Source organism: Cydia splendana, chromosome 15, assembly GCF_910591565.1.
Source record: "Cydia splendana chromosome 15, ilCydSple1.2, whole genome shotgun sequence".
Taxonomy (NCBI): Eukaryota; Metazoa; Arthropoda; class Insecta; order Lepidoptera; family Tortricidae; genus Cydia; species Cydia splendana.
This window is the reverse complement of record NC_085974.1, coordinates 6,321,008-6,393,096: the sequence shown is the minus strand read 5'-3', so window position 1 is coordinate 6,393,096 and position 72,089 is coordinate 6,321,008. Positions and strand designations below refer to the sequence as shown.

At 35.3% G+C, this 72,089-nt stretch overlaps 1 protein-coding gene and 1 long non-coding RNA gene across 2 annotated transcripts; one reads left to right on the top strand and one right to left on the bottom strand.

Annotated features, from left to right (window-relative positions):
* The first annotated feature begins 24,123 nt into the window (after window positions 1–24,123).
* On the top strand, window positions 24,124–27,544 carry LOC134797247 (uncharacterized). The gene is made up of 3 exons (XM_063769470.1): window positions 24,124–24,286; window positions 27,150–27,369; window positions 27,521–27,544. The coding sequence occupies exons 1-3, from the start codon at window positions 24,153–24,155 to the stop codon at window positions 27,527–27,529; spliced, it is 363 nt and encodes a 120-aa protein (XP_063625540.1). The 5' UTR covers window positions 24,124–24,152; the 3' UTR covers window positions 27,530–27,544.
* Window positions 27,545–39,850: 12,306 nt separating this feature from the next.
* Window positions 39,851–46,208, bottom strand: LOC134797575 (uncharacterized). The gene is made up of 3 exons (XR_010145096.1): window positions 46,043–46,208; window positions 41,738–41,818; window positions 39,851–40,421 (listed from the first exon to the last, which is right to left on the bottom strand). It is a non-coding gene; the product is annotated as an uncharacterized LOC134797575 (long non-coding RNA).
* Between the last annotated feature and the right edge of the window lie 25,881 nt (window positions 46,209–72,089).

The window sequence follows — 72,089 nt, the reverse complement described above, 5'->3', positions numbered from 1 at the left end:
GTGATCGTCTAGTTAATGGTAGGACTCCTAAGTTATGTGTAATAATCCAGGTTCTTTTTACATTAGAAGGATTAGTTAGCCTGTTAAGAATACCTAGAACTATTTTATAGAGAAAAGTACATGAAAGAATTTATGTATTTAAATAGATTGCTATGTTTTTGTAGAGTTAAGTATATTATAGTAAATTTATCGATGATAATTGGAACATCAATCTAGAATTCATCATAAACAGAGTACACAATATAGAATAATATATAATATTAGTTTTTTATAAAATTGGGTTAAAATCCCCTACTCACCGAAAGGATATTAATAGGTATTTATCATCTATAATATCTCCTCAGCTGAAGCGTTTGAACAAATGGAGTTGACGGACTCTATTTATATTCATAAATTGAGTAATTAGGTTCCTTAGAACATTTAAGAAGGGTGATTCTATCATAGTGACATAACACTTTTGTAAGCACTAATTATAAGTACTACAAATCAATAAATAAAGTAAGGAACTCTTACTCCCTTATATAAGTTTGTATCGTAATTCAACTCCATTATCTATCGTCGAGATGAAGGACGGCTTCAATTCCTATTTCCGTTCTAGCAAAGAAAGCGGACCTCCTTCAGGATAATCCTAGATGGACCTTTATCATACAGTCATCTTTTAATACTAATCAAATCCACTCTATAGAGTATAATTTCGTCAAATGGCACGTCCTTAGACTCAAATACCCTCAAATAAAAATAATGTTAGTCCAGCCTTAGCCTTAATGTAGTTATTCAAGCTTCCAGACTATAAAATTCCACAGGCATGTAATGATACCACATTCCAAGTATAGCGGAACACTACCCGACATTGTGTTACACATAGTCAGTGCCAGAATTTGTCTATCATTCTGAATAAATCATTATCCTTTAATATAAATTGTTAGGAGGAACTATTGATCCTATTACATGCCATTATCAGTAATTATACTGTATACAACCTGCTTTAATGTAGATTGAATACTTGATTTTACTCGCAACCTTTCAGTGATAGAGACGAAATCCTACCATAACTAAATGGCCTAATATTGAGATATGTGAACTTTATTAAATCACTAAAACTTTACTATATAAAATTTGTATTTCAATAGATACATATTAATCTAATTCTTCTAAGAATAACAAAATTAAATTATAAATCCACCCCTTCTTACTTGTTGATATGGAATTTTACAAACATTCTCAAAGATTAAAGGAATCACTTCAAAACTCTTAAAATAGTTCTATAATTTGAATAAATTGTATATGTTAAATCAAAATGGTCTTATTGTCAGTTTCGCTAATCCTGCTATGTAATGGAATGTCAGAAATTAGCCAACTCTAATTTCCCTTTTCGAAAGCTAGCTACGAGAGGAAATAAGTATACATATTTAAGTATATAAAATTTATAGAAAATAAATAATTACATTTTTAATAAACATACTTTGAAATTGACGTTTAATTGTTTTAGAATGTAGATGGAAATTGAGCAAATAGCTCAATAGGTTAATGAAATAATAATTGGTTAAGGATAATGCAGATGTTAAGTAAAAGCTTAATTCTGAAAAATAAACGCTCTGAAATTTACACAAAATTAAAATCATCTTGAAACGTAATCGCTTTCAATATCTATTTTAAACGCTCTCAAATATTGAATTTATCTATAACGCCCTAAAACTGAATAAAGAATTACATAATCCTGAAAATAATTACACACAAACACTCATTACATAATTAAATCGTTATCATTCACTTCCTGAAAATTAACACAATAAGGGTCGGTTGCACGAAACTGTCTGTATCGCTAAAGAGCTCTCCACATTCCCATGTATGAAAAGTTCCACAGTAAAGCCAGGCAAGCCGGCCGACGCCGATCAGTCCGTCAAACGTGATTGGTGCAACTGGTCCTAAATCACATTTCACTAAATAATCTCTTACCGAATCAGGATCGTTTCATTTCTCGTACCACTCCAAATTCTATGTCAATCTGACTTACGTTAGTATGCTAATACTTCCCTACTTAAAATGGCAATCTGCCTGACAAGCACTTCGAATCAAAACACTCTTCTGAAATCACTGAAAGCCTCAGGAGCTTCGTTGGCACAGTTAGTATCAACCCCTCAAGACTAACAGTGCTATTAGGATTAGTACACAGTTATATTTATTTGAGGAATTAATGGAACTTTAATTTATCAAATTCAAATCTATTTATTTTGTTAGAAAAAGCTTTAATTAGTAATTATTTATCTGATATTCTAAATGAAACTATTCTATATGAAAAAGGTATAATTAAAGGTCAAAAGTCTTTCTTCTAGATATTTACTGAATTTAAATAATATCTGAATAATTAATATGTTACTTGTTAAATAGATGAATTAACTCACCACCCCGCCGAATCTATTCTCTGGGTCTACTGCCTACTGCTCTCCGCTGAAGCACCAACCTGGACCCTACTGCACCTCTATTTCTGTAGCTCAACTACTCTGCCACCTTCTCCTCTCTCTCCTTCTCTCCTGCCAGCTCCTCGTAGTTGGCTCCAACTCCTGACCGAAGCTCAATGCCTCACGGCGCGACGGCAGAGCACCCGTTGAACTTTTTCCACTAGGGTTCCTCGAAGCCCGCACTAACACACCGAACCGGAGCTCAATGTCTACCGACACGAAGACTGAGCTATGTTTAATTAATAGAACGTTTATAGATAATTAATGAATACCCGCACAAATAAGACTTTCCGTAAGAGATCTAGATCTAGGCTCAATGTTATACGCACTAACAGAGCTTCCGCTTTACACTTCTGAATATCTAGGCTCAATCGGACAGAGCTTCGCCTTACACGTCTGAATTTTGAAAATTGAATGTCTCCCGAAATTTTAATTACTCCTCCTTTTATAGCTAATATTTTTCTATTTCTCAGCCTAATCCAATTCCTACTTTAATACATATGAGTTATGGTTCATTTTTATCAAAATGGCTAATAGTGTTAATAAGGCCAACAAGGTCAACAAGGCAAACATGGTTCGTCATGCGCAGTTCGATCCTTACAGCATTGGTCGACAACCTTTCAACAGCCAAGGGATTTGTAGCAGTTAATGATATAAATGCGTGCCTCCTGTTTCCGATCTCTGATTACGGGGATACCAGTTACAAATTTAAATTTCCCAATAAATTTTATTGTTTAATTAATGAAAACAGTGGGGAAGTTGTAGTTGCACGCTATATTTGTATTAATTGGCAGAAGTTGACTTTAATAACTTTATCAAGACATATGAAAACAATTCTGATTGAAACTACTTCCATTATTCCATATAGAGATTGATCCTTCTGTTTTATCATGGTAATTTTCACCTATTTACTTTCGCATTAAATGATTCTACACATTATCATTATCATAGTCTTGACCTTAACCAACCCAAGTCTGCACCACAGATATTTGTTAACGACCCATTCCCATATATTTCCAAATATCCTTTCGTATACATAGAAAACTCCCACGATCCAGTAACAAACACACATGACCATCCCATGTTATACAAATATTCCCCATTGGGACTCGAACCCAGAACCTCCACGTAAGACTGATTTAATAAATGACTAATTTTTCAAATATTAATCATTTATCTACAAACAAACTCTCACAGTGGTATTTGCCATTTTCCTTTTCACAATATATATATTTTTTTATTTGACTGAGTACAATACAAGTAAATAAAAAGCTAATTAGTGTAAACTCCTTATGATAATTTAATATTTTTAACTCTAATTGTCCCCAGAGTTGAACAATTCTCCCGACATTCTAGGGTAATTTTAAATATATGGCATCCCAATCCCGCGTATGGTAACCATGGCGACGGCCTTGACCTACATTCTCGCGCCTAGATACCAAGGTCACATTCCATTGAAGTTTACAGATTATGTTAATTTTTATAGCATGTTTTTATGTTTTAGAGTTTTGCCGACTTATTTACTTGTGAAACTATATTTATATAAGCTTATTTATGGGGTTGCGATTCTTTACGGTTTGATGATGTTTTTCCTAGACATTAGAATATAATTGTCTGTTGACCTACTGTCATATTTACCAAAATAAATGTTGATTATATACATACTCTTAATTATACTTGTTATATACATGTAATATAGTTAATATTTGTACGGGAGCCCGTGTGATCCGTTACAGCTGCCCCCACATGAAGACATAAATACAAAACTAAATGATTTTTGTATTGAAGTCGAAATGAAAAACCCCTAATATAATTCAGTTATTGAAATTTTTAATCCCGCATGTAGATGTGGTGTATAAATATGACCAATACTTAAAAGAATCCTTATTATCCAGTGCGAACTATAAACCTGATGGTTTTCCAATTCCATGAGTCAAATCATTGCCAGCCATGAATTTTCATTTCAACTAAAGCATTCGATTGTGAGTCAAATGTACCCTACTGGTAAAATTTTTGCATCTTCAATTAAAATCTATTGCCACATTGCCCGGCAGGCGATCTCGCTACCTACATTGCTCAGGTATAATGAACCTACAAAAATCTCTTCATTAAAATGAAAAAGCCTATCTATTCTAAGTAACCGACAATAACTGTTCTTCCCATAGTCTAGGAAACCAGTTCACAATCCAGCACTACACAATAATACTCCTTCTTTCTTGGCATTTGTCCTTGTACAAATGAGATCAATCAGATAGTTAATTATCTTTTAAAGGAATTCTTTTTGAAAATGAAAGTTTTTATATTTTCATAACCCAAAATTTGGATTAAGAGAAAAATTACTCATTAATTTTAATGTTTTACATAATTTTCCTGATTTTTCCCATAAGGACACAGGATGTGTAATTAGTTCGTTTGAAAGCTTCTTGTAGAGTGAGTTGTTATCAAAATGAATGTACCTATAAAAGGTATGAAATTTTAACCTAGCTCTTAGACTATTTTGATAACAAATTCATGTAACCCTGATTACCCCAAGTCAAATCTCAATAACCGCTGTCACTATTCCTAGATATGCAACCATGATGAGACCCTTTTAAACCTTATGTTATTTCACTCATACATCTCAATTTTTATTCATCTAATACTCCAGACTTTTTCAATATCACCCTTTCATCCATCCATTTATTCTTCCTCATCCGCTCTTATATACTGTTTCAGTCACAGCTGCTAATCCATTGTGAATATGACTATATTATAAAAAATCCCATAGAAACAATATTATCCCTTTCTTATTACACTTTGATATATATTTTAATATATTATATATATGTAGTACTTGTTTAATGAACAATCCATAATTTACGCCAATTAAAACCGTTTATCATACGCATAACCTCTTGATCAGAATGCAATAGCCAAAGATATCGCAAATAATGACAACCACCCTTATAAATATGCATTTATGGATAGAATGATATTTACGCCAAATAGCCAATCGCCGCAAATATTTGTCTCGCATATCCGCTTTTATAATACTATGCATAGCCAACTATATAACGCCTTATGTTCTTATAACTACGCATTTTAAAATTAAAACTTTACGCCAAGCATTCAAATGCCGCAAATAGTTTGTTACACATCATAGTTTTTAAAATACTATGCAAAACTACAACATATTTATCTGTAATAAATAGAATTTGTATATAACCAAATATTTCCCAATAATCAACTTAACCAACGTGCCCCCCTCATACGTCTTTTATTGAAAAGTTCGCTTGTCGAATCTGCATCATCAGAACAATATCACTACACTCCTTTATCATCGATAACATCCAAATATTTCAATATTTCAGCTGTTTTGGTGATCAGGAGATAACACATACTAACTACAAGGAATAATGACCACATATATCTAAACATTTACAATGAGAATGAACACAAAGTATATGCAATAACCTTACCTATTTTCTCTTATTGTCATCTGGAAAAGTCGGGCAATAATCCATAAACTAACACAATTCGCATTATGCCACTCACTCCTAGAGTCTGTAATTACTTTCTGATCTAAAATTCCATAATTTTATCATCTTTTCACAAGTAAAACTTTTCTTGTTTGATAACAAACTGTTCAAACTATCTCGCCGGTTTCACGCAAGCGAGCGACGGAAACGTCAAAGTCAAAACAAAATATTGTTATGGTACAAATTCCATCTAATTTCTTTTTGTTCTTCTACTAACTTCACCTCTACAGTGATACAAATAAAGTCTATTTTCTACTGCACTTTATTCTGCTTAAAATCGGTTCATTGACGTTTTTAGCATAACCTTAGTTGTCTGTGGGATGAAACTGTCAACAAAGGTGCGTTCAGAAACTAACAAGTTTTCCTCAACGAAGTTAATCTTTTTCTAAACCAAAATGTTAGACCGATTATTTCACTCATTTCTTATCAATCGCAACACACCGTACTTTGTTCATAATAAGCATTTAAAATTTTAAAACAAACGTCAATCGTGTAATTTTCGTAGTACAATTTGGACCCATAATCAATAACAAGTTTCTTAATTGTGGCAACTCCGACAACTCTGACAGATAGTTCTGATTGGACGCCGGCGCACACTAACAAAGTGTATAGATCATCCTGTCTTGCCATTGGTAGGCTTAAGGCTACATTCAATTTAACTCTTTTCAGTGTGTGAAAGGCTCTACAGACCTTTTGTTGTGAAAAATTTTGAGTACTTATATTTTTTCCTAAAATACAGTATTCCAAACACGGCTCTATTTTATTTTCATTATAGAATAAAATTTCCTTCGTATCATATTTGTTTTCCTACAATCTTTGTGTATAATCAGATTGTGATTTCCAATAACATTCTAAGAAACACCTTCTCTTCCTCTCTCTTTCTTTCATACTAAAACATGACAGCGATTAATATCAGTGGGGAGACACTCCTGACTTCGGTCGTTCCCGGCCCCGCTCGGCTCAGCATTGCTCCGAGCAACCACTAAGGTTGGCACCACTTGACTTCCCTTTGCGTGCACGATTACAGACAAGATAACAACCTGAATTCCGACAACCCTATATAGCCGAAAGGGACAGCGCCATATATTAGAAAGGGATAGCATGATTTGATCCTGAACTGCTGTCAATCCTCAGGTATGTAGGAAGTGTCCTTTCTGTTCGGTAGTACCATTATTTCTTCCATGTTAATATTTAGTTCTACTTGTAATCATTTGCTCTATTCCGAATTTCATTATTCCTCCCAATACGTTCTTCTGTTATTATAAAAAGGTACTTCTGAGCTTAAATATAAAGCCTCCGGTTTTATTTCATCTTCATTATTTGACACCAAACACAAAACTCGAAGTCTCGAACAACACTAGTATAAAATCGTACGCAACTTATTAGCTGTAAGGTCTGTAAAGCCTTGCATTGCAACTTACAGAAAAAACGAAACGTGAACGCAGCATAATCCGCCATTCCTGTGATTACACTCACACATGCACACACTTGCACGCAATCCAAAATTTTAGAAATTGTTTTTCCGTAACGATATTTTAATTAAATAAATAACATACCAAAACGACCAGAAATATGGTAAAAGTGTATGAAGTGAGTATTATTTAACTTAACACTAATAACTGTTGTATTTAGTGCAATAATTGTGACGTAAACATTATAAACAAACCACCAATGTTTCCTTTTGTTTTTAGGTTAAGTCTTCATGTTGCAGCGGTATTTATTTCAAGAATAAGAGGTGTTTTCAAAGGTAATGAAGCTGTGTTATGATTTCTACAACATCCTACCGGAGATGCTTCAACCTATACTGTAAGTAATGACCGTATTTTAAGCCCTTTTGAACTAAGTGTCTATAAATTGGTAGTCAACATACAGTTCAGTTATTCTATTAACAGTATCGAATCAATCCCCTTGATTCCCATTATTTGAACCCTAGTTTACTGGTGAACCAACACCCTAACCTAAGACATGGGTCTTAACATCGTTATATATAATTTTATCTTATATTTCCTGCTTACATGTTTCCAGATATCGCATGTCCGCTGCCCCCCCAAGTTTACAAGTTTAGACCAGTGTCCAGCTTCCGCAATTCTGAGTGTAATACTTCTCATAACCCCGTGAAGATAATAGAGTAAACGTATGGACCAGATGTAAAATCCTTTGATGATAATGTGGAACTCTATGCAACCTCAATTACTGATTGGTAAGTCACATTAATTATCTCTAACAGTTCTATGTATGTGTAATCCTATATTGCATTCTAAGAAAATTAACCAGTTCACTTTTTAATGCAATAGCCACTACTTTTATTTATTTCTTCGGAGCGACCCCAGTAAAAAGAAATTTTGAAAATTCATGTTAATGAATGTGTTGAGATATTTTATTTGATTACTCAATTATTATTAAAATTGATAAATACCAATTAGCTATAAAATATCTGTCAATATTTTTTTTTCTCTTACACCTAAGTCTTATATACTAACCTTACCTAAGTCACAGAATAAATAATAGCACTAGGTCTAACATAATGCGTCTGTTACGATCAGCTCAAACACGGCCGATAGGCGGCGACATCATCACAAGCGGCTTATGGCTAACCAACAAAACTGGTGTGGAACGGATGTTCCCCTAACAACCTGCAGCAAAGCGACAAAATCGCAGAGTGAACCCCGCCTGTCTAACTATACTTATATTATTCATACTAATACTTATACTAGTCTTATTTTAGAGTTGTTACATTATTAATACTATATGTATACATTTATTTCTTTTCAGAATAGACTAAGCTGCCCTGCTTGCGCTACCCAACTACACAGAATGCCGAATGCACCCTATGTACTCCCCGAACACATCTAGCTCCAAGTTCACCATCCCAATTCAAGAATGGTAAATGGGTTTTGCTTGTCTAAAATCAGTAATAGTGACTGCACATGTGGTCCCTGAGCTCCTGTGCTGATAAGTTTACCGAAGGCCTACTTCAAACGCTCACTTAATTTTTATTTAGCGTGGATAGTGCCTATCAACTTAAATAAAGACTTAATATCTATGCTTATATATGTCCTACAATGTATCTATCTATCTATCTATCTACCTATCTAATCAAAATCTTAACCATGGCCTAACTGTCAGACTGTTCGCTAAGATCCAATTGTAACAAACTATAAATGTCCTTATCTGGCCTACTTCATGATTGCCAATGTATCCGGTTTTATGTATAGCTAAGCTTGTTGGGTGACATTGCAACATTAAATGTACTATTAAACTGAAATGTGTTGTATTTCATAATGATGTGACAGGAAACAATCTCAAAATTCAGACAAAACAATACAGTGTAACCATGTTTGGAACTGCTATGTATACCTATTTGTTAAGTTCAAACTGTCGGTAGATAGATTAGCTCATTAAACTATAAACTACACTTCAAAAAAAAATAAACTTAATGCCTAACTTATTTATTTTCTAACCTGATTTGAGAATGATTATTTTGTTTCAGATAATGATGCAGTCCATATGGAGCGCATTGAGCAGCCAACTCTCACTCTACTTCTTACAGATCTAAGCTTATGTGCTAAACCTACTTCTATTCTTTCTACTGTTTTTATGCAATCTAATAGTAACGTTTTTGAATCTGTTATGTCACAAATAAAGCACTTTAGTCTTAAGAGTTTCATTTGCTACATCATAAAATTGTTTGCATTTTTATTTCCATGGTTCTCATGACTTTGATGAAATCTACTACTTGTTAAATGAATAAAAGCTATCATTATACCTACAAGTTACCTAAATACTATACTAACACCGCTTCATGTCTATAGTTAACAACTTTTTGATGCCACTAGCTTTTGGCTAAAATAAAGATATTGGATTATCTAACTGTTTAAATTCCTAATTTCAAGGCTTTTGATGATGATGACATACATAATACTTACAGTTAGGACTACCTACTTATTACATACTATGCTTAGATACTAGATTTTTTTCTATGAGCTTAGCTCAGGACCGGAACAAGCGGCGTACTAGAAGAGTGGCCTATGTTCAGCTGTGGGCGATAAAGGCTGATATGATGATGATGATTTACCTATCTAATTAATTAATGATCTAAGCTTAAGTACCTAGTACCATTTTGAGCTGTACCTAGTACCATTTTGAGCTAATAATTCTTCCAAGAATTAAGTCTTAAATCACCAGATTTCTAGTCCAACTGCACCCACTAAAATAAAATTCAGTGTCTAACGCTTATACTGCATTCCCATATAAATACCTAATGAATTTCCCGTCTTTATTCCTGAATTTCCTGTACCTAAGTTTGTAACAATGGAAATTGCTAAGTCTCCAGGTTGAACAAGCAGTGTAAACATAAATACTATTTATCCTTAATATCTAGTTCCTACTTGTGTCCTAACACTATACATTCCCATAAAACACTATAGTACTTATTCTGTTACCTACGGTTTTTATGTAATAATAATGCTTTGATATGTCCTTGTAAAATTATTAGTATTTACTTATGTACTGCGTCATTATAAATATTCATTCATAATCTCATACTTTTCTAGGTTCATTTTTTTTTCTAAACAAATTAATGTCTTCACTGATAAGATAACATCTTATCAGATAACTGATAAGGTGATAGCGTGAAATGTCATAACGAGGTGAGAAGAGCTATGGTTAAGAATGAACAAAGCCAATGCTTGCCTACTATAAATGTCAAAGTGACATTTCCATCAATTGCCTTATACACATCGATTTTGACAAAATATAATGTAACTTGACTCTATACCTATAAATTTCGTGTAAATTAATGACAATGAAACTTATCATCTATAAAATTAGCTTATTTCTAATATGCTTATGACAATAAACCTAACTATCAGGTTTAAAGTTCAAATGATTGTCAGATAATTTGCAATCAATTAATTAATAGCGACTAATGTCTACAAGAGTTATTTAAATTAAAGTCTTAACTGGACAATTTCCCACACATTCAGTCCAAATTACAAACACCCCGCGAGACCATAATTTTTACAATGAAAGTTACTATTTCGGCCGCGTCCACAGTGACCTCAAATAGACTAGATATTTGACAATGACAAATAGTTGAAATACTTTTCTTCTGTCCCCAGCACTGATTTTTAGTAACTTTTAAATATCTCAAGTAAAATAATTCAATACGCAGACCGGACTAAACTTAAACAATGCAATTTACTGTATGTTCAGGTCAAAATACTAATATTCAATCTCTAAAATGTGTTATGTGCGAAATTATATGCGCGAGCGCATGTCAGTTTTAAAATTATCATATCAGTTGAAAAATAGCCGCTTAACATCATGTTTTTCCAAATATACATACAGGTTCTACAGTGTTTCCAATTGTGTAAACCATATCGTGTTAATTACGTGATAAACCCATCAATTTTACCAATAACGCGCCTAGTGATGAGTGAAAAATACTTGTGTTTGGATTGCGATATTTCGGCTTTAAAGTCGAAAAGCTACTATGCCGGAATTACATTTTTCATCATAATAAACCCAGGTTGGTGTCTTTCCCTATATTATAACAATACGAGTTATAAATTTACGCTCTATCCCCCCCGTCAGTGACGGCTCAAAACTATAAAATAAAACAGAACCAATTGTGCTAACTAGAAAGTAAAGACTGGTAATAAATGGTTATTTAACGCAAAAAAGCTAACAAAATCCTTAACTGAATGTATCTCATTACCCGACAACACTTTGTGACAAACGTCACACTAACATAACAAGTAATTTAAACCAATTAAAGAGTGCAAATTCATCCTGGTCACGGCACCACTTTGTAACGGGCCACCCTATATACTTACTTAAACCCCACTTAATACACTCCTTAATTAGAAAATTACCTGTGTCTACAATAAAACTAACTTGGCCATAAGAAAATTGTGATCGTCTAGTTAATGGTAGGACTCCTAAGTTATGTGTAATAATCCAGGTTCTTTTTACATTAGAAGGATTAGTTAGCCTGTTAAGAATACCTAGAACTATTTTATAGAGAAAAGTACATGAAAGAATTTATGTATTTAAATAGATTGCTATGTTTTTGTAGAGTTAAGTATATTATAGTAAATTTATCGATGATAATTGGAACATCAATCTAGAATTCATCATAAACAGAGTACACAATATAGAATAATATATAATATTAGTTTTTTATAAAATTGGGTTAAAATCCCCTACTCACCGAAAGGATATTAATAGGTATTTATCATCTATAATATCTCCTCAGCTGAAGCGTTTGAACAAATGGAGTTGACGGACTCTATTTATATTCATAAATTGAGTAATTAGGTTCCTTAGAACATTTAAGAAGGGTGATTCTATCATAGTGACATAACACTTTTGTAAGCACTAATTATAAGTACTACAAATCAATAAATAAAGTAAGGAACTCTTACTCCCTTATATAAGTTTGTATCGTGGGATAATTTCATAATTCAACTCCATTATCTATCGTCGAGATGAAGGACGGCTTCAATTCCTATTTCCGTTCTAGCAAAGAAAGCGGACCTCCTTCAGGATAATCCTAGATGGACCTTTATCATACAGTCATCTTTTAATACTAATCAAATCCACTCTATAGAGTATAATTTCGTCAAATGGCACGTCCTTAGACTCAAATACCCTCAAATAAAAATAATGTTAGTCCAGCCTTAGCCTTAATGTAGTTATTCAAGCTTCCAGACTATAAAATTCCACAGGCATGTAATGATACCACATTCCAAGTATAGCGGAACACTACCCGACATTGTGTTACACATAGTCAGTGCCAGAATTTGTCTATCATTCTGAATAAATCATTATCCTTTAATATAAATTGTTAGGAGGAACTATTGATCCTATTACATGCCATTATCAGTAATTATACTGTATACAACCTGCTTTAATGTAGATTGAATACTTGATTTTACTCGCAACCTTTCAGTGATAGAGACGAAATCCTACCATAACTAAATGGCCTAATATTGAGATATGTGAACTTTATTAAATCACTAAAACTTTACTATATAAAATTTGTATTTCAATAGATACATATTAATCTAATTCTTCTAAGAATAACAAAATTAAATTATAAATCCACCCCTTCTTACTTGTTGATATGGAATTTTACAAACATTCTCAAAGATTAAAGGAATCACTTCAAAACTCTTAAAATAGTTCTATAATTTGAATAAATTGTATATGTTAAATCAAAATGGTCTTATTGTCAGTTTCGCTAATCCTGCTATGTAATGGAATGTCAGAAATTAGCCAACTCTAATTTCCCTTTTCGAAAGCTAGCTACGAGAGGAAATAAGTATACATATTTAAGTATATAAAATTTATAGAAAATAAATAATTACATTTTTAATAAACATACTTTGAAATTGACGTTTAATTGTTTTAGAATGTAGATGGAAATTGAGCAAATAGCTCAATAGGTTAATGAAATAATAATTGGTTAAGGATAATGCAGATGTTAAGTAAAAGCTTAATTCTGAAAAATAAACGCTCTGAAATTTACACAAAATTAAAATCATCTTGAAACGTAATCGCTTTCAATATCTATTTTAAACGCTCTCAAATATTGAATTTATCTATAACGCCCTAAAACTGAATAAAGAATTACATAATCCTGAAAATAATTACACACAAACACTCATTACATAATTAAATCGTTATCATTCACTTCCTGAAAATTAACACAATAAGGGTCGGTTGCACGAAACTGTCTGTATCGCTAAAGAGCTCTCCACATTCCCATGTATGAAAAGTTCCACAGTAAAGCCAGGCAAGCCGGCCGACGCCGATCAGTCCGTCAAACGTGATTGGTGCAACTGGTCCTAAATCACATTTCACTAAATAATCTCTTACCGAATCAGGATCGTTTCATTTCTCGTACCACTCCAAATTCTATGTCAATCTGACTTACGTTAGTATGCTAATACTTCCCTACTTAAAATGGCAATCTGCCTGACAAGCACTTCGAATCAAAACACTCTTCTGAAATCACTGAAAGCCTCAGGAGCTTCGTTGGCACAGTTAGTATCAACCCCTCAAGACTAACAGTGCTATTAGGATTAGTACACAATTATATTTATTTGAGGAATTAATGGAACTTTAATTTATCAAATTCAAATCTATTTATTTTGTTAGAAAAAGCTTTAATTAGTAATTATTTATCTGATATTCTAAATGAAACTATTCTATATGAAAAAGGTATAATTAAAGGTCAAAAGTCTTTCTTCTAGATATTTACTGAATTTAAATAATATCTGAATAATTAATATGTTACTTGTTAAATAGATGAATTAACTCACCACCCCGCCGAATCTATTCTCTGGGTCTACTGCCTACTGCTCTCCGCTGAAGCACCAACCTGGACCCTACTGCACCTCTATTTCTGTAGCTCAACTACTCTGCCACCTTCTCCTCTCTCTCCTTCTCTCCTGCCAGCTCCTCGTAGTTGGCTCCAACTCCTGACCGAAGCTCAATGCCTCACGGCGCGACGGCAGAGCACCCGTTGAACTTTTTCCACTAGGGTTCCTCGAAGCCCGCACTAACACACCGAACCGGAGCTCAATGTCTACCGACACGAAGACTGAGCTATGTTTAATTAATAGAACGTTTATAGATAATTAATGAATACCCGCACAAATAAGACTTTCCGTAAGAGATCTAGATCTAGGCTCAATGTTATACGCACTAACAGAGCTTCCGCTTTACACTTCTGAATATCTAGGCTCAATCGGACAGAGCTTCGCCTTACACGTCTGAATTTTGAAAATTGAATGTCTCCCGAAATTTTAATTACTCCTCCTTTTATAGCTAATATTTTTCTATTTCTCAGCCTAATCCAATTCCTACTTTAATACATATGAGTTATGGTTCATTTTTATCAAAATGGCTAATAGTGTTAATAAGGCCAACAAGGTCAACAAGGCAAACATGGTTCGTCATGCGCAGTTCGATCCTTACAGCATTGGTCGACAACCTTTCAACAGCCAAGGGATTTGTAGCAGTTAATGATATAAATGCGTGCCTCCTGTTTCCGATCTCTGATTACGGGGATACCAGTTACAAATTTAAATTTCCCAATAAATTTTATTGTTTAATTAATGAAAACAGTGGGGAAGTTGTAGTTGCACGCTATATTTGTATTAATTGGCAGAAGTTGACTTTAATAACTTTATCAAGACATATGAAAACAATTCTGATTGAAACTACTTCCATTATTCCATATAGAGATTGATCCTTCTGTTTTATCATGGTAATTTTCACCTATTTACTTTCGCATTAAATGATTCTACACATTATCATTATCATAGTCTTGACCTTAACCAACCCAAGTCTGCACCACAGATATTTGTTAACGACCCATTCCCATATATTTCCAAATATCCTTTCGTATACATAGAAAACTCCCACGATCCAGTAACAAACACACATGACCATCCCATGTTATACAAATATTCCCCATTGGGACTCGAACCCAGAACCTCCACGTAAGACTGATTTAATAAATGACTAATTTTTCAAATATTAATCATTTATCTACAAACAAACTCTCACAGTGGTATTTGCCATTTTCCTTTTCACAATATATATATTTTTTTATTTGACTGAGTACAATACAAGTAAATAAAAAGCTAATTAGTGTAAACTCCTTATGATAATTTAATATTTTTAACTCTAATTGTCCCCAGAGTTGAACAATTCTCCCGACATTCTAGGGTAATTTTAAATATATGGCATCCCAATCCCGCGTATGGTAACCATGGCGACGGCCTTGACCTACATTCTCGCGCCTAGATACCAAGGTCACATTCCATTGAAGTTTACAGATTATGTTAATTTTTATAGCATGTTTTTATGTTTTAGAGTTTTGCCGACTTATTTACTTGTGAAACTATATTTATATAAGCTTATTTATGGGGTTGCGATTCTTTACGGTTTGATGATGTTTTTCCTAGACATTAGAATATAATTGTCTGTTGACCTACTGTCATATTTACCAAAATAAATGTTGATTATATACATACTCTTAATTATACTTGTTATATACATGTAATATAGTTAATATTTGTACGGGAGCCCGTGTGATCCGTTACAACTTTCCATACAATAAAATTTTGCGAACGCTTTAACGGTGACAGATGGTTTGGTGCAACCCCGACCCTTAATCTAAACATTAAATTTGTACGGATACGGATATGATGGTCGTTCTTGTCTACGTGACAGCGTAATAAAACGGTATCCGTCACTTTCATTCGCGCTCTGTTAAAAAGTGACGGATATTTTGTCACTGGATAAAGCCATCCATAATAGGCCTGCACTCCTGCAGTACTACTCGTCAAAGAAACGCTTGAACCTCGAGTAGTTAACGGAGATATTCGTCATATTCGGGAAAACAATTAAAATAAATAAATAAATATTATAGGACAATTTTACACAAATCGACCTAGTCCCACGGTAAGCTCAATAAGGCTTGTGTTGAGGGTACTAGACGACGATATATAAAATATATAATTATATTAATTATATATACAGACTTCTATACATACAGGCCTATTCGGATTTCGAGATAATTACAAGATCTTGAGACGATTTAGAGATCAACTAAATCTACATTAGATATCGACTAGATGTGACTTGGATATCTAAGTCATAACTTGTCGAAATCGTTCAAGAGGACCTCCAGAATCGCGGAAACGTCAAATTTGACATATCTATCTTACAAATATCTTTAAACTATCCGTATCGTAACTTGTTGAAGTCTAGTAGAAATCTAATTCATTTTCCGAATCGAGCCGATAGAAAACATCCATAACCTTACCGGGATTCGAACGCGGGACCTCCTGCTTCGTAGGCAGGGTCACTACCGATAGGCTAGGCAATTATGAAATACCTTTACTGACGTTTGATATGTATTTTACGTAAAGCTAAGATCAAAAAAGGTACTATACAATATTTTCTACCTTCCAGTATGAGATCTCAGCAAGTGGCACACGGTGACGTCCCTTCGTCACCCACAATGGTAGTACGCAATAGTGTACATGCAATCTTTATATTTGACATCAAACATCAACATTTATTCAGCAAGTAGGCCACAAGGGCACTTTTACACGTCAACACGGAATTTACATATAAGCAAAAAAACACTTTAAAAATTATAAAAGACATCTAACCGCAAATATCAATTCAAACCCTATTACAATTACTTAGAGATGTATATAGTTTCTAAATGTTGAACTACAAAAAAAAACTATAATAATAATATTAAAGGCCTTACCTCTCTATAATAGCCCAGTCTCATTGTCCAGCCAAACTTCAATCTATAGACCGGTATACTGTTCACTTTTTCTACAATAGTCCCAATGCCTGCTGAGACCGGTTCATGGGTGTCTATTGTTGCGCCTGTGAACGGGTTCCAGCAGGCGTTCTACATGACATTAAAGCTCTCCAAGGGGCCTCTACGTGTTGGATCTATATCCCCACGCAAGCCTATCAAAAGACCGGGATTTATAGGCCCGTGAAATCCAAAATGGAGTACAATAATTAAATAAAAACAGTAAACAAAAACAAAAATCTAGCTAGTCTCTGGTTCAAATTAATTCAAAGGGATGGATGCACGTTTGTACGCCCGTGTAGGTGTCGCGAGGAATTTATAGCATGTGAGATAACGTGTTTATGAAATTTTTATGGAAATATCTTGTAACGGGGCTCATCGCTTTAGTGTTGACAATATATTCTCGTAAGAGTAGAGAGTCATATTAAATATATCGAGTGCGTTAGGTATAATTGAAATGTCGAAAACAATCTAGGATAATATTTTAAGAAAAAAAATCAGTTAATGGAGCTTTCCATGAAATTGTCTACCGTTTGTCTCGTACAAACGCGAATTTTCTGAAGATTTGCAGGTATAAGTGTGAGGGGGCAGCTGATGGAGCCTCACTTGGGATGATGGGAATCAAAGGCAGGTACCAGGGTCGACGATAGGTGTTTATTAATTTTAATAAAAAGGCACAATATGTGTCTTGATGATGATGTAGAAATGCTCTGGAAATGATCTGGAAACTGCGCAGGGCCACTAAAAGAGCACTATAGTATCGCACTTTTCATATTGTACTCGCATAACTATTTAGATCACAATTACAATGAAATAAAACTTATAAAACTATGTAGGAGGTACAGTCCGTTAAAATAAAAATATGTTTATCGATCGAAGTTTTGGATCGAACGAAAATAAAAATCAGGGAATGGAATTTGAAGAAGGATTTGAATTTAAAAAGGGAATTTAGAATTTGGATGTGCCAGTAATAATAGGAAAGGTGGTAGTGTAACGTTTCGTTACACGCACCGTTACAATAAGAGTTTCCTTTTCTATGACAAATGGTCAAAAATATGCACAGAAAAATAATCGTTTGCTTTAAATGCCCAATAAAAGTCGCAAAACAGGAAATAAAATGCGTTTGTACGGGACAGCCCGTGAAATGCTCCAAATCTTTTTTTATTATACAGGGTTACTTTTTTACCGGTACAATAAATTTTACCACATCATTGGTATCGATAATAGATCACATTGCACAAATAAAAAATTTTTTTTTTTTATTTCGCATCAATTAATTTATCCTTCACCAATTTAGTAACTTCTGGTTGCACTAAGTAGTTACTGCTGGTAAGGTGTCAACGGTATGAGGTAAAAGGGGCGGGGCGGGGCGAGCGGCCGGCGGCGCACGATTTGACAACTGTTGGAGACTAAGAACGCAACCTCATTAGATAGGTTTTTATTTTTCTGTTCTTACTGACATGTGTTGTCACGTCACTTCTTGATTTCCTTCAAAAATACGTTTGTGTTATTTGTTCCCGTTTTATTTAACTCTCACTTATCTTACAAATAACCATCAACAACAAAGCATCCGGGAAACTGCGAATGCAAAGTGCAACCCTTTGACCGATAAGACAGACTAGTCCGTAATAAATAATAAGTGCGTTTGACGAAATTAAACGTGAAAATTACTTGGAAAGAATCGAAGCAAACGTACAAAAACGGGCACGGCTTTGTTTACAAAACCACGGACAGCATTTTGAACTTTTACTTAAGTATGTGAATTAGTACGAGAAATGGACTCCATTAATTAGGTATGTAGGGTACATTTCAATCATTGTATTCCATTTTTTTAAATACGCCTCAATGAAAAATGTTGCAGACTTACTTCGTAATTTTATCAGATTTCGAGACCTTTTGTCATACTTCACACAAAGCAACATCTTCATTTTGACGGTCCTAAGCCCGTGCAAGTATGAAGGAAGAATTGGGATCAAGTAGTATTTTTTTATGTCAATACGCCGCCGCCACTCGCTAAATCGCGCGCGATGACGTAAACAAACAGTTGCCAGTTCGTGCGTTTGCTAATTGATGCGTAAGGCATCCACATTTTCTAGTACTTTAGCGGATAAGTTCGGGCATTGGTATTTTTGTTTTTTTGTTCCCAAATAGTAGTAACAAAGAATGCTGGTATTTTTTATTATTGGCAACAATTACGTATGTTGATTTATTGTACTGGTAAAAAAGTAACCCTGTATAAACTTTATTTCTGATTGTACAATTTTTATTAATTTTTATTTTTAGCCCAGATCTCTAGACTATACTACTACCTTATGTCCCAAAATAGCAGTTTTGCCACATTACCTGTACATATTATGCTGGACAAGAAAAAAACAGACTACATGATTGACAATGAAAATAGTATTAAAATTTATTCTACGACCAGATATTGTTCATCAATATTAATGAAATTCTCATTAAACATAATCACTACTGTGATCATTAATCCTATTAATAGCACAATTTCCATTTATTTTTCCACGATATTGTAATATAGGTCTTACCAATTCTACACAAAGTTGACATTACTTCACGAGCACTGATGAGCGCTGCGCTGGTCTAACTAACCAATAGACCTGTCATGTCATAAAACGAAAGATATATAGTTTCGGAAAGTTTCCAAAAATTTGGTAAAGTATACTCGGATCAAAAAAATCTTACAGGAAATGAAGGAAACATAAGAAAAGAAGTAGGGTGAATAGAGGTAGGGTGTAATAATTGTCGGTCCACTAACTTACCGTTGATATTTATAACAAAATTAATAAAAAACTAGATATCTATCCTTTACAGCTATTTAAATGTAAAAAAGTTGTGACAGATTGGTTAAAAACACAAAGCTATGATGAAATTGAGTCTCTCTTATTATAACACATAACTATAACATATAACATATAACTATATACCCACCAAATATAGAATAGACGTACATTTGCTCACACTCTCACACTCACGCACGCGTACACACACACACACACACACACACACACACACACACACACACACACACACACACACACACACACACACACACACACACACACACACACACACATTTTTAGGATATTTTGTACTAGATTATAATTTATTCAAAACAAAACGAATTAAATTGTATTAGAAATAGCAGTAGCTAATTAGTTAATATTCCCAATAATAAGTTAATTATATTATTTTTTCTTAGATAACAATATTGTATATTACCTATATTTGTTAATTAAGTTCTAAGCCCTAGATATTATGGAAGAGCGGAGTCTTCTGTCACAAGTATTTTATACTTACTAGAAGACTTCAACCTTTACACCTGTACCCTCTGTGTTAACAAATAAACATTTTTTCATTTTTTTCATTTTTTTTTTCATATTTCGAACGTAATTAAACTTTTTATATTATTTAGGAAATATTCATTATGGAAATGGAAAATTTCAATCACCATAGTAACTATGAGAACTTTCAAAAACTTTCCATGTGGAAATTTGGCAGTTTTGGATACTTTCCGACGGCATAATCAGTACCTACATCAAATTTTTGATCACGCTGACTTTTTGGAAATTCTGACGTCCCATTTATGCTGGTTATATGAAGCAAATGCTTGCCATCTCTTTGCAATACTACGGCTAGACCAAGCAATGAATCACGCAATTATGATATTTCCGCGTTTAATAAATGTCACTGAACTACGTTGGTTTTTCCATGCGTTTGTGTCATTAAAAACGCAATGAGATGCAGAAACTGCGTTTGACGTCACATAGTCTATGAGTAGTCATCTTGATCTTCAATGTTCTTGAAAGGAAACATTTATACACAGAAGTAGTTTATGCGTAGGAGTAGATGTATCTTTCTTATAATAATTAATTAACCTAATCAAGCGGCGAAGCGTCCGGAGTGGAGACGGATGGTGCATTTAAAGGTTGATGATTTTGAAGAGCGGAGGAGGGTAGGCCTTGATAATAAACGAGATGCTCTAAAGGCCCGACCACCTACAGCCTTCACCTATCACTACGTTGACGGAGTCCTGACATGCCCTCGTTGTGGACGAGCACTGCAGACGAAGATTGGGTACTGCAGTCACATGAGGGCGCACGAGCGAGCGGACCAGCTCAGTTCCCGCTCCTAGGCATAATATAATGCAGTCGCTGTGGCCGAAATCGGCCGGGAAGGAGAAGAAGAAGAAGAAGAGGAGAAGAAGAATTAACCTATGGACTCCAAGGGAAATATTGGAATACAGGAACTTACGGAATGACTAAGGTTCATTGTACAAATTTAAAGTTGAAATTGGTTCTTATATTGTACTTTTATACTCACATTGTAAAACCCTAACCAAAGACCGAAGATAAATAAAAGAATAACAATGGTGATACAAATGCTCATTATTTTGATACTCGAGAAAACCGCTCGTACGACCCAGCCCGGGTATCTATAACAATAAGTTATGTCTCAGGAAAATATTAGGTAGGCATCCGGTTTTTTATTCCATAGCCCAGTATTAAGTCAACCTCTTTCACCCAATAGTCTAGTATTATGTATCATTAGGTTAAATTATCATCTAACAACTTACAATTATTTTAGACTGTGGTGACGTAGACTAAAAACATTGACGGAAAATATAATTTAATAATGTTAATTGACTGTCTTTAATTTTTGCTTGTTTCTGATCCTATAAGGAAAATAAATACGCAATTTGGAGAAAAATCTTATTGGTAAGCCAACTCTGCGAAAGATTACTGACAAGCAATGACAGACATGATTGAGTGGCATCCCCAGTATAAAATAAAAGAATATCAAAGGCGGGGGGCCTACCGCGAACCACGTTCGACGTGTTGCCTCTCTGTCGTACTTGTAAATTCGTACGTAAGTGTGAAGGGAAGGCAACAAGTCGAACGTGGTTTGCGGTAGACCCTTAGGCGTATTATGGTCGCATTTATTATGTACCTACTAACTTCCACTTGCGACTTCGTCTGCTTGGAAAGAAGATGATGAAGATCGATAAAAACTTTCCTATGTTTTTCCGCAGGCCTCATACTATCTCCATACCAAATTTCATCAAAATCGGTTCAGTGGTGTAAGTAAGCGTGAAGAACTGAAGACGTAACAGACATAAGTGACTTTCGCATTTATGTCGAAACCATAAGCGAATAAATTCAAAGATGTTTAGGTACCTAAGTGGACCTTGTACTTGCTAGCTAATGTCGGGCAAAAAATGATATATTTTACGAGTTCCTTTATTTACCTATATTCTATCCTCATAATAGTTTTCGACTTAGTTTTCCTCAAAAACCGTCTGTCCGCATAATCCACAAATAATATTTTAAACAAATCTCCTTATTTTTCACACCCAGACAATAATAAAATTGTCTACCAAGGGCGGGGGAAATCCCTGAGAAATTGAGAACCCAAAGCATATGCGTCACTTTTGTTGACATTCTGTCCTTTTCCCACCAATATTGCTTAATTGGTCATCTCATTTCTTGGATGTGCCGGTGCATTTAAAACGACTATAAATGTTACGGACGAGAACTGGATCGTGCAGTTTGTTTATATTTCTTGTCTGGTGTGCACTGCAGCTAGTTCGTTTAGCAATTAGTGTTATTATAAATAGCTAACATTTATCAATTCTAAATTGAGTTCTCTATTGAGTTTCTGTGTCGTTTCGTGATAAAAGACGAGTTAAATGGTAAGCGTTGAATTTCCGCATATCGCTTTTAATTACATAGTTATAATCAAATTATTTGCTTAGTTCATTAGTTAATTGATACGAATATTCTCGAGAGTTGCTATTAAAATAATTAAAATATTTCTGTGTTAATTAGTCCTGCTGCGTTAAGTTGGTAAACATATTAAAATACATATCTACAGACATAGAAGTTTTTGTGGCAAAATAAAGTGATTGACAAAATGAAATATCGACATGTCTGTTATCGATGTTACCTTAACTTTCAGGCCTATTCGGATTTCGAAATAATCACAAGATCTTGAGACGATTTAGAGATCAACTAGATATACATTAGATATCGACTAGATGTGACTTGGATATCTAAGTCATAACTTGTCGAAATCGTTCAAGAGGACCTCCAGAATCGCGGAAACGTCAAATTTGACATATCTATCTTACAAATATCTTCAAATTATCCGTATCGTAACTTGTTGAAGTCTAGTAGAAATCTAATTCATTTTCCGAATCGAACCGTTAATCATAGATATTTATAACACTGTATTATAACGTAGCTACCGCGAAGTACCAACACAGCACGTTCGATATCTTCTTTGATATTTTGTCAGTTTTCTATTCTTTTGGTACTGCATACTACAGTTTACGTTTTTATTATAAGTACACTAAAATAGTAATAAAGAAATTATGTACCAGTTTGTAAATGATTTGCGTTCTTAAAATTTGACAGTTATTTACAGCAAGTAGAAGTTATATCTTTTTATTATTAATCTGTTACAGACTTATCGATAACAGATTTATCGAGGTTTCGTTTTCTCAAACACTCGTTTACGCCACAAAAACTTCTATGTCTGCATATATCTACATATGTATAGCTGCTTAATAATTTTACTGCGATACAATAAATATTTGACCTGCAGATATTTTCTCTGAAGACACTTGTGTTGACATGCACACATACCTATATGTATTTATGGGTTATTACCACGAGAATTTACTTTATTCCTTGTGTTTCCATTTCATACAAATTTGATTAAATAACTTTTTATGCAAATTGCTTCTTCTGCAGTCCAAGGGATTTGTCCTAAATAATCCTTTTATGTTTCCAGAACACAATGGTGGGCCACATTGTAATTATTTCCATGATGGTGGCGGCTTGCATAGCTCAAAGGCCGTTCTACGCTAGACGACCGATAGGCTACCCGATCCTCGAACAACCCAGCACTGAGACCAACGCTCTCGGCGACAGGTCAGTGAATTCTCATATTTAATACACTATTAAGCTCTAAGTATATTATAACATTTATAACCGGGATATTGGAAACGACGAGACAAATGACAAGATGTACGAGATCGTTGTGCGAAAGTTTGCACGCAAGTGTTGACGTGTTGTCAAACATTCAATTCAAAAGGGTTCGTGAATAAGTTTGACAGTTTGTGTATGGTCGCACTCTTGGAGGATATAATATAACCAAACGCAGTAGCCATTAACAGGCGTTCTCCTCTGTCGAAACTCTATGACCAATGTTCATACGCATTTCATGGACTGACGTTTAATCTGACGAGGCTATTTTTACATTACGTATACATTGAACGTGCCCCTCCCCCGCAAAAATCGGCAGACTGTTTTGTACAGAAAATTACAGACAATCCATTTGGTTATATCCTACAAGGAGGCACTAATCAAAAGTGCTACGGGTAGGCGGTGAGAATAAATAAAACTGTAGTTTTTAAAATAACGAACTAAATTTATTCTCCCTTAACTTCCGCCGCAAGCACACGATTACGTCGTAGGGTAGGGTACGTTCTAGGCCGGTACTGATTTTGCTCCGAGGACAGTTCCACCACGCAAGTACTCCCCTGAAGCTGCCGGAGCCCCTGCGGGTTGGGAGATGGACGAGCTGAGGGACGTCAGCTGGGGCCGTTCTTGAACTGCCGGGCTGTCTTCACGGCTACGGTTCTAGCCGTAACTAGGCTCCCCAAAGGGGATTTATTACACTGAATTTAGTGAATTAGTACTGAACGAGTACAAGAAAAAGAAAAAATCTAAAATTCGATTTTAAAACTCGCCGGCTACGTCTAGAGTCGCTTGCGCGGAGACAAAGCGAACGTGCGCCGGCTTCGAAAGCTAGATCTGTCTGCTCCGGCTGGCAGCGCTGGCGAGTGGGCCGACGCGGGAGCAGGGCGCGGGGCGGGGAACGCCAACAGCCGGTTACTTCGAAACAAAGGAATGTTGCGCGAAGTACAGTGCGTCGCAGAAAAGAGGACACAAGTTGAGACTTGATACTAAGTATTTATATAATGTTAATGTATCTTAGTGTATTTTAGGTAAGTGTTTTATTATTATTAAGGTATTTATGTTTTTATTAGGATATTAGTTATCTAATGATTTAATTTAACTATTGTAAATGTAACCAAGGTTATGTAACGTTTTTACGTTACAAAAGGTTTGAGATTATTTTAAGGCAATTACTCAGTTTTGTTTGTCATCTGACGATATTTAATTTCATTTAGGTAAGCCTTGAATTTTGATATCATTTATCATTATTGAACTATATTCAAAACTGATATGATTCCAAGTTGCTCAAATAAATTTGTGATGACTCCATTTGCTTCCCTCCAATCACATCATACAAATATGACTATGACACATTAGATGGGTAGTTACCTAGCCTAATGCATGCATGCACCTCCAATGAAATTAGAATCATAATGAAATGGAACAGAGTTGCTTTTGTTTTGTTTCGTTCGGTCGGCCTGCCAGGGTTCATAACGGTGATAGGGATTTCTTATTTGTACCCGTTATTTGGATAACTTAATACGCAAAATATCTGAAAAAAATTATGTGATTTGATAAAAGGCAAAATTATACTTTTTCATCTACGTAGTTATTTATTTAAAACTCGTTTCAACATAAAATTATTATTTATTTTTATAAGCCTAATTGCAAAAACGTTCATTAGATTAATTTCCGCCTTAAGACGAATATGGACGACCACCGCCCATAAATCGCCTTTTGGTGCAAACGTACGTACTCCCCATTTCCCTTTCTGAATACTAACATTACTTACTACGGTTATGTGAATCCTGGCCTCCGAGAAAAGACAAAACAAAACACACCATGTTTCTCGGTCTTGCGATAGCTCTCGCCAGTCCCCATGGCCGAGGATAAGCAGATCTCGAGCAACTACGTCGTTCCAGCGGTAGGTACCTATGACGTCCAATTGGGCGTCTCCCATTTCGTTGTCCCAAGTACGCTCTCGTCACGGCACGATCCTCTTCCATTCTCTCTAAATGTCCGAGCCAATGTAAGCTTAGCCACTTTTGTCTCTCAGTATTCCGCCAGTATATCGGAACACATCCTTATTTCTATAGCAACAGAGTTATATTACGATATTTGGCCGACTGCTGACTGTACGTTATTTTCACCAGGTCGTTTCGCTCAAAAATATCTGAACATGCACTTAAATTTTATCTACCTACATTATAACTTGCTATCAACTTTGTATTTTTGGCCCATCTTGACAGCCCGGTCCCCGGACGAATTTGTTTGCCGAAGCTGTGAAAGTAAATCTGAATAACATAACTCAAAAAGAAATTTAAAACAACAAAATACAAATTACTATTGATATTGATAAGTCATTGTCAGTCATTATATGGCATGTCACTCGTATCGTATGGGCATAAACTAAGGTAAAAGGTTGAGGTTGACAGCACTTTTTATTTTACTTCGAGTAAAAAAGGCCGAAATCACTGCATACCAACATAACAAACATAATTTTGGTTATTTGAAGTTCGAAACGAAACCAACCGAGAGTTTCCGAAAATAGCCGATAGTCGTAAAATGAAGAATGTTATGAAAATTTATTTTGCTTATTGTAAATTAAATACGCATCGAAAGCGATAGTTTTTATGCTCTAGTTATATTCTCATACTTAGATAATAGATTAGAACAGTTTTTTCTTATCATACGTGCGTCGTATTTGAGAAACGTGTCAAAAACTTTTTTAGAAATTTGTAAGGCGCCATCTCGCTTCTTCCCTCGTTTTTTATCCCGTTCTGGTTTTTCAATTTTATATATATGATGATTATTAATATTACTTTATTTACAGATTCGGCAACGGTGAAACTACAACCACCCAGCGGCTACCAATAGAAGCGCTCGGCGACCGCGCGCTGGTCGACCAGCTGAGCAAACTGCCTGTAGACAAGCAGCCATTTTGGTTGCTGAACTGGCGCGCGCTGGAGCAGCATCGCCAGCAGCACCCCACGTTCCAGCACTCCCAGAGCAATTTTGCCAATGGACTGTCTTTTTTTAATTCCCCGAACCAGGTCTCGTAGACAGTGAGCCAATCGCTAACGCTCCGTAGCGAATGAAACGCAACTGTTACTATCACACTAATAATGATGGAAGAGTGGTAGAAGGTCACAAAGCGATTCGATAGCGAAGCGCAAGCGATTTTCACCTTGACTAGGCCGCAAGGCATTTTAATATATAAGAAGACTTTTATATGAATAAATTTTATTTTTTAATGTTATCTAAGGAAATACTTATGAGAAATTAGTACCTCAAGAGATTCAACAAAGAGAAGAATTAAATGGGTTTAAACTTTTTCAGTTTAAACCTTAAACTATGTGTAAATTAAGATGTTTTGTGCCATGTTAAGTAATAAAGTACCTACCGTAAAATCAGGTAATTTTAGTTATGACTACGGTCCAAATTCAAGTTCCAGTAAAATATATATAAGTATTTTTCAAATTATGTTGAGTATATAATATAGAAAGAGCATTAGTGTATCTCAGCTCCAAAATAAATGTAACGAGTACAAATCATAATTAAAAACTGGACCATAGTTACTTCAGAACTATAGTTACTTACCCGGTTTTACGATAGGTAGTAAATAAAACTTTGACTCCTTTTAAAATTGTTTTTTTTTTACTGACACTGAACATAATTCTAACATAATGAAAAATTAAGGCATGTTTAAGTAAATATAAACCAAATATAAATATTCACCTTTTTACTTAAGCATATATTTAAAAACCATATTTATTAATGAGCTAATTATAATATTATTATAAAACATACAATTTATACTATCAATCTGTAAAATTAAGAGTTATGTAGCTAATAATTGAATTCTCAAACTCCGTTCAGGCAGTTTAGTTTACTAATGAAAACATACACACACTTAACTTTGCCGTTGGAAATTTGGTTGTCCCCATACAATGACATAGGTCGCAGTTAGTTTACCAATTGGAAATAAGTTAAACCTAACACTACGTCACTTTTGAAGATCAGTATCATATCGAAAACAGATTCGAATACGCCTGATCAGTTGATAAATTAATTATGAAAGATTTAAATACTTAATATTGAAACGAAGCATGGCATTGTAAAACTTTTTGATACAGTAGAATCTACTGAGTAGATGAACCTATTAAAAAATAACACTTAATGTTCAACTATAACCGAGGCGTGGCCACGAGCCACGAGCGGTGGTGGCCGAGTGGATATGACTTCCGACTTTCGATCCGGAGGTCGCGGGTTCAAATCCTGGCTCGTACCAATGAGTTTTTCGGAACGTATGTACGAAATATCATTTGATATTTACCACTAGCTTTTCGGTGAAGGAAAACATCGTGAGGAAACCTGCAATACATCTGCGAAGAAATTCAAAGGTGTATGTGAAGTCCCCAATCCGCATTGGGCTAGCGTGGGGACTATAGCCCAAGCCCTCTCGCGCATGAGAGGAGGCCTGTGCCCAGCAGTGGGACGTATATAGGCTGATTATTATATAACCGAGGCACCTTATTTAAGCCAGTTAATTTCTAACTAAAACTCTGTTTTGTCAGCTTTGCTCAGGTAAACTAATTTAGCAAAGAGAACACAAAGTTTATTATAATAATTAAAGAATACCTACCAACAAATGAATAAATTTAAACTTTTAAGTAGTTAATTACGAGAAAGTACTCCCATGTATTTTGCTTACCATTTACATTGTTTAAATAAAGGCAAAACTAAAGTTATGGCAGGGGGGTGTCACTGCGCAGTTTAGGTACATTTGGCCGGCGCACCGCTGGGCCGGCAGGTGTATGGCAGTGGGCTGCCGCTCGACCGCACGATAGTCGTGTCACGTGGCGCTTGCGCAAAGAAGATTCACCGTTCGTGCGCGGTTATAAGTTTCAATTTTGTTGCAGGCGGCGAGTATAGGTATAATTTTATACCTAAATCTGACTTTTGTGAAGGAGTGAATTTTCTGTACGGTAGTACCATTAGTTATTCTGTGGTTAGGGAGCCTGAAATAAAACATAATTAAAAGTAGAACCAAGTTTAAAAAACTTTACTAACTAAACAATTTTAACAGCCGATGTTGCCATTATAAGTTATAAAATATTATTATCATGTCGCTTTAAAGCGGTCTTAATAAAATTTAAAATTACGGATGTACAAAACCAGTACATTTTACAACTTGAACAAACATCCATATCTTATAGTTTATCGATTTTCTGTCACTGCCACATTTGTATGAAAGATCCTATGTAATTCGTCGAAACTGATTTATTCAAACGATTCCACACTGAATTTAATTTTACGGGGTAACAAAAAAGTGCAATTAAACTTTCTGTACCGTCCAAATACTCGAACAGTCATATAATTCCAATTGCTTACAGAACACGCGCAAATTTATGACTCAGTGGAGACGATATCAGGAGGTACCCCATAGTCTAATAGAACATGGTCTTCTCTTCCCAGAGTGACACAAGCCTACGTCACAATAACATTGCCACTTTATAAAGCGCTATCTCATATTATCATATAGCGCTGTCGCATGATGACGTAGGCTTGTGTCAGTCACGTGGTCGGAAGAAAGTACCAGGCGGAGTATATAATTATACCATGAGGTACCCCTAGTGTAAATTTCATTCAATAGGGTGACGTGACGTACGCGGTAGCGTTATGTGTCATTTTGTACGGGATTTTGAGTCTCCAAAACGTACCGGTTGGCGCGCTGTTCAAAATCCCACACACAAATAGACATAACCAACCATACCAACACACCATATGTACCAACACAGCTTTGACAATAAAGAAATCTTATCTTATCTTATCTTATCTTAACGCAAACGCGAACGTTATCACGCATATGGAATGAAATTTACACTAGGGGTTCAGTACCTTCTACGATAACGCATAGGAGTTATAGTTCCCGAGCTTACGATACATTGGCAGCCAGAGGGCCTACCGCGAACCACGTTCGACGTGTTACCTCCTTATCACACTTACGTACGAATTTATAAGTGCGCCAGAGACACGTCGAACGTGGTTCACGGTAAAAGTCTATTTCAATAGAACTTGCTAACTATGTAAACAAACACCGTAACTTTGTTTTATCACTGTTTCTCTTTGAATTTTCACACCACCTCATCAAATACCATTGAAACCATACACATATACACTATTGAAACGGTCCGTTCCGTAAAATACATAAATATATAACTGTATCTTGGATATTTAATTAAAAGTTTAAAATGGGTTCATAAGTTAGGTTATTAGGACCTGTTGGAATGACGGTTTTGTTTCTTTTAAATTCTACAATTGTCTATGATGGGTAGTGTTGTGACTAAAGTTTGTGATATAAACCCGCTACACACTACCCAACCCACGCTCTGTACCTACCGCCGCGGTTATAAAATACTTCAATACATCATTCTTAAGTACTAATTTGTCTTCTGATCGTGATTAAACAAATTAAAAATAAGTAACTACTTGTTTTTTACTTTTGGTATTTTATTATTCGATATGGTTTGACATTAGTAAAGTAGTAAGTAGGAGTCTTGCCCATCAGTAGTAAATTCATCATTCAGAGACAATTTCAATATGGCGGTTTGTTTACATAGTTAGCAATAAGTTCTATTGAAATAGACTTTTAGGGGCTCAAGCTGTCAAGTTTGACCAACCAACGCTCGCGCACCTAATGGGAATCCATGGCCAGCCAATAGATTTAACCCGGCAAAGATCACAAAGCGGGGCAATTACGATTCGCGAGTCGCCCCTCGGGAATGCGAAGTTAGGCCGGTAGTGATGTGCTGTGGAAATTCCCGATCCAACGAATATTCCTCATTCATAACATTATTAAAATATTACACAATAAAATGGATAGTAACATTACACAATAAAATCATTACTTATGTTCGCTAAACATTACAATTAAAAGTATTAAAACCGTAGGTATGTCAAAAATAAAATAGCATGTCAGTAGGTACAATTTGGTAATTATTTTATTATTTTTGTTAATGTTTATAATATTATTTATTATTTCTTGGTAATTAACTCACTTTTTCTAGATGTATTTTAGTTTTATTTAGTTAAGTTTTCAGTTTTATTTTATATGTAATGAGACTAATGAGTATGAATAAAATTGTAATTACCTATTAAGTTTTTCGTAAATATCAATCAAGAAACCTTTTTATTCCATTATTGTAGTTTTTCAAATTAAATGTTTTAACTCACTTTTGGAGCAGTCTTAGATTAAAATAGTCATAGTACACAAATGGTTTTCGGTAGCTGTTTAAACAAAGTTAAAAATGGGATGTTCTAAATTCTCCGATATTCCCATGGGTCGGTAATATTCCCGAAACCAGTACATCTCTAACGGCGGAGTGTGATTCTGTATCATCAGGGTTCACCGGCTAACTTTGCTCAATTTAGGACCACGGTATAGTGTACGTGTATTAGAAATGATTTTTATTCTACAAATACGAACAGATCAATTCTTATTACGAAAAAATATGGTTGTCTCTAAAGTCAGTTTACGGACGATAATTTAGCGTGATGACGTCATAAGAAAACATTGATGAACAACGTTACCATGGAGATTTTTCCACAACGTTACCATGGAGATATGTCCGCAACATGACACTTTTTCGTGCATGCAACCGGTGTTCATCGATTTATAAGACGTTATCACGTCCAAATGTAAGCCTATCAATTTTATAATGTTACTTTTAGGTTCAATGCCTAACTTGAATGAAACTTTAAAATAAACTATTCATTCATACAACATCTTTACAATCATGCACGAACCGACACAGACCTGGGTACGCCACACGTCGCACTTTATGACGCCAAAGACCGGAAAAAATGGTGAGACATCATCAGGCTTCGCTACGCCAGAAGAACAATTCTTGACCCTTATCAATGAGGATAACCGCCCAGGGAAGAGGACATACCGTGTGTAACCCCTTATCGGGTTTTGACAAGGGTTGCAGAAGAAAAAAAACAAAGTGATAACGTCATCTCACGAATTCGAAAAACAATAAAACATACGCACCTTTTAACGACCACGCTATTACACTTTGATTATTAATGGGGTCTCTATTGTTTCCCAAATAGTTTTAAGTCATAATGTATTGTTTGTCCGAATTTTCGTTAGTCATAATTGGTTTTTCTCAGAAACGCGTAACTTTTCAGGATTTCCATAAAACAAACCTAACCTAACCTAACCTATCTATAGAATAACCTTACGAAAGTCCTGAAAAGTTAACGGTTTCAGTTTTATGACTAACGATAATATGACAAACAATACATTATGACTTAAAAGTTTATGGGAAACAAAGGGACCCCTTATTAATGCTATCGAATAATAATAATAATAATATATTCTTATTGTGCACCACATAATTATAAAGATAAAGATAAAGATGTTTTATTTGCAAGAATACTTAAATCTAAAGTACAAAGGTGATGTTTTGTTATGTGGTATACAGTAAGTATTCAGTATTATTGAAGAAGAGAAGAAAGAAAGAACATAAATTAGAAAAATATAGATAGGTACTCTTTGTATTTTTAACGAATTTTGCGTTGTGGATTTAGTTCTAGTCATTTAATAAATCATGCACCTTTAATATAAATTTAATAAATATTAATGTAAAAGGGCCCATAGATTGACCAGTTCGCCCGACGATATCAGCCTGTCATCATGTGTGTGTGTGTGTGTATCAGTTGTTCGGAACTGGTACCTTTTGCGTTTAACTGACAGGCTGATATCGTCCGACGAACTGGTAATCTGTGGGCCCCTTAAATGACCGTGTTAGTTTAAAACCTATTGGTACCTAAATTATCATCTTTATCGAAAAACAGATACTGCGTACCATATTATAATTGGCTTTTATATTACGGACAACAGTGCCATTTCTCTAAAACGAACCTCAGCGGAGCGTAGCCAATAGAGTAGCGTACAAACAGCAATACTCCTAAGTACATCAGTGGACCTTATTAGAAAAGGCACAAGGTCCACCGATGTACAGTTAACAGTGTGGGTGATGGCAACTCGGAAACAGTGTTTGAATTATTAACGCATTCCGTTAACCAGTGTTGGCCGAAAGCTCGAAAGTTAATGCGAATTGAAAATGTTGGCCATTAACCATTATAAATTGAACCTTAAACCGTAACGGACGATTACAGTTTACGATTCCATTTATAATGGTTAATGGCCAGCATTTTCAATTTGCGTTAACTTTCGGCCAACACTGCCGTTAACTTCTAATATTACAAGGAAAATATGTACATTTAATAAAGCAGCAGCCTTGTAACGTGCCGTCCGTCAAAACAAAACAATTATCTTCACTTAAAATAAAACAAATAGAATTGTTGTAAGTCTTGTAACTTTTGCGAGAAACTGCAAATTCCAAACTTGTTTACCCTCCTATCCAGGTAGCATGTTTAATAGGGTGTTTCATTTTTCCGAATTTTCGATTTTCATCTGACTTTGCTCGAATTCTTGTTCTAACTGATAAAAAAATATTATACGTTAAAAAAAATTAAAATCGGTCAACATTTAGAGGTTGCACAACATCAACAAAGATTTTTCAAATAACCAACGACTCTACATCGGAGGGAAATTAGTAGGAAACTTGGATTTTGGTTACTCGATAAATGTTCTAATTAAGATTTTTCAGTCTTTCCACCTGATTCCAAAGGAAAAGTGCTTTTATCATGTTTTAGACGCAAAATTCAGTTTTCTCATTCGATTTTAGTATCAGTTCATTATATTTTGTCATTTTAGAACATAGTTCATTTTCACGCAATGTATGGGGTTCTCACTCTACCTTTTCAACTTGTGCAACCTCTAAACGTTATTCGATTCTTTTGAAAATTGAAATAGATAGTTTTTAGTGTGGGGAGACTCCATTGGTGAGCAAAGTCAGGAAAAATATTACAACTTTTTTTTCTCCATACAAAAGTGAATCACCCTAATGTTTAAGCTTTATTTTATACGCGAGGCGAAGTGATATACTCAGTAATACAGAATATAGCAGGATGCGTATCTATTCTGATTTTAATTTGAAACAGCTATGAGCTTCATTTGATTTTTTGATTATTATAAAAGTTAGGAGCGAAAAACAAACTCCATACTTACATAAGTATTTTATAAAAGCACAGAATAAGTAATAGTATTATCATACAGAACGGCCACGCACCGCCCCGACTTGCATTACCTCGCCCCGCGAGGCCGCGAATGGCCGCGACATGGCCGCGACATGAATCTGACGGACTTCTGGCGTCCTCTCAGTAAAGCGACTTACCCACACATACACAATGACACGTGTACAGACGTGCCGCGCACACATATAAACGCAAATGGTTTTTGATGTATGGCGTGTCCGCCCTGTGATAAAAGTTCATACTCAAGTTCAGGTGATATATATTCAACAGAGACATACTCAAAATGTCAAAATTGTTGAAACAAGTGTCAAAATTGACGTTTCTTCAAACAAAAACGTCACTTTTGACACTTGTTTGACACTGACATATCCAATCCATATCGTTTCAATATCTAGTATTTGACTTATCTCATTGTTCGAATACGGCTGACTGCCGTATTCGAACTTCAAGATATTCACAAGAGACGACACGTACTAGATCCATTCTAGATACGTTATAGTTTAGATATCAACTAGTCCTCTTTTGCAGCGCAATTCGGGCAACCAATGTCACTTTTACGTTAGATAGAGTAAGATAATATCTATTAGATGTGAATTGGATCTCTTAAGTCATTTGCTGTGGAAATCGTTCAAGAGTATCTCCAGAATCGCGCAAATGTCAAATTTGACAGGTTAGATCTTAAACATATCGTTATCGTATCTTGGTGATGTCTAAAAGATATCTAATAGATATCTATTTCAAAATCCGAATCAGGCCCATATTTTCATACGTCACTTTTGACACTGGCATATCATATCTATAACAAATCTAGATCTAATTCATAACCTGTTGTCACAATCAGAATACGCCTCCTACACAATGTAACACCGTCTTTTGTTACTTTAATACGATCCTATCAAACTTTCGAGACAGCCAATGAAAAGTTTTGAAGTATATGATGAATCAAATACGGGAAACTTGATACATATAGGTATTTTATGTCTAGATTGTCTAGACAATTTTCGACTCGATAATTACCTATCATGCGCTATGATGATCAACAAACCGGTTAGATAAGTAAGCTTAAGATGACCCGGGTCTTAGCCTTCTAAGGCCCAGGCATACAAATGAGAAATCCAGAATTTGCCACTGAAATTTGAACCTTTAGTGCAGGGAATAGAGTTGATTTTGGTTTTGTTTGAAAATTGAACGAAACAAAACAAATGCGAGTCTGTTCCAATTGATATGATTTAAATTTCATCGAACTGAATAAGTACTATAGGTAGGACCTTAGGAGGTTAGGACGAAAGTGAACGATTGCGGGTTCCCCGCTATTCCATACAAACGTGGTCTCCATTCTCTTCTCTGGATATTAACATTTATTTTTATAATATTTTTACACAATTCAATATATATTAACTACAGTTATGCCCCATCGTTTAATTTTTAAATTATTATAAGAGTTATGAGCTTTTAATAATTTGTAAGGAATGTGTTTCCCAGCTATCTAACTTTTATAAAAATCTAAAAAAGCCACGGGTGCACAGCTAACGTTAATATATGACATCTTAATCATAATGCCAATATTCAGAAAGGAAAATTGGGACTACAATTGTATGGAGAAGCGATCATCCAAGTATCCTCTTAACTGGCTCATCGTGTTATCTAACGCATATACTCGTATAAGTAACATGTATTCCCGGTTGTTACTTCAATGTAAGAGTTGTCCACTTAAAAGCATGAATATCAAACATAGCATAGAATACAAACTACATGGGTCTACTTATTAATGGAACTCGTTGTATTGTACAATTTACACGAGCTACGTAACTAAGTTGAAATTATATTTTCACCTCAGCAGCTCGAACAAGGGTACTTTGCTTCTTAAAAATAGTGAGCAAAATGCGATTTTGCTCACTGAGTGAGACAAAATGACATTCAAGTGACCTTTATAGTCAAATGTCATTTCAACATGCGGGGTCTAATACAAGTTCGAAATACTTGGGTTCTATTATCTCTGTCCCTTTCACACTGTTAGCAAAAAGAAACAGACGAAAAAAAGTTCAAACGACATTCAACGGTATATTGACTGTTTATTGTGTTTATTGTGTATTGACTGTTTATTGTGTTTATAATAGACCCCCGAAAAACTTCAGAACGCATCGTTCCAAACCACCTACGAGCTCCGTACGAGTATGAATTCTAAATAATTATTTAATTAAAATAAAGTTTAAGATTTGATAAAAATACTATATTTTAGGTATTTTATTGTACAATTAAAATAATGAACTCAAAAAATACACAGATTATCACGCAAGATTAATTATTTTACTTTTAAGAATTTCTACTATAGTTGACAAATAGTACGTATCCGCAATTCGGACCGTATCTTACAACGTTCTTTTTTTACAAAAAAAAGTTGTTGGTTGAAGTGTCAGTTGATGTTTCTTTATTTCCATATTATTTTACTGAAATTTATTATTACGTTTTGTTTTTGTGTTAGATTGCGGTAATTAAACTTAATTGTTTGTATATCTTAAGAAAACATGAGTGCATAGGTATTAAGAAACGAAGAAGGATTACATTTTTCAAGTTGTTTAATAGGTATGTTCTCACTGCTAAGGTGTGAAAAATTTTGTGTACTACACGAGATCAAAGTTATTTACATCTCGTGCGCTTTTGAGTCCCTTACTACGCTCAAGATTCTAAATTAGATTCACTCGCTACGCTCGTGAATCTATTATAGAATCTTTCGCTTGCACGGGACTCAAAATAAGCACTCGCAGAAATATCAAACTTTGATCTCTTGTTGTACAAATAACTATTAGATATCGATACATGCTTAACACGCTTACAGAGCTACATACACATTTTGCAAAGACACAACTAGCTTTTTTCCAAATATAAAATAAATTTTGAATAGAACGCGATTGAGAGTACTATTATAGAATAGTATTTTTTTTTGTCTGTATGTAGATACAGACAAAAAAAGACTATAAGATTAATTTGTAATGCCAATATGTATCACTAGTTTTCTATGGAAATTTCAATTTACAATTTGCTCTGAAAATTAATGGAATCTTTTCTCAAACTAAGCTAAGTTACTTAATTTACTTATGCGTAGTAGGTAAGCTCATAAAGATAGCACTACATCATTCAAGTCTAGTTTTAAATGCAATTTCTCTATGAAGCTAATCCGATATAAACTACTCGCGGCCAACTCCGATTTCTAAATCTTATATCAATCGGTTAATGATGTTATTGATATAAGTTATAATTTCTATCTGCATAACTCTAAATATACCTATGTATATAAAAAAACAATAGTTACATAGATATTAACGGGCCTTGAAATTTGAAACTTAATAATATATTTGGAATGTCGTAAAAATCCACAAAGAAATAGTAGTTTGTGTTACAAGGGATCAAAATGATATATTTCCGTCAAGGGCGTACATTGAATCCTGAATGAAGCGATGGATTCTAAAGTAGAATCCCGGAGCGTAATGAGGGATTCAAGTGTTAACGCCCAAGACGAAATAATTTTGATACCGTGTGACACATACTGCTTTTCACATCAACTATGAGGAAAATAAAAAATCTTAGTGATGACACTACAGTGTTGCCACTTTTTAATTTCTACTCTTTTTTGCCAGGCTGTACATACGATGTTCATAGTTAATTATGTATTAATATTTTATACTGGCAATGAAATGTCGTTGAACAGAAAAGTGCCACTTTGATAGTTCAGAAATATACAGACAGATTAAAATCAATTTTAAAATAAGTAATGAGGGATTCAAGTGGTAACGCCCAAGACGAAATAATTTTGATACCGTGTGACACATACTGCTTTTCACATCAACTATGAGGAAAATAAAAAAAATAAATAAATGAGGAAATTATCATGTATCAAAACACTATTTAAGTTAAAAAAATTGTATGTAAAAATGAAAAAAAAATTGACCTAGAACAGAAAAGTGCAACTTTGATCCCTCCTAGCAGGGAAGAAAACTGCCACTTTGATCCCTCCTAGCGGGGAAGAAAAAGCCCTTTTAGGAATAGGTGATGTGAAAGAAAATAACCACACGAGTTATCGCAACGAAACAGTTTCACACCATATTTCCAAGAACAACAATCAGCAACAAATCACAATGAGAGATGTCAGTTGTACGTTCTACAATAACGTGTGCAGTTTATATCACTTTTTATTGTAGTAACTTTCGCTAAAGCTGTGAACTCGAAAGTCGTTAGCAAAAACTAGCAAGAGGCAAAATACTGACCGTATGATGTAGGTAGGTAGGTAATTTATGAAACATAATGAAGAGCCCAAATATCTAAAAGAAACAATGCGAGGAAGATGATGATGGTTTCCATCTTACATATTTTGTTACGACCTTGACCGTGAGCACCAATCAGCGTTAAGGGGCCCATAGATTAGGTACCAGTTCGCCGGACGATATCAGCCTGTCAGTTGTTAGGAGCTGTCAAATTTTGAGTTCAACTGACAGTCCGATATCGTCCGGCGGACTAGTACCTAATCAGTGGGCCCCTTTAGCGGCTCACGTTGATTAATGCTAGCGAAATGCAATCAGAACGGGTAACATGGTCGCATTTTTATCACCTGTCATGCCATGCGTCACTTTCGCACTTACATATTTGTTAGAACGTGACAGGCATGGTGAAAAATGACTGTCATGCCATGCGTCACTTTCGCACTTACATATTTGTTAGAACGTGACAGGCATGGTGACAAATGATAAAGAGCCGACCATCTTAGCCCTACAGGACTATCAGGAGTCGTCTCATAAGACATTTTACTCGCACTCATAGGTGCACGTGAAATGCAATTTCTGTTAAAAAAAAATCTTTTTATTAGAGTTTTACAAATTATGTCGTCATGACGGCATTTTGACAGGAGTCATAGTGCCTATCAACTCTATTTAGCGAGCGAAAAGCGCTGCGTGAGACATCGAAAAGAAATCAATTTTGAAGTTCGAATAGGGCTTTTACTTATGCTCATGTCACCTCCTATTTGTTACAAAACATTTTCTCTCGGTTACTCTTACGTAAATACTAGGCGTATTTTACGTTGATTCCTTTAAGAATCTAAGAAAATAGGCTAGTTATTGATTGTCAATATTAGATATTTTTCTTGGTAATTACTTTTGTTGTTCTTATATGAACGAGATTTTATAGGTACCATATTAGTAAAGTAAATAGTACCCGCTCTAATGCTGTTAGTATAGATAAGTCTATTTGCCATCACTAGACCTGCCAATGACATCAATGAAGTAGAGGAATAAAGCCTGGATTTTGGGCTTCATAAATAACTGTTATACAAGTACGCAATCGAGCAAGCAAGGATACACACAAAAAGATTAAGAAAATTTATCTTTACATTTTTCTTTGCAGACCTGACAAATGAAAGTAGGTTCTTCGGTTGTAGTAGGAGCTGCAGTGGAAGTTGGCTTCGGTTTCCACCCATAATGGCTTGGATAGTAATCGTCATCGGGCCAGATAAGGTATGGATTGTGGTCTAAATAAATCGGGGTTTTTTCTGTTGTTGTTGTTGTAGTGGTTGTTGTTGTTGGTTTGGGTTTCCAAAAGTGAGGTGCGGGGTGATAGTCTATCTCAGGCGCGTCGATGAAATATGGATTGTGATCTAGGTAGACGGGCGGTTCCATGGTCGTTTTAGGCGCTTCAGTGGTACTTGGTTGCTGCGTTTTTAGATTCCAGTGTGCGTAATAATGATGTGGAAAGTGGTCAAAATCTCCAGATCCGTCGTCAACAAAATATGGGTTGTAATCCAAATATGTGGGCTGTTTTGTGGTAGTACTCGTAGTCGGTGATTTGGTCGATTTGGTTATTGAACTCCAGTGAGAAAAATCGTATTTCGCGAAGACTTCTTCGTTGGCATAGGGGTTGTCGTGCAGATAAGTTAGAAAAGATTCATCTGAAATCAATTTCAATACATATTTATTAAAAATTCACTGTTATATTTTATTATCTCATAAAATATATAAGGTCACTGTGGGCAAGACCGGTACTTTTTTTTCACTTTTGAGTGATCTAGTTACGTTAATCATTCACCTACGTTACCGCTTGTAATCGCATACGATGAAGAATTTAATAATTAATACTTTAGCGTTAGTGACAGATTATTTCAAACACAAATTAAGCAAAAACAAAAGTATTTTTTTTAATTCGGCGAGTAGACGGACTTACCGTGCAGTTTAAGGGAAGTCCGTCTAGTTATGTATCAGCCAATCTATGAGTGCGTATATGTTCGTAGGCGAATTCCTAAAAAGAACGAATCAAGACAATGAAAAGTGTACTTTAAACTTGTTAATATAGGGTTCAGATTCCAAATAAACGTCATTTTTCGGCATATACTACGAAAATGAGGTGGTAAACCTTTTTTGGCAAATAATTACACGTAATTATTTTTTTCATTTCCGAAATAAAAGATCAATAGTAATTTTAAAATGAATTTTAATCGCGTCTTTTAATTTACTGAGATCAAGATTTAGTAAAATAACATCATGCGCAGAGTCAGGAGGATTTGTTGATACCTTATCAAATCGTTACAATATTAAAGTCGCAAAAACAGTTGGTAACCTCTGATTTAACGAAAGTATATGACGGACTTGCCTTGTACATAATAGACGGACTTTCCAACTTAGTCAAATCTTAATGTGATAAATGGTAGAACGTTTAATTACGAAACCAAGTAAATTTCTGATATTTTAAACATAGAATAAAACAGCTGGTTCTTATGCTACCTACGTAGTTACTATCTGATGCACAATCTTTTCAAAAACAATTTTTAACAAAAAAAATTCGAACGGCTGTCGCACTATGACTTCGAGTTCAAAACACGAAATGACTTGTTTAGGCGGATTGCTCTGAAGTTGGTTGTCACAGCGCCATCTGTTTTACAGTGACGGAACTAGCGCGAAACACTGGTTAATCGACTGGACTCCAAAGCGGCATATATGCCTTCAAATCAGCTTCAAATTCAAAAGTTATAACGTGTTGACGGACTTGCCTTGTAGACGGACCCACCCTTACCCACAGTGACCTTAGAGTTAAACCAAGATAAGTCTGCAGCAATTTGCAGCGACTGAGCAAGAGTTATTTTAAACGTCAAACTTCTATGAAATTATGACGATAAATAACACTTGCACAGTCTGTGCTATCAAAAATCCTTGCATAGTTATCTTGGTCTAAATAACTCTATTTATTTAGATAATAAAATGTACTCTTTACCATGATCATATCTCTTGGTAGCATGTTTAGAACAGTACAGAGGGCATATTTTGTAACAAAATATTAGTGGCTTCCCCTTGTCTGTAAAAAAGCAAATTTTGTTTTATGCTTATTTCTAATAATAATAAGAAATAACTTTCAGAATGACGATGCTCCCCGGAACTTAGACTCTATATATTGCTCATAACAATAATTTCTTAAGCTAAGGCTATACGGAAAACCACAGATCATTTTGAAGCAAGCTACTACAAAAACAATAAAATTTATTGCGATAAATGTTACAAGACAACAGCGCAACAATTGTTACTATCCCATGTTCCGGAAAAACACTTTGGTTGTGCTTTCACACACATGTAAGTACATTATGAAATGTAGGTACCGTAAAATGGGGTGAGTTGGGTGAAATTTGAATTTCAAACCTTGATAAAATTTTATTTTTACATGTGAAAACTGAATGGTGTATATAATAAGGGGTTCGGACGTTTGTATTTTAGTTTGTATTTTATTTTGGGTAGTTCCATTTCATAACTTTGACGATAAAGAGGAAAACCCACCTCACCCCGTAGTGCTTCGTATTTGGGGTGAGAGGGTTTTTCATACAAAGGTGATTTTGGAAGATTGTTGGATGGATTTTTTTTATTATGAAATTACTATAGCTCCATTTTAAATTGGAATACATTATTTTTGTAGCAGTAGCCTTAAAAACCCACCTCACCCCCCTCTCAATCCTTCTCTCCCCATTCATAACCCATAGCTCCCCGCGAAACCTACTCACCCCGTTTTACGGTAATAACTTTATTTTCATTTTAACTTTTTTTTAATGTTTCGTTTATTACTAAAACAAATAAAACTACAACAAACAATAAAAGGACTTAAAATAAAACTTACAAACAAAAATTAAAAACTAAAATTAATTCATATTACCTAACTGTTTGTAAGTCTCATTTATATTTTTCAAGTAATACGGTAGGTGCTGAATTTGTATATCATGTTCTTTTTCATATTGGTGAGCAATAAAGAATATTTGTTTTGTATTGTATTGTACCTACCTTCCTATATCTACCTAATAAGTTTCTTACTTTTAAAAACAGTAATAAAAGAAACAAAAATGGTACTTAACATAAGTTTCTGACAAAAGTTTTTTGACAAATCAATTACAATTTTACAGTAACTACCTACTGAATATTGGCAGGTAAACATTTAAGATTTCGCTACCTTTACCTCAGAACTCTTAGTCTGTTCGAGAAACTGAACGGTGAGAAATAGAGATGATACTCCTAAAAATACGTGTGATACCTCATCAGATTCGTCATGATGCCTAGAAAAATGTATTCGAAGCGTGTATTAGCACACAAAAAATATCAAAAGTTATAAGCAAAAGAGGGGTAAAAAGTAGATATTTTTTATTTCCCCAATAACTCAAAAAGTATTCATATTTAAGAAACGAAAATTAATATTATTAAAGAGAAGGATATTTCCAATAAAACATTCCATAATTGCAGAACTGTATCTCCATTATTTATACTTTTTATTCAACGCTGAACAAGGTAAACGCTGAACGTTTTCAATAAAGAAGGAAGTTTGGGAAAATGTTGCTAATTAACAATTGCCTAACTTGTTGAAAAAATAATTTTAAGATAAATTTCTACAAGTAGTACATTTGTTGACATGTTTTAAATACAATATATATTTTTTTATTTTTTCAATGAATATTTAATGCCTTTAAAATTATATTTAATGTTACGTAATCGCTTTTTCACGCCGCGCGCGTTTCCCGAAAATGAGGCGCGGAAGGCTGTGTTCAGCGTTGAATAAAAAGTATAAATAATGGAGATACAGTTCTGCAAGTATGGAATGTTTTATTGAAAATATCCTCCTCTTTAATAATATTAATTTTCGTTTCTTAAATATGAATACTTTTTGAGATATTGGGGAAATAAAAAATATCTACTTTTTTCCCCCTTTTTTTGCTTATAACTTTTGATATTTTTTTGTGCTAATACACGCTTCAAATACATTTTTCTAGGTATCATGACGATTCTAATGAGGTATCACACGTATGTTTAGGAGTATTATCTCTATTTTTCACCGTTTTCAGTTTCTCGAACAGACTATCTGTTATTTATTTCAAAGATCGAAGATTTGTATGTTTTAATTTAGTAGCTACATATTTTCAATAGGATTGATTACCTATTGTTTGAAGAAAATACATTTATTTAAGGCACACCAGATAGTTACAAAGAGAGGCCCTACTCAGCGTACTGCCACAGCAAGACGCAGGGGAATTCTATTTTGTTAAATTAATTATTAAATCCTAAAACCTTAAAGGATATAACCAAACGGAGTAGCCATTAACAGGCGTTCCCCTCTATCGAAAATAGGCGGCCAATGGTCATACGCTTTGTATGGACTGACGTTTATCTGACATGACTATTTTTACGTTACGTATACATTTGACGTGCCCCTCCCCCGCAAAAATCGGCAGACTATTTTGTACCGAAAATTACAGACATGGCGTCTCCGTTTGGTTATATCCTCTAAGCTAAAACAATAACTAAACTGTTAAGTTACATGTATACATGGCATGTTCCCTTGTCTGCTATGTGCTGTCTAAGCCGGCTCAGATACTAATTGGTTGCCTCCGGTTTCACTTGACTGAATTTTCTCATTGTCAGTATCTCTGACCTCAAACTTGAAACTTTCAGAACAATGTGTACCTACGTAAGCACGTAATTGTTAACTAACACAATGTTGGCGTGTTTGAAAACGTTGCTTATGTTGTTCTTGAGGCTTTGAGAATTATACAGGGTGATTCATGGAACATGGGCAGGACCAACCCTACACACCCAGTAAATGTTAAAGGATCGGTTTACCAAAGTGAAACAACTACACATTTATCCCTTTGTTTTTACTTTTTTGTTAAGTAGGTAAGACTTCAATTCGCTACAATTATGGTCACCCTGTAACAACTAATTAATGATAATGACATAGCAACTAATAAAATCTCTTTAATTGACACACAGTGACATGCAATGGTCACAATTGAGTGTGATACGATGTTTCAAAAGTAACGGAATGACATTCAATTTGATACTTGTCACGAATAAAGTAAAGAGTATCGGTATTTGACAGACCTATTCTAATTGTAAATTTTCCAATCTCTCCAAACAATACTGATTTACTGAATCCGTAGGCTTACCTAATCCTGCTCACGTCTCCTGAATTAGGTACCCTATACCTATACAGGATGGAACATTTCTAGAGACTGAGCTGAAAGGATAGTGTTATCTTAGTGATCTACAATCGAGTTATTATAATCGTTAAACTGGATTTAAAGTAATACAAAATCTATAAAATGGAATATTTTTATATCAGTGACAACCCTACAAAGTCATTTACATTTTAAATTGACACATGGCATGTCATTCAATAGGACCCTACTTGCTAGGGTTGAAACATACAGATTTTCGCACTAATGTTTTTTAACAGTAGGTATCTTAAAAACGGTTAAAAATATTAACGTGATTAATAAGTGAAAAATAAAGTACGTAGCCTGAACAATTCCCAGTTTCCGTAAAAGTCCTTCGTTCTGTTCCACCTGTATATTTGTATAACCGAACTCGGTATACAGCTACGGATCACATCGGGGAGGTATCTTACCAGCTTTGATTGGGTGAATGATTAAATTCAGGAAGAGGGATTACATGTTTCCGATCAATACTTATTGATGTTATTATAAGATATGTGTTCCGGAAACATGTAGAACTAACATGCCTACAAACGTTTTGCCACAAAATTTAGATATTCATTAATAATGATTATCCAGCTATCGTGCATTCTGGTAACCATTATTTGCACTGACTACTCGGTACCGGTAGAGCACTTTGTTTGAATTTCTTGAATAAGTACTTAATATCTGGAAGACCGAGCTTTGCTCGGAAAACATATAAAAACTCAAAAATGCGCGTTTTCCCAGAGATAAGACCTGGCTAGATCGATTTTTCGACACCGAAAATCACCTATATAGCAAATTTCATCGAAATCGTTAGAGCCGTTTCCGAGATCCCCGAAATATATATATATATATATAAAAGAATTGCTCGTTTAAAGGTATTAAATAGATAGATAGATTAGATGTGCAATGTAAGGAAGGGTTATTGCCGAGGTCTTTTTTCCTTCGGTATTTTTGTGTTCTCAAATAAAATAAAATACAATTTAGCTATACTTCAATAGTTCCAGGATAGTCTCCAGGATTCTACATTCTGATTATTTCCCAAAATATTTTTTACCCTATTGTGTTCTTACCTTTAAATAAAAAGAATGCCGAGCACAGTCCACAAACACTCAGGCACAATATTAAAATGAAATGTAAATCCATGTCTGTAGACTACTCGAGAATGCAACTATGTAGTCGTAAGCACGAATCCTTTCACTTCCACATGGACACAGGTTTCCTCGATATTTTCCGCCATCTTTATATTATGTTGCATTGGTCAGCAGCTCTATTACGTGTAGGGAATGTAGGGATAGCAATTTCAATAGATACTTAGAGTTATAATCTGTATCTTTAGGTATTGAAATAAAAGTAAACAAACAATTTGTACATTTTCGGGTAGTTATAACATTTATTGGTTTAACCGACCTAATATAAAACCATCTGGATCAGTCCCTGAACCATAGTCTAATAAAACATGGTCTTCCATTCCCAGAGTGACACGGGGCTACGTCACAACAACATGGCCGCTATATATAGCGCTATCGCATATTATCATATAGCGCTGTCGCATGATGACGTAAGCCCGTGTCAGTTAGGTGACCTAGAAAAGACGGGAATGGAGTACCAGGCGGAGTATATTATTATACCATGCCCTGAACGAACTGACTTTAACCCACATTATTTGATCATGTCATGGTCTAATAAAACATGGTCTTCCATTCCCAGAGTGACACGGGGCTACGTCACAACAACATGGCCGCTATATATAGCGCTATCGCATATTATCATATAGCGCTGTCGCATGATGACGTAAGCCCGTGTCAGTTAGGTGACCTAGAAAAGACGGGAATGGAGTACCAGGCGGAGTATATTATTATACCATGCCCTGAACGAACTGACTTTAACCCACATTATTTGATCATGTCATGGTCTAATAAAACATGGTCTTCCATTCCCAGAGTGACACGGGCCTACGTCACAATAACATTATTTCAACATAACATGTTACATGGGTACATTATACCTATGGTTAATAAGTTAAAATATTTCTTTATAATTTTATAATTTTCATTTATATGTATTTTAGCTTAAATTTTACAATAACACGTCATTTTTAATTACTCGTTAGCAATATCTTCCGATTCACGAAAGAAATTTCAGACTTTCGGGTAATTCTGTTTATACTACTGGCAACACAGGATAGCGCTGTGCACATTTGACAATTCGGATCTAGATAACTTCATGCCCTGACCGTCATCCTTGTCGAACGCGTGTTAATTGTTATTTCCTTCTCGCTCAGTGTCAGCAGTCGCAGTGTTTTCCAAACTTTTCACGCCGTAAGCTTGGTAATTAATGTGTAACTGTGAATTAGTTTTTCAAACGTTTGTCTTGTATAGATAAATAAAGTTAAATTTAATACATTAGATTTGTTTTATTTTACTATGTTTCTACATGATTAATGCCGTTAAAATAATTTTCACCGTTGGTTAAAATTCTCCCACATTTCAAAGTTTGAGAACCTGTAAACAGCATGATGACGTAGGCGCGTGTCAGTTAGGTCATACGCGAATCTCGGAATGGAGTACCAGGCGGAGTATATTATTATACCATGGATCATGTAATGTTTTCAACTAAGTACCTTCAACTGGCTTAAGAAGCCATTTGAGGGTAGATTTTGTTTACTCTTTTTAGGGTTCCGTACTCAAAGGGTAAAAACGGGACCCATTAAGACACCTCTGTCCGTCTGTCACTAGGCTGTATCTCATGTACCGTGATAGCTAGACAGTTGAAATTTTCACAGATTATTGTATTTTTGTTGCCGCTATAACAACAAATACTAATAAAAATTGGTCCATTGGTCAATCGACAACTAAATAAAAATTGGTCCACTTACCAAATAGGACACCGATGGAATATATATTTAGCTTCTTGTAATGTGTACATGTTTTAACCTCGTGAAGGACAGTTTTTCCTCCTAAAATCAAAGCGACAGATGAAGAAGAAGAAGAAAAACATTTATTTTAACGTCACAACATAGTACATGAAAAAAAAGAAAAGTATGCAGACATAAAACAGATTAGGACGCTAAAATAGGATCCCCACTCAGCATGATGCCGCGGCAGACCGTGGCGCTGGTTTTCTGTGGGGACCTGACTTAATCTAAAATTGAATGGCGACACGTATTACGCCAACGACACACAAATAAATTAATTACATTGATTTAAAAAAAACATGAACATTATTATTCAGATGGCAGTAAAATAAATTTATTTATTTTTATTCAGTTTCGTAATACTTTGTAACTTTTACAAATAGGTCCGCGATAATAGTACATTACGATACAATTGCGAATTACCTATTCGCACATGTATCGTACAACGTTTTACAGTAGGTACATTACCTTGAATTTTCGAGATAGTTGCGTAATGCGCTAATTATCGCACTAGTGCGGTAAAGTAGCTCCATATGTACGTAAAGTTTATAAACATGCAGGCGGCGATATCACGGTACATACTTAATAAGCGAAGAGGCGAGAAAACTAGGAAATGCACTTTGAGCTCCAGCGTGCATCTCATCGAAAGTTATTACCCACTTTAAACTGTGCTTAACTTAATAAGAAATCGCAAACCTTTCTACAGATGTAATTCACAGACCATTGTATTAGTTTTGTTCGTTTAATACCTATACAATCAAACCGACCAAGTGCAAGTCGGACTCGCGCACGAAGGGTTCCGTACCATTACGCAAAAAACGGCAAAAAATCACGTTCGTTGTATGGGAGCCCCATTTAAATATTGTTTTTTTAATCTTTGTTATAGCGGCAACAGAAATACATCATCTGTGACAGACAGACGGACGGACAGACGGACAGCGGAGTTTTAGTAATAGAAAAGTAACCCTTTACCCTTTGGGTACGGAACCCTAAAAATGGACTAGGGTAGATCTACTTTTTGTATTCATATCCTGTCCCATGGTCCAAGGGACAATAGTGGTACAGTTTGTTAGAAGAAATGTTGTATCACGTCCTACTAACATACTTAGTACCTACTAGGTAAGCATTATAGAAACCGATTTTACCTAAATACCACAATTAATATGCATCTTTGATCAATTGTAATACCATAAAATTAGGGTTTTATAAGTTGTCCAGGAGAACGTAACCATGGCAGTGACACTAAAAAGTGGATTTACTCATTTTCCGTGGCTTGATTCTCTATCAATACCTACCTAGTAGGTATAGATGACATCTATAATATATGAATTTATTTCATTAACAATATTTCGTAGCAGATATCTCTGTTTTTTATAAGATATTTAAATTAGTTTAATAAAATCCAGCGTCGTATAAAGTATTATTATATGCTAAGAGGGGTCTGAGCATAAACATATGAAAGGAAAAGCAGCCCACGATATGTAAAATAGCTTCCAGACTTTACAACTTTTGCAGCGTAATCGATAAAGCTTTTGTTGTTTTAATATATGCCTGATTTTCGCTGAACTTAATGCAATCCTTATGATAATGGTATACCTTGAGACCCTCCATGTTTGCCCTAGGGACTGCAGTGTTGGCCGAACGTTAATTGCAATTGACCATAACCATTACAAATTGAACCGTAAACGGTAACGGACGGTTATAGTTTACGATTCAATTTGTAATGGTTAATGGTCATAATGGTCAATTGCATTAACGTTTCGGCCAACACTGCTAGGGAGATCATGGACAAATACGTAAAAGGAATGGACAGATTAAAAGTGACAATTCTTAGTAATTAATTCTTGTTTTGATTATTTAGTATTACAGTCCAATTCTGCCTTTGGTCCTCTAGAATGACACGATCTTATTTGTAGATCCATAAGAGCGTGTCACATATTTTTGCGGCCTTCGAAGAGTAATATACTATTGCAGGTGACTGTACATATAGTACAGTATAATACGTACAGAGTCGGTTCGTCCCGAAGCAAGTATAGGTATTATGCTTAATTAAATGTTACATTTTTATTGTGTCCTAGTTATGGCTATAGTATTTTAACATTTTTTTATAAACGTAAGCGTAGCCATTAATTAAGGAGAATACTCTCACTAATAAATGCTTATCTTTGTACCTAACTCTGAAATATTTCGTGATTTCATTTTTAAATTAATACTTGATTTAAAAGTCGAGTCTTTACCATAATTATATATTAAATAAAGATATGCAAACAATAAGTATTTAGTAAGAGCATGTAGTACTTATAATAAGAAATATTTACATATAGACATGTTTCACTTAAATCCCACTAAATTTGTATCTGCAATGAAAGTAACAAAAAAGAAAACAAATGATAATAATAATAAATAATTATCAAACAATGATCACTAACTTTAAATGCAGCAAATCTGTATAAAACGCTTCTTCTTCTTGAATGTTGTAATTAATTAACTTGTTCCATACATTTTGTCATTAATTGTAGTCTTGTCATTTGGTATTCATTGTAGTCCTTTGTCATTAATTGTATAATCTTTAGGTTTAGTTTGTAATTGCCTTGTTAATTTATATAAGTGCATGCTACTTCTCTCAGAGCAATAATTGTGTTACCCTCAAGTGGAAACTGTTCTGGCAATTGTATTAACTTAATTATTTTAACTATATGTGTAATTATATGCTGTTTGTTTCCCTATGCAAATAAATAAAAAAAAAAATAATAATTAACAAAAGTTACCTACTCAATATACCGAGAACTCTCGTTTCTCTCGAAACAAAATGACGCAGACGTACACATTAATAATTCTCCTCATTTTAAATTCTCTTTTCCAGGAACTTTCCGCAATGCAGGATTTAAAGACCCAATTAGCAACATCAAAATTGTAGCAAATATGAAAACCTTGCAATACACAAAAACATAAATGTGAAATGAGAGCCAAGTTCAATATTAAGAATATTCGTCGTTGTTGACTTCGCCAGAAAAAGAATTGAGATCTATATGGGTGCCAAGTTCTAGTGTGCTTGGAGTGAAGTAAATAAAGTTCAGGATTTGACTTTTCTAGTTTTTACGTACACTCTATATTATTTTTCCTATGTTACTTTTCTAAAATTTAGATTTTTGGTATAAAAATGTCCGCCCTGTGATGATACCTCATTATTATCGATTATTAGTGAACTCATTAATTTAGTATTTCACCGCTGCTCTTTAAATGGTGAGGGTTATAAAACCGTATACCTATATATAAATAAGATAGGATCGGAAGCCGGATGTTAGTATTAACTCAATGCGGGCGACCTTTCAGGGCCCGGGCAATTTCCGATAACTTGAATGAAGTTTTAGGAGTTTATAAAGCTGTTATAGCTACGAATAAGTTGGAACATGCGGGCTCAACGGGTCATGGACGATTTCGTAACGGACGGATTGTAGCTTACTGGTCTGCTGGAGTAGATATAAATGATAGATTATGGTTTATTTCTAACTTCTAACGCCCTTATTCATCAACATCATACTTTTCACCACACCAGCTCGGAAAGGCTTACTTTGCACTTCAAAAACCGATAGCAAAGTTGCACTTTGCTATCAGTAATTCACATATGAGGCAATGTAATCAAATGCAAATTGTGAGTTGTTTTTTTATGTTTGCTGGTAGAATTGACTTTTAAATGATGATTTTGGATTAAATATTTAACAACATTCATTTGAATTTGATTTTGTTTGATATTTTACACATAATATTTGCTTCGGGTTGGTGTGGTGAAAAATTTTGTGTTTCACTCAGGGGCACATTTTGTTTAACCCTCGCAACGCTCAAGATTCCATTTTTCGAACCAAACGCAACGCTCGTGGTTCAATTTTGGAATCTTTCGCTTACTCGGGTATCAATATTACCACGAGCGGTTAAACAACAACTTTGCCCCCTTGTAAAACAAATAACTATTACAAGCCTCAATTAGTTAATTTATGTTTTATCCGTTTTTTACTCGTTTTTTACAAAGACATATCTATAGCTAATTGAGGCTCTTAGCGCTTTTATGAATAACGTCATAAATGTCTAAAATAGTATAGTATGTAATATAGTATGTAAAGACAAAAAATAAAATTATTGTAAGAACAAAAATAGGTTCGTCATTTTTCTGTAAAAAAATTAAGTTAGTATTTAGATTTATATAATATTAAGTCCTGTTCTACAAATATTTTTTAATTAAATTTTTACTTGTGCAGGCAACGAATCTCATTCAATATCTAATTTTTCAGCAGTTGCAGTAAACTTAATGGCACTTACATTTATTTGATAACTAACGACCCGCCCCGGCTTCACACGGGTTAACAAATACACCTAAAGCTTCCTCAAGAATCACTCTATTGATGGGTGAAAACCGCATGAAAACCCGTTCAGTAGTTTTGAGTTTATCGCGAACATACAAACACAGACAGACGCGGCGGGGGACTTTGTTTTATAAGGTGTAGGTAGTGATGACAGTAGGTACAGGACCTCTAACAGATAACCGGAAATCTACTGTGAGTTTGTAATTTTTTTTAAATAAAAGTTAAACGGTAAAAACTTAAAAAAAACCCTTTTACACATAAAATGTTTGAGAGTCGCCCCCCGTACCAATTCAGCTGCATCAGTTGATGCTGACAATGCTCGCTTTTCAGCTAACTATAACTATTATTATAAGGCTTTGTCCAAACTACCGATACTACATAATGAGATACAAGTATTATAAACAGTAGACGAATACATAGCCAGTGATGCGTTCACTAAAGCTTTTATCGTCTGCAGGCACTCGTTGCCACCGAAATTCACAGTGGCACAGAGTAAAAAGTAACAGTGGACTGACGCCTTTGATGATTGCGTAAATGTAGACACCGCACAAGAACACAGTAGGGTTGTCACAACAATAGACAAAGAACATTTCAAATAAGACACGCTAGCCCTGTAAGTAGTACCGAGCTACTAACAATGGCGATGTATGCAGCTAGGGTGCGCGCGACCCACCCCTCGCACCCCGCACGACGGCCCTGTCTAGACGGCTTCGTTGAATTACTGTATTGTTGTATACACGTTGTATTTTAACACGAGCGCGTGCAAAGGAAAATATTACGTCATTTTATGCTGAGTTTAATTTATTTTTCGGCTCAGTTTTAAGCCAACACTTTACTTTGCGCAATGCATAGTAATATTATTTTTCAGGTTTTTATTTAATTCAGTTGGTGTCATGCAAGATTTGAAAAAGTTCCTCGTGTATACGTGACTTGAGTAACAAATTGACAACGCAATGTTATGTTAGCATCAAGCTGGTCTGATGCTAGAGACCAAAAGTGGCCATAGGGCATCGGAAATAAAACAACGCAACCTCATTGAGCCATGCGTGGCTCACTCCGCGATTTCGTCGCGACGCTACCTCGCTACAAGTAGCTACAAGTACATCCGTCCCACACTAATTTTGGTGACTAGCCATAAGCCGCGCGTGGCGCTTGCGCCTCCTAGCGGTCATATCTGTCCTAATCGTAACAGACGCGTTTTGTTAGAGAGTGGATCTTCTGTACCTAGTACTATTATTTAATTCTGTAATTGAGCTTCGAATCGTAAAGGCGGCAATAAAAGCTTACCTATATAGATAAACTACATTTTCGACTTAAACTTAGTAATACCTAGCTTTTTTTCATATTTAAATATGAAGGAAACTAATGAAGGTATTAATTATAATTAATTATTGTGAATTTATTCAGTTATATGACACACTATACCCTACCTAAGCAATATAATTCCATTTTCTCCGTTTTCCTTTGGGATTCAAAATCGTTTTAAATGATTAATCCTCTGAGTCGACAATAATTAAGTACCTAGACATTATAATATATATTATTAAAGATCAGATACTTGGTTTGCATTCATTCTTGTTTTGAATTTTCAGTCAGAAATAAATAAGTAATAAATATTTTTTTTTAGTTATTTATCCAAAATAACTCTTAAATACTAATTTAACATAGTGAAACAGCGAACGAAAACCGCGTACGGTTTATCTGCCGCCATTGTCGCTCGTTTACATTCCGGTAAATAAATAATAAATAAAAATATATTTATTATCACCTCAGAAAGGATACATTTAACAATATTAACTATTAAATAGAGTAAAGGACAACTTAGATTTATATCCTTTGTGAGAGACTGGAGTCTGAAGTAGGCGTAAACCTGTAATACAGATCTCCAGGCCCTCACCCCGGTAGGCGAGAAGTAAGATTTACTCTTAAAAAATAAGTTGCAATGTAGTAAAATTACATTAATGAGGTATCAAAATAACAAAACATCCAATATAGAGAAGTAGAAGAAAAATAAATACTCGCCTACCGTTAGTTTTAAAAATCTTGCGTATGATATTTAATTAGAAGTAACTGTACTCAACATTTCCACTACGCCAAACATTGCCTGACTTGAAAATACAAGTGATTCTCTACCAAACAGGGTATTATATAATTCTTAAAAATGAGCGAAAGGCGGCCATTATGTTAGTTTAGGACTAAGTCGATGTACCTATGTGAATGTATCCAAAAGGTTAATGTACCTATTTAATTTACTCAGGTAGTATCTACTTGAAAAAGTGTCTGAAATAACAATTACGTTTCCACCCTCGAGCAGAATAGCACAGAATACACAAACGAAACCTTTTTGTTTTCCACTAAAATATGCTTCTGTTTCTCTACAAACGATTTATTTGTCCAGGGACCTCGCTGCCGTCGCTTCCTGTTAAAAAAACTAAAGTTATATAAAATAGAGACAAAGTGCAGTGACTCGTAAAACACCGATTTTGGATTAAAGTTTAAACGAAGTGCCATTTTGCTCAAAATTTAAGGCACTTTATAGCCCGAACTATCAGTGGCCAGAAGCCAAGTAATAACGAACCTAATGACTTCTAGTTGGAAGCCAATTACGGCCAATAGCGCTTCTTGTTTTTGATTATTTTACAGATTAGACGCTATGTCCAATACTGAATCGTCAATCAGTACTTACGCTAATGCCCTTGAGATTAAATGTTGACCAAAATTTGGGGCACTTGCAGCAATTTCAACTCAACTTGAACATTCTGCAACTTCCTCTAAGCGGCTCGGATAGGATTTCTCTTTTGTTTTAAGTCTGCCTGCACACTCCAAAGTCAATGTTATTCAATAGTGTAAAATGCGCTAATTAGGCACCTACTTTTCTATGCTTACGAGTAGGTACCTAATGTAAACATTCGTGCACATTATTTAAGGGTTAGAGTATTAATTTAGATAATACGTTCAAAATTATTTAAAAGTAAGCAGTACTGATGTGAAAAAAAATGTGATTTGGTCAGCGGAAAATTGTTATAAGTACGTCTCGCGCTTTTAAATTCTCACAGCGCTCCGAATTCTACTTTGAAAATAATAATATTTTAAATAAATAAACGTAACCCAACAGCAAATTTGCGGGTAGGTATCTAAATCCAATTTATTTTCTTCGTATTTTGTGCCTACATTAAATAATTTTAATATTGTTTGTCAATTTAGCTGACGAGGAAGATTTCCATACGCTTTGTCTCAAATAACAAGAACACTTGAAATTCCTCTCGGCCCTTAACCGCGCTCGAGTTTTCTTTACCTCATTATTACTGGGTACTTTAACTTAATAACAATTTGCATTTTTTATGTACAAACCAATTCGCCGAATTTAAAAAGAAGGCATTTAATATCTATCTAAATTGTGTAGGCGTGAAATATAATTTCGTTCACAATCTAGTTAGGGTTTTATCTTGTAAAACGACAATGAAATTGTTGTCAGTACAATTTCAGAGAATACTAACACTAGATTGAATTTTTATAGAAAGTATTATTGCCTTACATTATAAAAACGAAGTAAAATGTTTTTGACTAAATATAAGGACGGCAATGGAAAGCCACTAGGGAACGATTAGGGTGTACCTGGAGTTATTATCCCTTTTGCGGCCTATTACACTTCTATGTTGCCTAATAGCTCCAAATTATCACAACCACTCGTTAACAGACGAGCTAAAAAGGTACTTATCCCCTTTTTGCAGGAAAAACTGGAACCTGGTAATACTCAAGCCCTGTAGTGCTCGCGCTATGAGCATTTTCTGCCCGTGGCGAAAACTCTGCGATTACTTGAACACGGTAGGTACGGTACGGTACGGTACAAAAGTGGCAAAAGCGAGATGCATAAAAAGTAAGTTACGTAGACGAGAGCGAATATGTCAATGATGTCAAAGCTACGCTACGCTAAGTTACGGGTTATACGGGTATAGATCGTATCGTGACAATAGCATAACTACAACAATCGAGTCACTAGGTCCGTGGGGTAGGGGGGCACGGGGTTTCCATAATGCACTCAGCAAACGCCTAAGGGAGGCCTCAGGTAACCTTCGTGCAGGCAGTTTTCTCGCGCGAAGAATGGCCATAGCAATCCAGCGCGGGAACGCTGCCTGCGTGGGTGCCCACCCTACCATTCCTACCAAGGGTGCAAAATTTTGATAGTTATTTTGAATTTTTTAGCTTTAGTTATTTTAACTGTAGTTAATTTTAGTTTTATATTCATTTTATAACAATTTGTAAAGTCAGAATAATGCTCCTACTTCTTCTTATTGTACCGGCCCTTTAACCGAATGCTTGAACCGGATGCTTTATTTTGGATACCAATTTTATATATGTATGTAAGTGTATTCGCAGCAACCTATTAATTAAACGACTTCCGAATACACATCAATTGAAAGTAACCTACGTCTTAAGTGAACACTCATGAATATTCCCTCGAAAATCAACCCTCACTTATTACTTTTCTTAACCTCTTTTCCCCTCAATCTAAAAGTAACCTTATTCTGTTCCCAATAGGTTCAAATTTCGATTTTAAGATATGATGTTGAAAATTGTATACAAAATCGGGTCCAATACGCTGATTCGGAAATTGCGTATTTGTCGTATCAAAATGATAATAGAAACGAATTGGATTTGTGCGGGCACTCGCTCTAAAGCACCGTAACGTGAGTGCAAGCGGGACGCATATAAAAATAAATTTAATTAGTACGGTATTATTTGTGTTTCTAAATACGCTTAGTCTCATACAATTATCCTTTGTGACGTCATACATAGCCCATTATGCGACCTTACCCGGCATGCGGTAATTTAACGCAATTTGGGTAGGATTATGGCTTTGGTTTGCAAATCGCCGGAATCATTTGCATCCGTTCTATTGAAACGTTTAGGAAGTTGGGGGTCATCCATTAATTACGTCACACGAATTTCAAGGTTTTTTTACCCCTCCCCCCTCCTTGTCACACTTTGTCACATTTGGCAAACCCCTCCCCCCCTGGTGTGACGTCACATTTTTTCAACGAAATCGGCAAATCGAATTAAGTATTATTAATTTTTTGTCAAAATATTAGTAAATTTATAACCCACAACTGATTATGAAAAAAAAATTAAACTAATAAAAACGATTATCGTTCCAAAAACTTGTTTTTGAACTGTACAGTAAATAAAATGATTAAAATAAAATTTTGGTTACTGATGAAGTTAAAGTGACGTCACAAAGTTTGTGACTCCCCTCTACCCCTTGTCACAACATGTCACATTTTCTTGACCCCCTCCCCCCCACTAAACGTGTGATGTAATTAATGGATGACCCCTTGGGTTATATGAGCAAACGCAATCAAAAGCTCTTCAGGCGTATTCTGATGAGTAAAATGTGATACCAATTTGCGCTCGGCTCTTGTATTTTTTTAATTTTATTTTTTTATTTATTTGGCGCATCAACAGCAATACAAAAAGTACATAATACTTACATAGCACAATGAACAAAAAACAAAGCCAATAACAGATGTCCACAATAATACAGTTAATAAATAAATAAATAAATATTATAGGACATTCTTACACAGATTGACTAAGTCCCACAGTAAGCTCAAGAAGGCTTGCTTGTGTTGTGGGTACTCAGACAACGATATATATATAATATAAATACTCAAATACATAGAAAACAACCATGACTCAGGAACAAATATCTGTGTCATCACACAAATAAATGCCCTTACTGGGATTCGAACCCAGGACCATCGACTTCACAGGCAGGGTCACTACCCACTAGGCCAGACCGGTTGTAATATGCAACAACTAAGTGGAAATGGATACATTAAACAGCAATATACTTAATGACCTCAGTCATCCTCGGTGGACCTTATGCAACAAGGTTTTTCGAATTTTTAGTTAGAGTAAGACCAAGCTCTTAAAATAAGACTAGCACAGTCTGTGCTATCCAAATCGCTGCCGAGTTAGCTTGGTCTGACTTTAACAGGATGGACGGTGGAAAAGTCATCAGCATCAATAGTAGCGGATGAAACAAAGCGCCAAAAGTATCTACCATTCTCTAATATCGTAACAAAAAAAGATATGTTTCTGGAGTACAAATAAACTGTACCGTCAACATAGCTTTTGAAATCTAGTTAAACAAAGCGTTTTTCGATGTACGATTATCATCTTGGCTAGGCCCTGACCCTGACGGGTTGATTGGATAACGTATTTCACGTTAGGGACTCAATATACGGGGAATGTTGTGGTAAAAATAACCCTACGTAGGATATCTTTCAATCATTCGCCACATCACACGTTCTCCCACCGCTCAAGAAATGGAGGTCCGTGGGCGGAAAAACGGAATTGGCAAAACCGATTATCATAGGCGGCTGAGCATTCCATCAGGGCTCTGAGTGGGACTCGACACGTAATTATGGGAGCCATGGCTACACTGACGAAAAACCGGTTAAGAACGTTTCATTTATTTTTAGCCGTGTTTATATATTGTGACCTTTTTTGCCACTTTTGTGTTATTTCTACTCAGAATCACGAGCTCTTTCGATCCTAATGGGATAAAAGAATGTCCCAGAGTTTTTTTCCTATTGTGTTGTGTATTTCCCCATATACTTTACATGTATCACTGCTCATATGCGGTAACAAAAAGGAAAGTTTGAAAAATGTATGGACATTTTAGGACACTTTTTTCTCCTATAAGGATGAAAACGGCTCTCGATCCTGACTAGAAATAACACAAAAGTGGCAAAAAAGGTCACAATATATAAAAATGGCAAAAAATAAAAGAAACGCTCTTTCTTAAACGCGAATCTGACTCCCGCACCGAGTGTTCCGTGCAAACTTTGAACCGCTTCAGCTTTCTTATAGAAATTTCAAAAATGCTTTCTTATACTATTTTATAGAATGCTCACAAATGAGGATGTAAACAATAAATAATTCATTTTATTTCTTGATAAACTTTGGAGATAAGTCATATAAGTGTGGGCAATCGGAGACAGAGTCGCGCCATTTTTCTTGTCTCTTTGGTTTTAACTTTTTACCTTTTGGCCAGGAACCCTAAAATGAAAACGGATATCTGTCACCGGTACGGTCAAGGGCGATGTCTTATTGACAAATGGGGAATAATACGGTAATGTAATGCATGATCTAAAGTAACAGGTTTTTCTTTCAAGAGAACTCAACAAGATAATAGGGGCGAGTAGGATATTTATTTGTCCACCGGACACTTCGACGACTAATATATTAGCTTCTAATAATTTAACATAGTTGTGAATAGAATAAGCTTATGTAGATAATTTGGTACTAGTGTACCAAATTATCTACACAAGCTTATTCTATTAGCCCAGTTAGCTATTTCTGCTGTTAACAGTACAAAAGATTGCCGATCGGGTCTAAATATCAGAGCTAAGATATACGAGTACCTGGCCCACCTTAATTAGGTATTTTAGAAACAAAATAAAACCATGGGTTTTAATAAAAAAACAACTAAATGATTTAAATCATTATACCTATTGAATCCTCGACGTATAGTAAGTAGTTTTGGAAAACAATGTTTAATTTGATATTACCTAACTGTTACCGTTTTTGTAAGAAGGATACCTAATTATATTATTATATTTGAAAAATGGGCTTAGTAATGCATTGGGCCCCATTACATTTGTCAGGGTAGGTGTAACCTTAGACGTTAATATTGCTATATCGACAATTTGTATGAATTGATATTTCCTTACAATTATAGTGACAGAAAATCTTCTTTGTGTTTAGTTGATGGCAAAACGAAAAATATAATGCATAGTACAGTATACAGTAATACTTATATGTAGTACCTACTTATTGACCTCAACATTCAACTTATCCATCGATTTCAACATTCAAATTTTCTCAAAGACACCTTAACAGAATAAAACAAAAAGACGCCCTATTGGTAAAACACTGAAAGTTTAGAACAAATGAAAGTTGACGATCGATTTGCCATTTAGAGCCCTGAAACAATTGATGGAGGCACTTTATGGGACATAATTATTTGGGTCTGGGCGACCCTAAGTTAGTATTCTGATTGCTTATCAAACAATAACGAGCGTTCATCTCTGAATATACCAGTTTAAACAGATACGTTACAAGTTACATCTAAATATAGTCGAAATTGCACTAACAATTTAGCTAATACAGTGGAAGCTCGCTAACTCTAACCTCGATAAGACGAAATCCTCGTTAACACGCGAAATAAAATATTCCCTTCCCTTCAGAGCCCAAAACCTCCATAACTCAAAATATTTAAACTGAAATAGATATCATACACCAAAGAAAATGTGACCAAATCCACCGGTGGCCGAGGCGGGAATCGAACCCGCGTCTTCAGCTTACCCGGCTAACATAATAAATAATAATAATTCAGCCTTGTTTATTCCTTAATAAAATTTCAATAATATTACAATTATAATCACATATATTACATAATACATAATTTAATTAATAGAAGTCAATTTATTTTGCATGCAAACAGTAACTATTATTAAGGACCTCTCATTACAGATTAAAAGCCTCCTCCATTTTTCTCCATAGGTCTCTATCAGTTGCCTTTTCCATCCAATCGTGTCCTGCTCTTTTTATAATTTCATCACACCATCTCTGCGCTGGGTTTCCTTGCTTTCTCTTGCCGGTAGGGTAGGCTAACAACAACTCAAAGAGCCATGGAGCGTAGCATCCTAAAACTGAGATTAAAAGATAGAAAGAAAAAGTGCAGATATAGGAAACAGAACAAAAAGTAGACGCCTTACTACACTGCAAAAAACTAAAGTGGAAATGGGCCGGCCATATTGCACGCATGAAAAACGATAGGTGGACCAAAAAGATAACCTGGCTAACATCCTGACCACTAAACCACCCGGCCACGGCGGTACCCGTCCCAAATGACCAACTCTAAAGGGCGAGGGTAATACTAGTATTACCTTCTCATATTATTCGCCCGTAACCTTTAACCGACGGGAATAATATCTGGATTAACTGCCGATCGTTACTTGAAGACTTTCCACCGATTTCAGTCTCGGCATAAAAGGTCCTTTGAAACGCGATGACAAGATATTAATGACACTCGGGCGGAGTTCATACGTTTTTTTTTCTTTTATGTTTTATTGGGAATTACTGACAATATACATTACTTACTGAAGAGCAATCTATGCTTCAGTTATTTTTTTATAAAGTAGCCTCGTCAGGGCAAACATTTTTAGAGATCTTGATTTAAATAAAGATTATTTACTATGAATTTTTTTTTTGGTAATTTGTTCTCAAATTAGATTTGCTTTAGGAATAAATTAATAGTGACAGATAATTAATATGTGTATTCAATTGAGCACTCGTTGTCAAAAACTTGACATTTCTGTGAAATTATTTAAGATTTTTTTTCAATTTTATCCTGATTGATTTAATAATACTTACCTTACCTACCTACCTACCTACCCTAATACCTACCTAATACCTAATACCTTTATCGTTCTTAATCATAAGTTATAGTGTGTAGCAAAAAAGGGTCTTAGTTATTCTATTTGGCACATGAGCGCGGGCTAGTCCAACGCTCAAAAACCAGTGTAGGTACGCTCTCCGATAACGCGCCTTTGTTACGCATCTCGATGACACATTTTAGACTGGTTCTGTAGCGTTCGACTCGCCGGCACTCAGTAAACGAAGTACGTATTTTTATGCAGGTGGTTGTGGCACGTGGCACGAGCGGTTTTACTTAACAATAGACAATAGGATTAGCCGTCGAGCTCTATTTGAAAGCTACACACTATACATACTGTGATTATTTTTGGAAAACGGTAAGTAGAGTGATGAGGGAGTCCTGGGGGTGGTCCTGGGGAGGCCTATGTCCAGCAGTGGACGTCTTTCGACTGATATGATGATGACGTGAGTGATGAGAGATGTGATAAATTCTAGTTCAAGCAGAATCAATAAAAATTGGGCGAATCATAAGTAATAACTTTTTTTAAATCTTTACCTCACAAATCTTGCGCGGGGGGCTTTGAAAATTCATATTATGACATTAAGAAATAAATTAATAATGCAAAAAAAATGGCTCGACCCCACTCAAATAATTTAAAACTACCAGCAAAATTGCCGACCGTTGCCGCTACCACTCCGAAATTCCCAGGTCCGGTTACATCACTAATTCAGACTTAGCGGAAATTTCCTTCGTTTTTATTAATTCAGAACGAGACTTCGTCTCCTATTGGTTCTTTTACAATGGGCTGAATGTGAGTTATTTCCAGTGTCCCAGCGGAATATTAAAAAGAAATCTTCAGAACGCTCTCGAACTTAATAAAGAGTGTCTGGTTTGGATAGAACCAGATGAAATTGAGCAGGAAGGAAAAGTCCAGTCGTAAATAATATCGGTCGAATTCCATTCAGTATAAAAATTATAGATACTTACACTGAACTAGGATAAAAACCTGTATTATAACTACAAAGAAATTCAAATATTGAAAATAATGTGAAGTTGCTTTAAAGCCTGTGTACCTACTATAGTCGAACGAGGGACTATAAGACTATAGGAATTAATGTAGCTCGTCCGAGAGAAAAGGCTTGCTTGTACCTACCTAGAGGTCCCAGAGTGAAACACGTGAAGTGATGAATCGTGGATGAATCCAATTAGTTATTATAAATAAGTTATTGGTATTAATCTCACTGATTAGTTAATTATTTCATAAAACTAATATACCTACTATTAATTAATTACAATGAGCTACACGATGATTAATGAGTAATGACTAGGTACTCATATCGGTTATAACTTTAGTATATCGTAAATTAAGTTTACTCAAAGTGGATAATACAGACGAGCGAATGAAATGAGTCGTTAGATAATAAATAATCTCAAAATCGGTATGAATAAAAATTTAGACATTTATTAGCTCCGTCAACATATATATGGATTAATTTTATATACGAGTACTCACTGATACAATTTTATAAGTAAGAAGACTAAGAAGTATAAGATATATGATATTATATTTTTCACCACACCAGCTCAGAAAAGCTTACTTTGTTTGAACTTCAAAAACTGATAGCAAAGTTGCATTTTATTCACATGTGAGGCAAAGTAATTAAATGCAAATTTTGAGTTGTTTTCTTATGTTTGCTGGTGGAATTGACTTTTAAGTGATGATTTTCGATGATAAATATTTAATAAGTAACATTCATTTGGATTTGATTTGGTTTAATTTTGTTTGATATTTTACATTATTGTTTGATATTGTTTGATATTATTTGCTTCGGGTTGGTGCGGTGAAAAATGTTGTGTTTCACCCGGGGAAAATTTTGTTTCACCCTCGTGCTTTGAAACCCTCGCAACTTACCGCTTACTGACTTCCAATTTGTTACTTCAGAACTTACTCGTACACCTATTTAATTGTATTGATGCATGATTGTTATTACCTACTCAAAATGGTGTCGAGCATTTTCGATCTATTTTAAAAGAACAATAGCGCATTCGTCTATGCAGTCCCGACTTGTGTAGACCCGGCTTATGAGCGCCGCTGGTAATGAAGCGGCGTCGCGAGGGAAATCCCAACAGCTGTGCAAATTAAAACGTTGCGCCGAAGACACGGCTGGGGAAATGAATGGTGCACTACTTCTAATATCATAACAACAAAACAAGTAAATTTAGAAATCAGACCAAATTAGAGCTCGTCCGTCGTGGAATGTCATTTTAAACGTCATATTTTTATAGATTTTGGCATTTAAATGACAAGCCACACTTTATCATAGAAAACGCCATTCAGAGATAGAAGTAAGACCAAGAAAAGTCTGCAGCGATTTTGATAGCCTACGCAGTGCTAGTGTTACTTTACACGTCAAACTTCTGTGAAATTATCACGTATAAATAACACCTGCCCTGCGTGGGCTATCAAAATCGCTGCAGACTTTTCTTGGTGTAACTCTAGCTTGGTCCGACTCACGTGGGGTTCGCATCACGCACAATTGACAGACTGACTGACGTAACTCGGCAGAGTACCACTATGAAGTTTCCGATATAATATATAATATTAAGGCTTACATGGCGACACCAACGTTTTTACGATGACACGAGACTGTCTGGTGCAAGTGGCCAACTAGTAGCCCTTAGGCTGACAGCCGTTTTATTCTTTATTAACCTTTTGGACGCCAATGACCGATATATCCGCAGCGCAGGTTCAACGCCAAAGACCACAGAGCAACATAGACCTACGTGCATTATGCATAAAGTTCAATTTCAGTTTTGACACTTTGGCGTTTTGTGTTTGACACGGCGTCGAAAAGGTTAAGCCATAATTATGTGAAAACATGGATGAAAAGACTAGGTAAACAAAATTACTTACTTATGAATGTCATTTCGGTTATAAACCTGCCGCTCTTTATACCTAAAGCCACAATAGGTATAGGTAAGTAAACATACTTGTTTGGTTAAATCCATTAAGGAGTTTATGAACAGCTCGGTGGATTCTCGTGGATTTATAATGACCCGTCGACACGGCTGGGGAATTGAACTAAAGCTCTACCTACGCAACCCGCTCTCAATTATTAGCTGCACAAGACACAGTTTTAATTCTAGTATCGTAACACGAAAAAGATAAACCAGTAGTCAGGAATTTAAAAGGTGGCAAAGGTACATATCTGTATTTGCATGGTTGTAAATTGTGTTCTTTAACTTTTTTCACTTTATTTACACAAAAACCAGCCGTATCAAATGGAAAAAGCAGCCGCATTAAAAAGACGGACTGATAAGAAATGCCAGGACAATCTCTCTTAGTGCCAATTGCACCATTCCACTTACCCAGGGTTAACCGGTTAAACCTGGAGTTTCCATGGTTACCAGTACAATTTAACACTGGGTTAACGGTTTAACCGGTTAACCCCAAGTTAGTGGGATGGTGCAAGTGGCGCTTAATCACGCTAATTATAAAAGTCTGGTATTGTTCGCACATAATGCATTTAAGATTTTAAGAAACTATACCCTCTCCCGCATGAAAGGAGGTCTGTGCCCAGTAGTTAAACATAATATATAGGCTGAATTAACATTATGATTTTAAGAATCGTACTTGATAAATCGCAGCTGAATATACAAATATGAGCGAAATATTGAAGCGTCACTGATCCCTAATTCCGGAAAAATCTTTATTTTCGTAGCCAAACAGCTATGTCCGTAGAGATCGTCAAGTCACGTTTTCAAAACACCATAACTTTCTACCTAACTTCACAAACAGAATATCAAAATGTAATCAATTCCCGTATTCACCCACCGTTACCTGTACTTACCTAAATAGAAGGGGTGATATAACAATCTTAGTAGGACTACGTCGACGTCAAAGATAAATGTTTACATTTTTCGCCTTATTACAAAGGGGTAAAGTGCAAAAGTGTATACATATTTTTGACGTCGACTGTAATAGATGAGTTTTACGCTTCAGCAAACCAATGTTGTGAGATCTTTGATTAGGCATGACTGCAACAGATCATAAGGCCAGCATTATATTGGTTATTCTGATCATTCGATTCACTGGCGCTCTGAAAGAAATAGAAATAAACGACATGTAAAACAAAACAACCAGAAGCACTACCACCAGTTTTAACATTGACATATTCACTCACGTTTAAGTAACTTACTTTCTATGCATCTCGCTCGTACTCGCATATTAGTGCAAGCGAGATGTATAGAAAGTAATTTACGTAGACGCGAGTTAATCTGTCAGTGTCAAAACTGGTGGTAGCCGTTCAGGAACGCAAATTCTGTTCACGCAACGTAGCCTCATCGATAGATACCAATAAACAGTCGTATCTACTGGTTTTACTTTATTCAAAATTGTACAGTACGGTATTGAAATAAGGCTTAGTTTTATAATGATAAATTCAGTTCCGCCATAAAACAAATTTTAACCGAGCACGTGGTTGAATCAAATTTCAAAGGCTTTCCGAAGTTAGCTGAAATATAAAAATCCGATGTAGACCGCGAGCCAGGAACAGATTTCCATGACCAATCGCCTCCCGGGTGATAACTCGTATAGTGGTTAACGGTTATGTATGATAAACCCTCATGGACGTCAGCTGCCGCTCCGTTGGTGGTTGGTGGGTTGAGGAATGGCAGCCACCTAAACATGAAAAAAAAAAAATTGCCATCGCCTCCCGTTTGATACTTTTTCAGATGATAGTTACTATTTTCCGCTACCCAAAGGTTCTCTGGAAGAGATCGCTTTTTAGCGAAAAGACCGCCTGTTGTTTAGAGTCAGACCTAGAAAAGTTTGCAGCGATTTTGATAGCCCACGCAGTGCAAGTGTCATTTTAAACGTCAAACTTCTATGAAATTATGACGTGTAAATAACACTTGCACTGCGTGGGCTATCAAAAGCGCTGTAGACTTCTCTTGGTCTAACTCTACGTCTGCTTATGTTTCTGTTTTATTTTGCATTGTTTTCTTTTATTGAGGTGTGAAATAAAGAGTTTGTAATTTGTATTGTATTGTAAAATGATCCACAAACCAGTTTGACGTTTCACAAAATCTAGTATGACTTAAAATGACATTGTTACAGAAAATAATTTCCTGTTACCTCAGCCAACGTTTCAATTTATGTTGGTAAATATTGACTCATCTAAATAAGAAACCATCTGAATTTGCACAAGAAAATAAGAATATTTTCTTAATACTTGCCAACATCGTGCTTCAGTTTGATATCAAGTATCAAACGCTGTCAGTAAACAGTCTGCTTCCGGGAAATCTCTGAAGCGTGGTTTAATACTCTCTTCATTTCATTCAGAATTCACAAAGAAGTTAAACAATATAAAAACAGTTTGATAAATATATTATGTATTGTCTCATTAAAAATGATAAATAAATTCTATAAGCATTGTTTGATATTTGTTTGTCAAATTACTAATTTTAGATAAGGGTGGTATTCCACCAATCCAATTTCTTTGTCCAATGTGTGCTGTGTCTCACATTTTGCTTAATGAGAGTGTGAGACGCAATGACATTAGACAAAGAAATTGGACAGGTGGAATACCACCGTTAACTACAATAATTATAATTGTTGAGTTTCAATCCTAAGTAGTGCGTAAAAATAAAAACTGACTTAAGTATTTTAATAGTCGATGGCAGTCGATGGTGAAAGCCCTAAACCACGGCGTTGCATGAACAAGAGAGGCTCTTCACGCTTAAACTGCTGAACTAATTTAGTTGAAATTTGGTATAGAGATGGTTCGAGTCCCAGGAAAGAATATAGGATACTTTTAATCTCAAAAATAATTCCTAAAGGGTGTAAAAAGGGAGGTGGAAATTTGTATGGGGATTCAATAACCGCTGAACCGATTTAGATAAAATCTATGTCTACATCTTTGATTTAGTTGAAAATGATACTAAACTTGACTTAGAACCTAAACTTAAAGAATTATTAACCTCAGACGTCGCAGACGCTTAAACCCCCCCCCCCCCCCCACCTGCATCAAAAATCGGGGTGGCTCCACTTCTTAAATCCATCCTTGGGTCCTAAGGACCAATCCTACCAAAGGAAATCTCTTGTTCATGCAACGCCGTGGTTGACCTTTTTATGCTCTGAGCACACTCAACTATAAGATTATAATCTTCATATTATGATACTTATAAAACGCGTTAAATGAAAACTAATCAAACCCCTAAATTGAAAAGACTGTATATTCTTTTATGCAATAAATATATATATATTATTATATTATTGTTTTCAGACAGAAAAATCGCTCAAAAGAGGTTTTCTCATAATTTTAATTTTAGCGCCATCTATGGGGTGGACACCGAGCCTTTGAGGCAACTCACCGTACTAGGGTTATCTCACCAAGCTCTCAGTTATGGAGCGAACGTATACCACTGGCGAACAAAACTAAGCCAAGCGAAGAGATGGTAAACAGTTCTTTACGTTCATTGCCTTCATTTTGTTGCATGTAATTGGTTACTATAGTAATCCGCTTGTAAAACAAGCAAGCCGCCGCGCCATTTGATAAACGCCGGGATCCAGAACCGTAACACAACTTTAGTATACAGGGTGGCCAAAAAATAAGTGCATTCCCGTTGCCAAGGAGGTTTTGGGATTATACTGAGCAACTTTTACTATGGGACTAAACCAGAAATCGTGAAAAAAAATTTGGCTGCTTCATACATTTTGGCTGGTCCATTTTCTATGGGACAGAAGAGACTTTGTAAATTAAACGCCAGGTTTTGATTTAAAAAACCGGCCAAGCGTGTTAGGGTGCTATTCCAACTGTCCAATTTCTTTGCCCAATCTCAGTGCGTCTCACTCTCTCATTAAAGCAAAATGTGAGACGCAATGTACATTGGACCATTACATGCATGCAGGCCATGCATAGGGTTCCGCGCCTTTATGCGTTACCTTCAAACAAAAGACTATATCTTCGCGGAACTATATTTAATTAAAAAAAAATGAAAGAACGGCTTAACCAATAAAGCTCAAAATAATTTTCACTAAATATTACGTAAGTTTTTATTTGAATTTTTGTATTTTTTTGCATAAAAATTTTGAGGCAGGCACAAATTAATGGGCTTTCGGAGCAATTATTTCTATAAATATTAGCTTAATATGTTATTTAGTTAAGAGATTACAACCAAGCTAACGTACATAGGTACAAGCTTTCAAAATGATCTTAGTCTAGGTCTGGAGTCTAGACATTGCTTACAGCTATTGCAATCATCCGCCTGAGTTTGAACTTGCGGAGCACAGAGATTTACAGACACAGATGTGTCACATGTCATACATATTATGGCGGTTAATTTTTCAGTGTTGTTCTTAATATTATACCTACAGTCAAATTCAAGTATGAAAGATAAGATAACTTTGTCATGGCAACGGATCAACATGTCTAAGCTATTGCTCTCCCATATATTTTAATAAAATAATCATATTTGCTTTAATTTTACAAATATCTATCAAGATTCGATTCGCAATAGACAAGCGACATCGCGACACCGTCTCTGCGGAGACCGCAGCGCGGGCCTGCGGCGCCTGCGGATATCTTTACGTTTGACTTTGGTGTCATGAGTGAAAATTTAAACGTTTACAAATAAATTTGCTTCTAATTATTAATCAATACATTAGCATTAACCTTTAACTGCCGACCTGGTTTTTACGTAGCACTTACACCGATGTGGTGTCTGAGAGACGTACATTTATTTATACTATTTATTATAATACAATTTAGATGCTTCCTTTTTTTTAGGTTTCTTATTGCGTGAACACTTATTAAACGTAACTAATTAAGGAATAATAAAAATAATACCAGCTTTATTTTGAGAATTAACAGCCTTTATTAAAGAGATCATAAAATCTTAGCACTAAATTTTAGGAACATTGTTCAGTCTCCATGTTTCATATAATATAACAAAAAAACATTATATTCTCTCACTTCTTGAACTAATTAACATATTGAAAACATAAAATCACTTCTAAACAAAAACATAAAAAAAATGACAACAGTCAGACTTGGCACATTTAATGGCCCAATTTGCAGTCATTGCATATCTGAAGGCAGCACGTAAGGCACATAGGTTTGTTGCATTTGCAACAAGAGTACTTCGTACGTCTTTTTAGGCGGCTTGGACATATGACACAAGTTTTGCGAACCTCTGGAGCCATATTTATGGCGTCTTTAGCTGGGGGCTCGGGCATATCAGCGGGTCCAATGACTCGCTCTATAGTGAGTCGCAACTCGCGGGGCATTCTGTCATTATATACGCGTAATTTCATTACGGGTAGTACTAAATCTCGTGCAAGATACTCGTTTTGGATACCTAGGAGGTGCTGGAGCTGCTTTTCGTTTCCTAGAAATGCTTTGCTTTCTTCTAGGCATTCTGAAATAAAAAATATATACCATCAAAACCGACGTCACGTCAATAAGACACTATGAGTTTGTGCACTAAAACACCGAGGTGACGACTAACTGACGTGCGTATTATTTATACATTAACACCGTACTTACGTCTCTCAGACGGCGATAGCTCCGCTAGGGTCACGTACGCACTCGCCGGGCTCGTGGCGTCGACTGCCGGCTAGCAACGCGGAACGGGGAAGGTAGCGGGAGGGTGAGCACCGCGAGTCACGTAGTTTTAAAGTTAAGTTCAAAATAAAAGTAATGACGTCTGTGAGACGTATAGGTCGTCAGTTAAAGGTTAAATAGTGCGAATGCGAAATACGGTGAATCAGTGCATCTATTTACACGTTTTATCATATCACGGTCCTCTACCTACATTCTCTGTAGTAGTGTGCTCTTTTCCGGAAATTTTGTACAAAAGGAAAAGATACATTGGAGTGGCGGTGTTTTTTATTATTTTTATATATTTTTATTTCTTACTGTACTTTACGTATTTTGCGTGGTGGCAGTTGGGAGACAGGATGGTGGACTGGCGATCTAGTCAAGATGAACACCGGTCGTTGTGAAGATCTTTAGGTGCTCACTGTCAATATAAAGGTTAAGAAAGACCTCTCATCTATAGGGTTGCTGTTTTTCGAGAAATTATGTAGTCCAGCAAGTGCAGTTCCATTGTCTAGTCTACTCCACTTAGGGTTACGAGGAAAGAAGGAAGGAAAATACATTTATTTAACGCCAAAATAATAGTATGTATACATAAAAAAAAGGCCATGCAGACATAAAAAAAAACATTTGGACGCTAAAATAGGACATTATGTTTTAACATATTACAATCTTCATACTAATTTATTAATAACACACAAAGTGAAAAGAAAACTAAACGTTAAAATTAAAACTAAAATATAACAAATCTTAAACTAAACTTATAAGTAAAAAATGCTCCCCAGGTCACCTTCATGAGTTATGGTGCCCAGAAGGCTGGCAGCGTTACCTTTTTGGATGGCCAGGCTTATCCTCTGGCCGAGGTAGCTGCCAGCCCTCCGTTCACCTCTAAGGTCTGACTATAACCAATATCGGTCTGCTTCTGTTTTAATTTATCAGCTTAATAAATACTTGAGCTGCAAAATTATTTTATCAGCAAGATTTAAAAATTGGTCGGAAGAAAAAACGTTTAATTGAAACGTATGCATAATATTAAAGGAATGGTAATCTGATATAATAAGGTGGATTACGTTTGATTTGAAAAATCAGCGGAGTTGCGGGCGGGGCAGAAATTAGACCCGTGACATGCGCGGCTCAGACCACGTGACACGAGCTGCCAATCGTGTGCGTGCATTTCATTCGATGATTAGCAGCAGTCACGTTGCGGTGTTCTTACGTATTTGTCGGTGATATTTATCCGTTTTACCTTTATAGAAACCAACTTCTACTAGAAAAGTGGGTTAGGTTAGGTTAGAACTGGGACCTTCACAGAAGCCAACTGCTACTAGAAAAGTAGGTTAGGTTAGGTTAGAACTGCTACCTTTACAGAAACCAACTGCTACTAGAAAAGTGGGTTAGGTTATGTTAGAACTGCGACCTTCATAGAAACCAACTACTACTAGAAAAGTGGGTTAGGTTAGGTTAAAACTGCGACCTTCACAAAAGTCAATTGTTACTAGAAAAGTGGCTTAGGTTAGGTTAGAACTGCGACCTTTACAAAAACCAACTGTTGCTAGAAAAGTAGGTTAGGTTAGGTTAGAACTGCGACCTTCACAGAAACCAACTGCTATTAGAAAAATGGGTTAGGCGACCTTCACAGAAGCCAACTGCTACTGGAAAAGTGGGTTAGGTTAGGTTAGATCAGAAACACTTTTCTTGTAGCAGTTGGCTTAGGTTAGGTTAAAACTGCGACCTTCACAGAAGCCAACTGCTACTAGAAAAGTGGGTTAGGTTAGGTTAGAACTGCGACCTTCACAG

Coding starts and splice junctions, on each gene's coding strand:
- LOC134797247 (XM_063769470.1), top strand. CDS start 24,153: ATGGTGGGCCACATTGTAATTATTTCCATGATGGTGGCGGCTTGCATA. Junction 24,287..27,149: donor ACCAACGCTCTCGGCGACAG/GTCAGTGAATTC, acceptor CTTTATTTACAG/ATTCGGCAACGGTGAAACTA.